This window comes from Gymnoscopelus braueri (assembly GCF_963280865.1).
Source record: "Gymnoscopelus braueri genome assembly, chromosome: 4".
Lineage (NCBI taxonomy): Eukaryota > Metazoa > Chordata > Actinopteri > Myctophiformes > Myctophidae > Gymnoscopelus > Gymnoscopelus braueri.
The window spans coordinates 58,831,079-58,895,479 of NC_137605.1; the positions used below are offsets into that span (position 1 = coordinate 58,831,079).

General features: G+C 41.0%; 1 protein-coding gene across 1 annotated transcript; it reads left to right on the plus strand.

Annotated features, from left to right (window-relative positions):
* Nucleotides 1-33,152: 33,152 nt before the first annotated feature.
* hjv (hemojuvelin BMP co-receptor) lies at nt 33,153-53,172 on the plus strand. The gene is made up of 6 exons (XM_080427261.1): nt 33,153-33,241; nt 40,695-40,815; nt 41,273-41,422; nt 43,810-44,009; nt 45,925-46,236; nt 50,853-53,172. The coding sequence occupies exons 3-6, from the start codon at nt 41,326-41,328 to the stop codon at nt 51,516-51,518; spliced, it is 1,275 nt and encodes a 424-aa protein (XP_080283387.1). The 5' UTR covers nt 33,153-33,241; nt 40,695-40,815; nt 41,273-41,325; the 3' UTR covers nt 51,519-53,172.
* Nucleotides 53,173-64,401: the final 11,229 nt, after the last annotated feature.

The window sequence follows — 64,401 nt, forward strand, 5'->3', positions numbered from 1 at the left end:
ATTAGAACTAATGAGCCAGCCAAGCTTGGGTATACCTAGTGAGGCAATCTTCCTGGCTATGATTCCTGGGAAAGTTATCCTCCTTCTAAAGAACCTGTGATTACTCACACATGATACGGTAAATTGTCAGAATGTAGAAGAGTTTACCTAAGATGGCTAAGTAGTGTATCTTTTTTTCTAAGGCATTTAGTTATACAGTAACTTGTAAAAACGAACAGCCTGCAATATTTTAAAATAAGTCACCATTATGGCCCTTGAATCAAGGCATATGACTCAGCAAGCTTTACATTTAGACAGTTTGCTGAAGGGACACTCTTTACCACAAGACATATTATGTGTTATAGGCAGTTAATATATATATTAGCGGGTGCAAAAATGTTTGTAAAATGGCATAGTATATTCAATTCAATCTTTATTTCAGACTCAGGGTCCATACAACAGATGACAATCACACAGTAAAAACAATAAAATAATAAAAAGAAAAAAAAACACATAAAAAACAGTCCAACTACAGCTGTTCAAAGTCAGTAGAGGCTGTTACGGCAATGTCTCCATATCATGGAAGAGAACCGAGTAGAACTCTTGACAGGGTTAATTAAAATGTTAATAACATGATTTTCAGACTTTTCAAGACGACATATGAATTTGTACATTAAATTTCTTAACAGGGCTTGACAGGTAGGTACCCCCAGGTTTACAAACAGCTGGCTGGCACTGTGCCATCTTGGTACCCTCACTAGCAACCGTAGAGCATCATTATATGCAACTTTTAGTTTTCGCATGCTGCTAGCTTTGTAGTTACTCCATAAGTGAGCCGTATACAATGGTGTACAGAAGGCTTTAAAGAGTGATACCTTGACATGTACAGAGCATTTGTGAAATTTCCGCATTAGTATGTTTGCCTGGGCATACAATTTGCATCTTTGTCTATGGATGTCTTTGTCATCAGAGAGATCATCGGATATACAGTGTCCAAGGTACTTAATCTCACTGCACACAAGTAGTATGTTGCTACTGAGGATAAAATTAGGAAATACTGCCTTTTTATCATCTTTACTTCGTACAATCATGATGCTACTCTTCTTGGCATTATACTTAATATTAAAATCAATGCCATACTGGGAGCAAACCCTGAGAAGCTGTTGTAAGCCTGCACTGTACGGGGAAAAGATAATTAAATCATCCGCATACATAAGGTGGTTGACTACAGCATCACCTATGACACATCCAGTTTTACACTGGTTCAGTTTCCTAGACAGACCATCCATGTATAAATTAAATAATAGAGGAGATAAAATCCCCCCTTGCTTAACACCATTACCAACTTTCGGACACAGTACCTCCCCACTTCACCTGCATAGTCTGATGTGCATACCAAAAGGCTAGTATCCTTATAATGTACTTGGGTACCCCTCTTTGGCACATTTTGGCATAATTTGAAATGATTCAACCGGTCAAATGCTCTAGAAGCATCAATAAAACACAGAAACATGGAGGAATTCTGGCTTCTATATTTTGCTATAATGTCCTTTAAAGCAAAAATACACATATCAGTGCCGTGTTTCCTTTTAAAACCAAACTGGTTGTCAGCTGTGGTAATATACCTATCCAGTCTGTCCAACAGGATTTTCTCCAATACTTTGGAGAGAATACTAGCTAAAGCAATGGGTCTGTAATTATCAATGCTATTTATTTTCCCAGCTTTGTCCTTAATAACTGGCACAAGTAGTACAGATAACATGGAATCTGGTAAGATACCATGGTTAAGGAAACCGGTAATACATAGAGCAAGCATAGGAGCAAGCTTCAGACTGGCATATTTTAAGTGTTCAGCTGAGATGTGATCCGGGCCACAAGCTTTGTTATTTTCTAGCTTCATTATAGTGTTGTAGACTTCCTCAGCTCTAACTGTCACATTTTCAGTGGAGTCAACCTTTTCCACCAGAAAAGAGTCACTCTTAACACAGTTGAACAACTCATAATAGTGTTGACAGTGTAAACAGTTCTGCAATGTTGCCAGACCCACACACACCTTCAATGGAGGACGGTAAGGGAGTTTTACTACTGTTTAAGGTTTTGACCTCTTGCCAGAAATCAAAACAGCTGTTGTTGCGCAGTTTTCTGGCAAGTGAGTCAGCCCTCATTGTGTCCTCATTTTTTTTAATGAAACGGACAGCATACTTGTATTTGGCGTTAGTGGCCTGTTTCTGTTCAAACACAGACCCCTGTCTTGGCCTACCTGATTCTGACCATACTTTAAAAGCATCTCTAGCAGCAGTGTGTAGCTCAGTCACATATTCATTCCAACCAGGTTTTATACTGAACTCCTTTTTCTTACCCTTGTAAAGACCCTTACTTGAGGCATTTAAAACATTTATGATAAAATCATAAGTAGAGCATAAATCTCTACCATGATGCACATTTTTACAGTTGATGTCACTGCACTGCAAGGCTTCTCTTGGAAGTCTAACAGAGTCTAATGATTTGTCTGTGAGTGAGGTATAGTGGTTAATATCCTTCTCACTTAGCTTGGTCCAATCCAGCCTCCCTGTGTATGTTTTATTATCATCCACAGCTATAGCTGGGATATTTTCAACATTTAGGGTCATTATAATCGGGATATGATCTGTGGTGGCCATATCATAGCAGATAGTTATGTTATCCAGAGAAGCATGTGCATCAGCTGTGCATATACAGTGGTCTAGCCATGACACTGTATGCCATGCTTCACTAATATATGTATAGCTTTTCTCAGGTAATAGTGATTTACTTGTCAATATAAGATTATTATCATTACAATATTGCAGTAAACATTTTCCAAACAGAGATTTATCATCCGATATATCAGCATTCAGGTCACCAACGACATAGACACAGGTTGTGGCATTGTCCTTGATGAATGCATTAATAAATGCCAATCTATTGCGATATTCATCTTCATTTTGATATGATTCATAAGGTGTGTATATATTTACAATAATAAATGACCTATTTTCATACTTGATCTCTATTCCAATGGCCCAGTTTACCTCTAGTCTAATCACTGTAACCAGAGGATCATATTTACTGTTCCAGAGAATCGCCACACCACCTGGTATTCTACCGTGTGCTATTCTATCACAGAGGTCAGTAGTAGACTCTCCAACTCCATGAAAGTTAGCATGCAGTGAATTCAGCCTTTCTAGGTCTTGTTTAGGTAACCATGTCTCTTGTAAGCACAGAATGTCACATTCCTCCAATAGTTTGTCCACAACCAGCCGCCTCGCTTTGTCACCAGCACTGTGCCCCACACGTAGGCCCCGTGTGTTATAAGACACCACCCGCATCATACTGTTTATGCACTACGGGCATTTTCATCCGTAGATGACTGATCCCCGTGTTGTACAGGAGCGAACGTATTATTTATATAATTCGTTGCAGTGTTTTCACCTATAAGCGACCCACTGGTAGCTGGCCGTCTTGGCTCATAATATCTTCTCACATAGATGCCTGCTGGCCACAGCACTGGGTCATACATTTCAGCCACTTCATTACATTCAGCAGTGATGTGAAATGAGCTGAATCTACTCTGATGATGCGACTCAATCTTCCGACAAGTAACTGTTCGGTTAAGTTTCTCTTTCAGATACACAGCTAGCATGTTAGCTTCCAATTGTGGGGCGAACTTAGTGGCAACCACACTCACCCTCTTCGTGTTTATGACATGTATGTCAGAACTCAAAGGGCCAGTTCCAACAATACCTGGCGTCTTCTTCCTCTCCCGTTTCTGTGGTGCTTGCATTCCACGTTCACTGCATGAAAAGAGGCATTAATGGGCAAATTCTGGCAATTGCAGTTGCTCAGTAAACCCGCAGTTTGCTGGTGTTTTTGTATGTCATTGGAAATTTACAGTTGAAAATGTTTACTGTGAAATTTGTCTATATACATTTGGAAATCAGTGATTTACCGTTCCTCTGCCAGACAAAGACCCAGCAGGAGACTGGCCATTTCCTTTGACATCCAAATTCACTCTTTGTTTAAAGAGGGGGTCTCTCTCTCCCTCTCCCTCTCCCTCTCCCCATTGCCAAAGCAAAAATGGAACAAAACTAAAATATAATTTTCAATATTTTTGTTAAGGGCTTAATTTGTTAATCTTTTTTTTTTTATAATCTAAGTGAATAAGAACATTTCCCATATCTGTTCCCAAGAATACAATAGTAATGTAGATGTCGGGATGAGGGGTGATGAGGACAGGTTAACAGGAAGAGGGTGTTTTATCAAGCAAGAGATTTTCAGGTTTAAAACATTGGTGCAGAGTGTTGACTTTGGGTTCCTTCGCTGTGCTGGGTCCTCTTTTTTTTGGGTTCACTTAGTTTTGTCTTTAATGAACATGAAGATGTGTATTGCTGTTGGAATGTTGCCATATAAAGAGTCTCTCTCTCTCTCTCTCTCTCTCTCTCTCTCTCTCCCCAAATGAGCTTAATCAGCAATAAAACACAGGTTTGGCAGGTTTACGTTGCAAAAATGGAACAAAACAATATATATTTTTTTCAATATCTTTGTTAATCTATGTTTTTTAAATAATCTAAATCTAAAAAGTAATTTAACTTGTCTAAATCTTAACTATGGTCTTTTGAAAAAAATCACATTGCAATGCTTTGTATAATGTAGGGCTTAATTTGTTAATCTATGTTTTTTTATGTATACTCTTAATCTAAATCTAAGTATCTTAACTAAAGTTTTTAATTAATTACATTGTAGTAAAAAGTGCAATAGTTGCCTCTGAGATGTTATAAAGTATAACAACATTTCCCATTCCAGACAGCTTTGACCAAAGTTGCTAATTATCATGTGAATGCTGCAGTGTCTCTCTACAGCACAGCCATTCACAACCAATGACTTTCCTTCTCAGTTTGGCCAATCAGGTTATCACATTTTTGAAATCTTAACTGCCATCCACTGCAGCCAGATGAAAATCAGTTGACTTGACTAGCTGACTGACTCAACATACTTGAATTAAGGTAAGCTTCAAGCCTACATGACGTATTTATAAATTGTTAGTAGGATACATTATATTGTATTGCACTAGTATCACAAGAGCATAATATTATATGCCATGGATTACTGTAGCAGGAAACCTGGAACACTTTATGTCGTAATTGTGACATTTGTTTGTTTTTGCAAACTAACTGAATTTGCATTTATCAATTACATGTCTGCAGAGTTGTCAGATTATTTGTTTTTTGAAAGAAAAAATCCTCTGTTACATGTATTAAGTTTACAGTTTCCCCTTTGTTATCTTTGAGTTAATACATACATTTCCTTTGGGTTTTACTTAGTTTTTAGGCTACTTCAGAACTAAGGACTGAGAATTCCACTGATTCATGCATGCTGTGTGTGTCCACCCAAGGAGAGAAGGCCTTTATGCTTTTATAGTCCCAACTAACTTTGTGAATCATTCTGTTTGCAGGAGACTGTGAGCCGTTTACACAACTCTGAAAACAATGCCCTGAGACTTGATTCACAAGAAAGGTAATGAATTGTTTGTTTGTATCACTGTGTAATTTACCCCAGCTAAATAATAACAATGCATAACATTTATATAGCGCTTTTCTTAGTACCCAAAGTCGCTTTACAACAAAACAAAACAAAACAAACAACTTTATCAGGAGAGAAATTCTTAAAAAGGCTAAAAAGAAAACATTAAGCTAAGACTAAGGGAGATTTGAATTAGGGGGAGGGGGAAGGTGGGGTTTGATATAGGCTTTGAACAGGACGGGGGTGGAGGTGTGAGTTCCAAATGGGGGTGGCTGCAGTCTGCACTCTGCAACTGGCCAGTTAAAATTGCAGTCACATGTAAGTTCTCTTTTAGAGCAGTGTAGATGTGGAATTGTGTTGTTTGTGTAGATAAACAACTAAATAGATCCTAATTGTATTTTCCTTGTATTTTAGCTGCTTGCAGGACTCACTTGAGTCTCTGAAAAGAAGCCATCGCCTGGACCAGCCAGAGAATAATGACCAGAAGAAAAAGATGAATGCCTCAATGAAGAGCCGACAGAGAAGATTGAGGGTAAGTTATATGGAACTGTTTGTAAGATGTTTTTTGTTTTACATTCTGTGTTCCTGTAATAATGGTAATTTAATACATAATTTAATTGCTATTCTATGTTTTACAGTTGATGACCACCAGGACTGCATGTCTGGAGACTGATGGAGAAAGGCCATGCTAAGAAGTTCAGAGGAGGGAGACAAGCCGGAGGTGCCAGAGGACAGAGTGGGCTCATCAGCTGACCAGGGGCCATGGCAGCAGCGAAGCCAGAGGGAAGGCTGGAGGAGCGTGCCGAGATGTGGAGGTCTGTGGTCCACTCCAGACATGGGCAGCCAGAGACCAGCCCATGGAGAAAGAATCCTCTCGTCGGGCAGCCAAAGACCAGCACATGGGGAGAGAGTCCGTGTGTCGAGAGCAGTGTCGAGAAGGAGCTGAGGAGACCAGGGTGGGGAGCCACCACTCCACAGAGCCCAGGCTGCTTTTATCGCCACACAATTATGACATTGAACAATGGGTGAGCACATCTGAGCAAATTGCACATAGGCCTACTGGATGTCAGCAGGACAGATGAGTGGGCAGTTTGCCTGGTTCCCCCGCTCACCAGCAGCACGTGCCTAATATTATTTTAATGGACATTGACTCTATGAACTAAAGTGAACGAGAACTACAACCAAGTGTGAAGATGTGCAATGTGTAATGGGTATGAGTGTGATAAGAGAGCAATATGTTTGAGTAGTGCAATATAGGGAATGCTGGGTGATTATTGAAAGCTTAACATGTCCCTGTAAGTTGTGCCTGTGGCCAGAGTAATTGGGCTGGACCAAGTTAGAAGGGCAGAGGGTGGTAGGATGAGAGCTGGACACCACCATGTCACCTGTGTGGCGAGCTTCCTGTGTTCATGTATTGTTTGTATTGTCGGTGAACAATCAAAATAAATACACCTTTTTGGTTGTACCCTATCAAGGCCTCTGTACTAACTCCAACCGCAAGTCGGGCATTCTCACAGCGCTGCACTCAGTACCACACTATGAGCTTGTAGATCTGCTATTTTTGAATAGCCAAAGTATACTGTATACTGTTTTTTTATTTATCAATAAACACAATTTACCTGACTGAGATTGTTGCCTATTTGTTTTCAGAATCATGTATGTATATTATGTATGTGTGTGTGTGTGTGTGTGTGTGTGTGTATATAACTAAATAAATAAATATATATATATATATATATATATATATATATATATATATATATATATATATAAATAAAATAAGGGGGGGCACCACCCCCCTAGATCCCTAGGAGGGGGGTCACCTTGTGAGCCCCCATCCCCCCCCCCCCTCACAATGTGACCCCCAAAATAAGGGAGGGATGATTGCCCACCTAGTATAGGTCACAGCCATCATAGGTGTCTTATTGCACATGCTCAGTAGCATTACTCTAGATAGGGAGGAGGGGGGAGATCTCCCCCCTCCCAAATTGTGGAAATCCAGGTTAGGGCTGAAGGTGTGATTTTCTGGCAGCAGCCCCAGCAGGGGGTCACGCATACTTAATTTGGTACGATACCAGTCTTTACTGACTCAGAAAACTTTGAGTTTTCCGAGTGGTTTAGCTCATGTAAATACAGGAATTTTCACTGAATTTACATCTAATTTTCATCTGTTTTCATAGCCGGAAACCTTGTTTTTTGCGCAGTGGTTGCCGTGCAGCTGTCGTTTGCTCTGGTGTCGCCTTGTTGCGTCGGTGTCCTGCCTTTACGACCCGGGACCATAGGGGAGACTTAGGTGCCTGTGGTGTGGACACAACTCCCACTACGCTGCTGGAGCCTCCTCCAGCCACTGTTACCTCCTGGTCGGCGTTCTCAGCTGCTGGCCTCGCTCTCTTGCATGGCCTCACATACCCAGCCCCTGGGTCCACGCTGGTCTGTCCACGGGGCCTCTCGATTGCAGACACTCGGTCATCGATGGCCATGGTTGTCGCCCGTAGCCCCTCACAGGCATCTGTTTGAGCTTCGAGCGTTTTTTTCACACAGCACATATCTTTATTCAGCTGTTCCATCCGCCCCAGCAATGCTGAAACATCAATGTGGTCATATGATACTGGTGGGAGTTCATCCAAGTAGTGGGATACGAATCTTGGTATATTCTCCCCACATTCATTTAGCACCTTCAAGCATGTTTTTATGTTGTTAGCATCCTTCTGTGCTCCTTTGTGAGCAACACAGCGCTGCACCGTTTGAGGACACATCTCAAACAGTAGTTTCTTCGAGGCTTCGATCCACTCCGAGTTGAAGTTATTTGAGGCCAGCAAGACAATGTCATCATGATTCAAAGTTTTCATTTTGATGACAAGGAAGTTCAATAGTTCATCTTCCACAATCACCTTATTATCTGTCGTGCGGTAAACTTCAGGCTTAGTACGGCCGGAGAAGCTGGCAGCCCCACGCCCGGCTGCTGCCGCCATCATGCAGGATACAGGTCCCGTAGAGAGTTCAGGGCTCTTGTATGGAGTGTTCCCTGCTCTTGCGGTCTCTAGAAGCCCCTAATCCAACCCGGATCCTGGCTAAAAACGAGCCACACCGAGCTAGGAAAGGATTGTTCTTGTAAGACCGAGGAGGTTTATTCTTCCTTCACAGCAGCAAGTAGTTTGTTCTACAAACAGCCAAACATGTCTCTATCAAGGACTGGTCCCGTAGAGAGTTCAGGGCTCTTGGATGGAGTGTTCCCTGCTCTTGCGGTCTATAGAAACCCCTATTCCACCCGGATCCTGGCTAAAAACGAGCCACACCGAGCTATGAAAAGTTTGTCTACAAACATCCAAACATTTCTCTATGTAAGACTGAGAAGGTGTATTCTTCCTTCACAGCAGCAAGAAGCATGTTCTACAAGATGCTATATATTTCACTATCCAGGTCTGATGAGGTGTGATCTTCCTCCATAGCAGACTTTACTATTTAATTGTTTGTTTGTATTCCATTCATCCGGATAGCTTAGCACAGCTAGCACTCCCAAGGGAGCTCCACGCTGCTGCTGCTCGCTCACGCTGCTGCTGCTCGCTCACGCTGCTGCTGTGGAGCCTGGAGGATCAGCTATTGAATGCAACCTGACTATTTACCCTCCAACTACATATTCTTTCCAATTCAAATTTAAAAGCACACACATACACATCAAAAGAACTACACATCACCAATACAACATCAGCACCACTACACTAAATATAGTTACTATTTTTCATCATTGGCTATATTTGATAGTTTATTAAAATATGGATATAAGCTATAAGCATTCAATTATGTTTTTTTAAAGATATATCTGTACATATTCTAGTCAAAACTGTAGCTAGAGTTTTTTCTGCACACAAATCATATACTGTTTGTGAGTAAATCTCAAACTAAACTATTCTCATCACATGGTATGATAGTAAATATGGAATATTATCAACTTCTTTTGTTTAAGCTAAAATAACCTATGCTCAAATATAGGGTCATATGTATCTTCACATTCAAATAAGGGTCATATGTATTCTTCACATTACAAAAGGAAAGATATAACATTAGTTAGTACATCTGTTAGTCTAAAACTAGGTGTAAATTTACCTCCTATTAAACGTATGCTTAAACACAGCTTAACTACTGTATAGGTAAAAAGGCCATGCCACGATAATGCGTAGCTAAATATTTTGATATCCTCCTAGGAAATTTTTTTTTGACACTATGTGGACCTACAAAACACATTTACATCAGCACATCAACTATATAAATGAGTACATTTAACATAATAGCGGGGTATGTACACTATATAATGTGCATAGTAGTTTAAAACCTGTAAGACTGACCCGCCAAGGCATTTCCAGAATTGAAAACCTATGTTTTTAGAAACTATAGATTTACAATTACATTAAATCCTACAAACAATAGAGTTGGCAAGGTCAGCATATGTTGTGCAGGTTGTTGTTTTACTGTGATCCTCTGGATTTGTAGATATTTGATCAAAAACATATATTTATAGTGGTCAGTGGTGGCTTCTCTTAACATCTCTTTCCTCTCCTCTTTCCTCTCCTCTGTCAATCTTTCTCCTTTATTGTCCCTTCACACACAACCTCTCTCTCTCTCACCTCTCGCTCACATCATATTCTCACATAATTTCTCTCTTTTTCTCTCTAAGTCATAACATGTACACACGTACCTGTCAAAATACTTCAAAAAACGTAAATGAAGTCCACAATCTCCACTGATCATGTCCACACCAGGACCGCACAAGCAAGGGTTTGAACTCGTTCTCATGCTATGCAACAAAAATGTGGAAGGCCCTACCAAAAGGAGTAAAGGAGTGTAAAACCCTATACTCGCTTTCAAAAACTGCCCTAAAAGAAATAACCTTCAGGAGGCTGCAATTCCAAAACTGGTCCCTGTCAAAGTCTTAACCTAATAATAATCGTGGTCATTGGATGCTATACCATAAATAATGGTCATTTATACGTAGTAAAAAGTTAAGGTTAGTAAAGTATTGGTTAATATTCACTATATGTATATGTATACTACTTGTGAACTTAGTTTGAGAACATTGTGAATGTGTCCGAAAAAACTTAGCTGAGTTTGAATTGTAACTTTAATAACCATGCATACATCGAATGAAATATACATAAGGGGTTATAATCAGTGTCTAACAATTGGACGCTAGACAATATCTGCAAAAGCTGTCTATTATTATTATTATTAGTATTGCTATTATATAGAATGTATGCAACTATCTCTACAATGGCTTCTAAATATATCTAATAATATAGTAAAACCCATCCTTTTTCCATTTTCTTCAAGCCTTTCATTCCATTGCTTCAAACACTTTGCTCATGTGTCATGGGCTTTATGCTTGTTCGTACATCCTTCGTGCCACAAAAAACAAAAAAATATTTTCAATACTATTATGAGTGTATGATATGGTTGTTTGTCAAGAAAGTATGTACATGAACATATATTGTTACGACTATGTTACCCATTGGGGTTTAAACAAATAACCAACAAAAATAAAAACATGACTAAATACAAATCATGACAAAACTACGCACAGGTTTCAGCAAATACAACATTTTTATTTTATTGTGATTACAGGATCAGGAATCAATGAAAGAATAAAAAGCACTGTTAGATGGTACAATATCTGCATACCTATAACCAATCACTCTTGTTCTTGTATCAATAATATACATACTATTTATGATTACTGGTTGCGAGGGTGTAACTTGATTTTCTCTAATAATTCTATCGTTCAGACCTTGGTTTTCTAGCTGGTGAGTCTCTCCAGATAGTTGCTACTTTGACTCAGAATCAGACTCACTGATTTACAGGGCAATTTTGCTGTAATTACTGTCTAGCCATATGGATTTGTTTAGACCCATCCATATTGATACTATCATCATGGTATATATCATGGTATATAATATCACTTAGCATGTCTTCTAACTACAACACCCTTTTGAATTGGTAATTATTGGACATTTATTTCACAAAGAAAAAACATATACATATATTGTACATACATATACTGCATGTTACACATATTCATACATATTCAAGAATGAACACAATACTTGGTGTACAAAATCAGTGTAATATATTTTCCTCAATATAGGCGAGTAGAGGAAAAGACCATAAGAGTTAGATTATACACACATGGTATGTGCTGTAACAGTCACTTCTTGAAAAGTCTCTTGTATCAGGGGTACATATGTATGGTCTATGTCTAAACTCAAGTAAGATGTTTTATGCTCTAACAGACTTCTAAGTGTTAGGTCTGTTTTAGTTCACTATTGAAGTTTCAATATTGACATTTTTTTAATCATGCATAGGCCTACATGCTTACCCTAAGATGAAAATTGATAATAAAGATAAACCTTATTCTAAAACAAACTATTTGTTGTCTATAGTGTTTATATCCATGTGTTACATTAATACTGTCATTTAGAATGTTACCTATTTTTTACCAAATAACTGTACAAACTGTAACTGGACTATACATTGATAAAAATTACCCCCACGTCACAGTGGGTGTGAACCTACATATAGTATATATAAGGCTACCTTTGCACGAGCTGACAGGAAATATCGGATTGTCTGACTACCCCGTCAGACAAAAGAAAAAATAAGGGGACCATCGTACATATGATATAAGAGATTACTTTTTAGAAAAGCAGACAACTTTACCTTTTCAAATGGATAACATACGAGGGGGACTACTAGAAGAGGATTCTGTTAAACGAACAGCCAATCCGTTTTCCATCCAAACAGCCAATCCATTTTTCATCTCCACTAAAGATGCCAAATCCTTTCCCTATAGCGAGGAAGGTGGCAAGCCCACAATCTTTGACAGAATAATTTTTAAAGATGGACAATACGTGGCCACTGGCCTAGATCCCTATTTTGATGGACTTATGGAAGGTCGAGTTAAATGGATGAATGCTACAGACGGAGGCAAATATATTCCACCCGATGATCATTCATTTTATGCCCGTGAAGCCGCATTGTGTATGCTACCTTCACAGCACAATGAGCCCAGTAGAAAATCAAACACTGATACTGGTTTTAAATCGAAATCGTCACATTTTGCGTATTTAGGTGATCCCTGTAACATGGAACACACTGGGGTTGATGATAATCACAGGTGTGCAGCTTGCAAACTTGTCCTTACAAAGTTTTTACCGGGTGATACACTTTTAAATCAACATGCTTACTTCACCAGAGGAGAATGTCCGTATCTCAAAGCTAACTATACACCAGAGCGGCTAGAAATTGAAATTGGACAGGAAAGGTTTCGCAGAGGGTTTATTGCACATCCAAACGCGATCAGTGCCCCGGATGCATGGAAACTATCTGAAGTGAAATTAACAAACAGGATATATGTTACGCTGGCTACCCATGAATGGTGTTACTTATGTGGCCGTTCACCCGGGGATCATATGCAGGGCTGTTACCAAAAAATGACAGAGCTGATACACAGACTTAACAATGGTCTTCTCGAATTAAAGTTATAGTTATATCAGATCTAACAACTGTGATCATAAAGGAAATGAATGATGGTGGGATATTGAGAGTTTATTGAAGGGGATGTGGGGTGTCATAGAAAAAGGGGGAGAGATAGAGATCCTGTCTTAAAGGAGAATTCCGGACAAATTAAGTGTTATCTTTGATGTCTCGTTACTCACCTACCGATGTGAAAAGTAGCGTTCTTTTTTTTCATATATTCCCCTGTCGTCATTTTTTAAACCCCCTCCGTTGTCATAATGGGAGCGCGTGGCTAAGGGAAATTCGTCTATTATAACCGACGCAAAGTTGTTTTTTTCACTACTAGTATTCATAGTAGAGTCTCATGATAGTCAAACATGCGTTGAAACTATCTGCGAGGCTGCCGTCAATGGCGAACGATTTAACACTGGTTGCTTGTTTCCAGATTCTGGCAACACGAGTTGCCAGGTTCTGGAAGAAACAAGCAACCAGTGTTAAATCGTTCGCCATTGACGGCAGCCTCGCAGATAGTTTCAACGCATGTTTGACTATCATGAGACTCTACTATGAATACTAGTAGTGAAAAAAACAACTTTGCGTCGGTTATAATAGACGAATTTCCCTTAGCCACGCGCTCCCATTATGACAACGGAGGGGGTTTAAAAAATGACGACAGGGGAATATATGAAAAAAAAGAACGCTACTTTTCACATCGGTAGGTGAGTAACGAGACATCAAAGATAACACTTAATTTGTCCGGAATTCTCCTTTAACCATTTGTTTCTGTCGTAACCATGGGGGTTTGGCCCAGGTGTCGCTCAGGAAAAAGGTGTAGCATAGAGGAGACTATTTAAAACCTAGTTCTATAGTAGGTTCAAATCTACATTCACCCTGCATCAGAACAGCTATATGTGAAGCTCCAGCGAAAATAACGTTCTTTTTTTTTTCTTCAAACCGTTATTCAACCAGTCAATATTCAATTTATCATGGATGTTTTGGGGACAGGACAAACTATGTATCCTATGGATATGAGCGATGACCAGGCATACAGTAATGCTGTGGATATGTATGACATGGATAAGGCTAACGGTCTAATCCTCACGGACGAAGAGCAGTTGAATTACATAGAACCCCTACTGATGAGCCCTTTCCCTACCGTTTCTGAAGAGGAAGAGGATGAGGAAGAGGAGGCGATGGAGAGATACTTTATCGATATGGTCAATCGTGATTATTATTATCACGATTATTGTGATTATGTGGGTGATGAGGATTTATATTTCAGCCTGGACTGGCTGGTGGACCATTGGGACTCTGTCTGCTTCAACCCTGCCGATGTATCGTTAGATGCATTCGAGACTGATAGATATGATAGAAGATATGCTTATGAATGTTTTGAATAGAAAAGATTCTGGGTCATAATGAACATTGTGCTGGGCACTGACTCCTACCATACATATGTACCCCTGATACAAGAGACTTTTCAAGAAGTGACTGTTACAGCACATACCATGTGTGTATAATCTAACTCTTATGGTCTTTTCCTCTACTCGCCTATATTGAGGAAAATATATTACACTGATTTTGTACACCAAGTATTGTGTTCATTCTTGAATATGTATGAATATGTGTAACATGCAGTATATGTATGTACAATATATGTATATGTTTTTTCTTTGTGAAATAAATGTCCAATAATTACCAATTCAAAAGGGTGTTGTAGTTAGAAGACATGCTAAGTGATATTATATACCATGATATATACCATGATGATAGTATCAATATGGATGGGTCTAAACAAATCTATATGGCTAGACAGTAATTACAGCAAAATTGCCCTGTAAATCAGTGAGTCTGATTCTGAGTCAAAGTAGCAACTATCTGGAGAGACTCACCAGCTAGAAAACCAAGGTCTGAACGATAGAATTATTAGAGAAAATCAAGTTACACCCTCGCAACCAGTAATCATAAATAGTATGTATATATTATTGATACAAGAACAAGAGTGATTGGTTATAGGTATGCAGATATTGTACCATCTAACAGTGCTTTTTATTCTTTCATTGATTCCTGATCCTGTAATCACAATAAAATAAAAATGTTGTATTTGCTGAAACCTGTGCGTAGTTTTGTCATGATTTGTATTTAGTCATGTTTTTATTTTTGTTGGTTATTTGTTTAAACCCCAATGGGTAACATAGTCGTAACAATATATGTTCATGTACATACTTTCTTGACAAACAACCATATCATACACTCATAATAGTATTGAAAATATTTTTTTGTTTTTTGTGGCACGAAGGATGTACGAACAAGCATAAAGCCCATGACACATGAGCAAAGTGTTTGAAGCAATGGAATGAAAGGCTTGAAGAAAATGGAAAAAGGATGGGTTTTACTATATTATTAGATATATTTAGAAGCCATTGTAGAGATAGTTGCATACATTCTATATAATAGCAATAATAATAATAATAATAATAGACAGCTTTTGCAGATATTGTCTAGCGTCCAATTGTTAGACACTGATTATAACCCCTTATGTATATTTCATTCGATGTATGCATGGTTATTAAAGTTACAATTCAAACTCAAGTTTTTTCGGACACATTCACAATGTTCTCAAACTAAGTTCACAATATATTAACCAATACTTTACTAACCTTAACTTTTTACTACGTATAAATGACCATTATTTATGGTATAGCATCCAATGACCACGATTATTATTAGGTTAAGACTTTGACAGGGACCAGTTTTGGAATTGCAGCCTCCTGAAGGTTATTTCTTTTAGGGCAGTTTTTGAAAGCGAGTATAGGGTTTTACACTCCTTTACTCCTTTTGGTAGGGCCTTCCACATTTTTGTTGCATAGCATGAGAACGAGTTCAAACCCTTGCTTGTGCGGTCCTGGTGTGGACATGATCAGTGGAGATTGTGGACTTCATTTACGTTTTTTGAAGTATTTTGACAGGTACGTGTGTACATGTTATGACTTAGAGAGAAAAAGAGAGAAATTATGTGAGAATATGATGTGAGCGAGAGGTGAGAGAGAGAGAGGTTGTGTGTGAAGGGACAATAAAGGAGAAAGATTGACAGAGGAGAGGAAAGAGGAGAGGAAAGAGATGTTAAGAGAAGCCACCACTGACCACTATAAATATATGTTTTTGATCAAATATCTACAAATCCAGAGGATCACAGTAAAACAACAACCTGCACAACATATGCTGACCTTGCCAACTCTATTGTTTGTAGGATTTAATGTAATTGTAAATCTATAGTTTCTAAAAACATAGGTTTTCAATTCTGGAAATGCCTTGGCGGATCAGTCTTACAGGTTTTAAACTAGTATGCACATTATATAGTGTACATACCCCGCTATTATGTTAAATGTACTCATTTATATAGTTGATGTGCTGATGTAAATGTGTTTTGTAGGTCCACATAGTGTCACATTTTCTTTTCCTAGGAGGATATCAAAATATTTAGCTACGCATTATCGTGGCATGGCCTTTTTACCTATACAGTAGTTAAGCTGTGTTTAAGCATACGTTTAATAGGAGGTACATTTACACCTAGTTTTAGACTAACAGATGTACTAACTAATGTTATATCTTTCCTTTTGTAATGTGAAGAATACATATGACCCTATATTTGAGCATAGGTTATTTTAGCTTAAACAAAAGAAGTTGATAATATTCCATATTTACTATCATACCATGTGATGAGAATAGTTTAGTTTGAGATTTACTCACAAACAGTATATGATTTGTGTGCAGAAAAAAACTCAGTTTTGACTAGAATATGTACAGATATATCTTTAAAAAAACATAATTGAATGCTTATAGCTTATATCCATATTTTAATAAACTATCAAATATAGCCAATGATGAAAAATAGTAACTATATTTAGTGTAGTGGTGCTGATGTTGTATTGGTGATGTGTAGTTCTTTTGATGTGTGTATGTGTGTGCTTTTAAATTTGAATTGGAAATAATATGTAGTTGGAGGGTAAATAGTCAAGGGCCTGTTCCTCAAAAGGTGAATTAGAGCTAAAGCCTGGCTTTACCACCTATCCTGGCTTAATTTAGCCAGGATTAGAGCTGAGTCGGTTCCTCAAAAGGTGAATTATCTTGAAGATTAGTTTAGCCAGTTCACCCTGGCTAAGTTTAGCCTTATCCGATTCCTCAAAAGAGAATTGAAGCAAGCCTAGCTTAGTTACCATGGCAATTTAGCTGTGAAGTTAGCCTGGTCAGGAGCAGGCTAACAGCCAAGCTTTATTAATCCAGTGCCTTGTTCTTCAAGTTTTGTGAAATAGCTGTTAGTCCAATGACTCCAATCATAAACCAATGAGTTTTTCTACACTTATTCAATTCTTATGCAAAAATCAAAGATCTACAAGCCCGAAATGTTTTTGTCTTATGGCGGCCGGGGGTCCCCGGCCCCCCATGGACCCCCGCCCCCGTGGACCCCCGCCCCCGTGGACCCCCGGACCCCCGTGTACCCCCCGGCCCCCTGTGTACCTCCGGACCCCCGTGGACCCCCGGACCCCCATTGACCCCCGCCCCCGTGGACCCCCGCCCCTGTGTACCTCCGGACCCCCGTGGACCCCCGGACCCCCATGGACCTCCGCACCCCCGTGGACCCCCGCCCCCGTGGACCCCCGTATACCCCAGACCTCTGTTGGGGGTCAACGGGGGTCCGGGAGTACACGGGGGGCCCGGCCCCCCGTGTACTCCCGGACCCCCCGGCCCCCCGGCGGACCCCCCGGCCGCCAAAAGGCAAGCTTTTCCCTTGTAGATCTTCGATTTTAGAAATTTGAAATTAGAAAATTATTCTAAGTGTTTATAATTATAATTCCAACATTCACTTAAACTCCTTATGTTTAAACCTAACTGAATTATATATTTATGGATTTGTATATAAATTAATTGCATATTTTTGGACAACTTGTGCATTTAATTTGTCGGCAATACTTTGCCACGCTTTCTCCCTGGATCTATATTTATTGGGTCCGTGTTTCCTTTCTTGCTTATTATAAATTTTACTTCCTTGTAAGATTCCATGAGCTGCTGCAGTGCTGCTGTTCAGCCACAGAGAAGAACGCCGCTCTGGTTTTGGGCTCCATGATTGGTCAAGTTCAAGGATTCTGCTATCGACTTTCATGGTCTTTTATAGAAATAAGTGAAGCCTGGCTTCATTATCCTGGCTCGACACAGCCTGGCTTGACAAGGCCTAGCTCGACAAAGTCGCTCCTTTTCAGCCTGGCTTGGCGTTCCAGGAACCGAATAAACCAGGCTATACGGACCCGACTTTGTCAAGCCTGGATTTGACTTAAATCCAGGCTTATTTAATTCACCTTTCGAGGAACAGGCCCCTGGTTGCATTCAATAGCTGATCCTCCAGGCTATACTATGCCATTTTACAAACATTTTTGCACCCGCTAATATATATATTAACTGCCTATAACACATAATATGTCTTGTGGCAAAGAGTGTCCCTTCAGCAAACTGTCTAAATGTAAAGCTTGCTGAGTCATATGCCTTGATTCAAGGGCCATAATGGTGACTTATTTTAAAATATTGCAGGCTGTTCGTTTTTACAAGTTACTGTATAACTAAATGCCTTAGAAAAAAAGATACACTACTTAGCCATCTTAGGTAAACTCTTCTGCATTCTGACAATTTACCGTATCATGTGTGAGTAATCACAGGTTCTTTAGAAGGAGGATAACTTTCCCAGGAATCATAGCCAGGAAGATTGCCTCACTAGGTATACCCAAGCTTGGCTGGCTCATTAGTTCTAATCATAATGCTAAATGGTTCACAATAACCAAAACTATACAATTAGGATATAATGTATTTGGCATACACAACACCTTAGAAATAAGCACTAATAAGTTGTCTAATTACTATGCGCACCCCCATACATGCTTGGTGGAAAATCCTTATCTGACCACAGCCAGGCCCCAGATCATACAATACCATATGCAACTATTGGTTGTCATAATGGAGAGAGATATTTTCAATACCTTATGCAACTATTGGTTGTCATAATGGAGAGAGATATTTTCAATACCTTATGCATATATTGGTTGTCATATTGGAGAGATATATTTTCAAGTTAATTGCTCATTCTAAAATAGGCTGACAACGATTACATTGTCAGAGGTTAATGTGGAAATGGGTTAGTGTTTCAGCAAAAAAATGCATGATACATATTTTTAAAAAAAATGTATCATCAAACTCTATACATACTCTCTTAACATGGGTTAAGAACATTTGAGTATGGAGACATAGTGTGGCTATTTGCCATAGAGTGAGATTCAACTCCTTGCATAGATACATTCTGGTAAAAGTAATGCACAGAGAGAAGAAATCTATGCATGATACTAGGAGAAAACAAAGTGTCATAGATTGTGTTTCTTTAGGTTGGATAGTTTTCAACGCATGTATGCATACAAAGTATTTAGATAAAATACAAATGTTGTTATAAAGCATAACAAGTTACTTAAAACATGCTAGATACTACTTAACAGTGAATAATACTTTAAATTCTGGTGATGTGTGTAGGTAATCTCGTAATCTGTGAGAGTTGCTACTGATGTAGTGTTAAACTATAAGTTGGGTCCACACTATGTGCACCTGATAGTAAATGTGTAGTAAAGTGTTAACATTACTACATCTAAAACCTAGTCACTATACAACCCATATTTACATCATAAAACTGTACTACAGTTTAAAATAACCTGAAACATTTATTTGTAATCTCATATTCCTTAAAAGTAATGTAGACCCCCTAGAGTAACCTACCCATTAGAGTCTCTGCTCATGTGTATTGTTGTATAAGATTTATGATGTCTGTTACTAAGGGGCATCTTGTGGAACCTTGTGTATGGCCTAAGCCTAAGTGTTACGATTTTATGGTGTACCATTGCATGAAAATAAATAAAATAGCACAAATTTACATCCACAAGCTACAGTTAAAACATTGGCCGTGAACCGTGATGCATTGTGAGATTGTAGATCAGTATGTATGTATCTATGTATGTATGTATTACTGCATGTACGCATGTATGTATGTATGTATGTATGTATGTATGAATGTATGTATGTGTGTATTACTGCATGTACGCATGTACTCATGTACGCATGTACGTATGTATGTATTACTGCATGTACGCATGTACGCATGTATGTATGTATTTATGTATGTATGTGTGTATTACTGTATGTACGCATGTACGCATGTATGTATACTATGTGTACTATGTTTGTATGTATGTATGTATAGTCTGTATACTATGTGTGTATGTATGTACGTATGTACGTATGTATGTATGTATGTATGTATGTATGTATGTATGTATGTATGTATGTATGTATGTATGTATGTATCAATTACTGTCACTAAGGTGTTCTCTTTCACAGAGCAAAGCACCAGTTAACAGAATTATTTGCACATCAAAAGTCCAATCTGACCAGATCGGTTGATTTTCTGTCAGATTCTATGTCAGCCATAATAAAATATATTGAACTAAACCATTTAAACTAAATATCGTGATCTAAAAGACATGCTCAGTCATGTCAGATATTAAACAATTTACTGACTATATGTACACACCAAAGGACCATAGAACCACCGCTTTTTAACCCCTGGTGCCCATGTTTTGGAAGTGCCAGTATAAAAGACTATATCATCTTCACCTAAAGCAATCGCTTTAACTACATTAAACATGTTCTAAAGTTATTTCCTGAATAAAACCCATAAACCCTAAAATAGGCTATAAGATGTAGGCTAATTTCTATATACATTAATAATGCTGTCTGTGACAAACCTCTCCATCCAGTGCAAACACCCACACCAGACACTCACCCACCCATCCACCCACCCACCCACACACACACACACACACACACACACACACACACACACACACACACACACACACACACACACACACACACACACACATTCATTCTTTTGTTGGGGAATTAGGGGCCTCCACTCTCAAGCATTGATTGGAATAGCCATGCTCTCTGTGTTTAGTCGTCACAAATCACTAACCACTAACAGCCCCAGGATGGGGCCTTGCTTGAGCACAGACAAGAGCAGACTGCATAAGAAAGTGAAGTGTTTCACATCAAAATGATGTTTGTTAGACAATTAATAACATATTACATGGAGACTTGAGTGATAGGTAATTGATGATAGAGGGGGGTTAATAATAAAACACTTAATAAAAGACACAATGTACACAATGCATTCACCCCTGTATGACCTCACCCCAGACAGCCCCACCCCTCATGATCCCATAACCCCTAATATCAGATTTCTAAAGAATCCTTTGTTCTATGAAACAAAAGAAGTTATGACCTTTAAACAATAGAATTGAACTTATGAATAGGTGACCTTTGACCTTATACAACAATACACCCACCCCTCTAGTACTACTATCACTATCTTACCCTGCATTTAGATAAGACATTATCAAAGATATTGCAGCTCTTCTTTGACAATAGTGTAACTAAGAACAGTGCAAGTGCTTGCAGTCTTCAAAAAACAGCATGAATGTATAGTTACTTAACAAAATATTTTACTCATCAGAACATTAGTGCAACAGTCCAACATAACATACAATAGAGAATCAGTAGTACCTCTTTCTCTTATTGTATTGGACAGTGTAAGTAAACATTGGACAGTGTAAGTAAACAATCTTTCCATTTTCACATTCAGAATAGAGGTAGGTGCGTCTTGGTACTGTATGAATGTGTGCATAAAAAGAAATTAAACAAAAATAAAAAGGAGGCAGGCACAGGCAGTGATCACCGCATGTGCACAGTCAGTCAGTGAACCACCTTGTATAATTCAGCAGTTAAAGTCTCAGTCTCAAGTCCCATCCCCCTGTTTCACCATCTCTGGCCACGTCTTCTTTTTGGTGGGTGGGAGTGGAACTTCTTCTACTCTAACTCTGATGCCCCAGGACTCTAAAATAAAATAGACAAAAAAAGAAGAAAGCAATTTCATGTTGAAATAGTATAATACAACATCATATAATGATAATCATTACTGTATGAAGACCACAATGTTCAGCTCAGTGTACACTTATAAATATGTACTTAATTGTAAGATAATATAATAGAATTAACAGTTTTCTATTTCATACATTCCATTCTAATCATTATATTTACCTTGAGTTCCAGCGTCTTGATCTCTTCCACCAGTCTGGCTTTGATGATGGGAATGTTGTCTTCAGTGATGTACTGGGTCTTGTATCTTGGGTCTAAGAAGGATGCCACATCCAGTAGCTCTTGTGTGACTTTATCTTCATACTTGCTGTTCAAGTACTCTAATATTTCATTTTTCAAGGACTTTGTCAAGTTAGAGTCCCCCTCCTTTGGTGTCAAGAGAGTTGTGTTGAAAAGGCTCAGTACTGGCTTGAGGTGTGAGACACTTACATAATCTTCCCCTGACAGAGCATCAGTGAACTCAAGCAGTGGTCCCAGTGCCTTGCTGACCGACTCCAGTACATCTAGCTCCTGATGCCCTAGAACTAGGTGTCGTGTTTTTGGGTCCTCTAAGAGGACATATGCCAGTGCTGTCCTCCAGGATCCTGTCAATCATGAGCAGCCTGGAACCCCATCGAGTTTGGCACTCAGTGATGAGTACATGATCTGGAAGCTCGAAGCGCTTCTGGGCCTTCTGAAGTGCCATCTTCTTTTTCCAGCTGTGTGAAAAGTGGCACACCAACTTTTTGCAGACGGCTGTTGTATGGCTGATTCTAACTTTTCACTGCATTTTCTAGAGAAGATATTATGTACAAACAAAATATATAAATTAACCACACATTAACACATATTGTTCCATCTCTCTCCCCCTCTCTCTCTCTCCTCTCCCTCTCTCTCCCCTCTCCCTCTCTCCCTCTCTCCCCTCTCCCCCCTCTCTCTCTCACACACACACACACACACACGAGATGGCTTTCACCGAGGACGGTCGCACCTTTTCACCGCTCCTGCTTTCCACACCGCGCTCTATTCTTCAACGGCGAAAACAACACCTTCGCCTCAAAAGGATCATCACTACCAGCAACAACCTGGTGCTGTTCTACGCTGCTATATTGCAAGGATTAATATTTATCGAATCCCACAATGTGCAGCTTCAACGGAGAGCGTGTGCAAACGGAGATTTACCGCAAGACGCGGCGACGTTACTTTTTAAAGTTTTCGGCGCGAGTAAATCGGTACAAACACGGAGAAGGACACCAAACTAGCTAGACGGCCTTACAGTAAGAAAGATTATTTGGTTGAGTCTAATGTTGTCGGGAAATGTACATTCTAATCCCGGCCCACCGACCGTGAAGAGCACCACGGAGACTCCCTATGATCACAACTACAATGTAAGCAACATCACAGCTGATTTCAAACGCGACGGAAGCGCCCGACAAGGTCCGGACCACAACATGCAGACAAATAACTTTGTTTGGCAACGGCCCACCTCACCTGATAAGAACGAACCCCAGCAAAGAGCTGGAGAAACAAGGATGGATTATTTGTCCCGGTTAACGTCTGTGCTGGCTCCAAGTCCTGCATTCTCAAGCAGACCACCGCCTGAAGGAATGTGGGTGACGAGACAAGGGCTTCCCAACAGCAGCGTCATCAAGAGGATTTCCTCATGCGACACACGGGCCCAAGACAACCACAGGGTATCTCTCAGAGGGAAACACAGGAAAACAGTGTTTTTTCCCCTGTTTCTACCATCTCCTGGCACCACCGCTTGGCGTCGACACGGGACAACAGCTTCACCCCTCCCCCACCCCCACCCCCCCTCCTCCACCCCCACCCCCCCTCCTCCTCCTCCACCACCACCACCACCACCACCAGTCGATACCAGGACAACCGCATAGTATCCCACCGAGAGGAATGCTAGGAAACGGAGTTCCTTTCCCTGTTTTCCAAGCGGTCACTGGACATCTACAGGGTTTTCCCCTGTGGGATCGTGGAAACAGAGAGTTTCCCATTTTCCCAAACAGTCCTTTGCCTGGAGGAATTTGGCCGAGGTCGACACAAGGGTTTCCCCACATCACCCCTCCCCCACATCCACCACCCCCACCCCCCTCCCCCTCCCCCACGGCAGGTCTAAGGAAGGATATGCGGCCTCAAATCACCTCCACACCCCCCCCCCCCCGCGGACATCACAAAGTCCCCCCCTCCCCCACCCACACCTCCGACCCCCCCCACCGACCCCCCAGAGCCTGTAAGGGACAATGGTTACTACTCAACTGAAGACTTGGATGCCCTCTTTTCGACTAGAGGTACCCACATTGTTCACTTGAATGTTAACAGTCTTAAAAACCCTGAAAAAATGTCTGAGCTGAGATCTATGTTTGGAAGTGGCAAGGTAGACATTATTTCATTCTCAGAAACTAAATTGGATAATTCCATCAAAGACTTTGAGATTGAAATAAAGGGCTACAATGTCATCAGGAAAGACAGAAATCTCTCTGGGGGTGGGGTTTGCATCTATGTGAGATCAGACATTATTTACGATGTGATCCCAGATATGGATAACAACCCCACTGAATCGGTCTGGGTCAAAATTTTATACCCACATGCAAAACCACTGATAATTGGCGCCATCTACAGACCCCTTTATGACTTGATTGAGGATCATGTGGCGAGTTTAGGAAACTCTGAGACGGTACTAATTGGTGACTTTAACACCTGTGTTCTGAAGAAAGACTCAGCCACCTTTAAGTCCCTCAGAAAGTTCTGTGACCTGCACAGCTTTACCCAGCTGATAAAGCATTTTACAAGGGTAGGCATTGCTTCTCAATCAATCATAGACCTAGTGTTGACAACGGACCAATCCAGAATTTCCAAGAGTGGAGTGATTGAGTGTAGCTTAAGTGATCACAATATCATTTTCTGCACTTGGAAGATTCACGGACCTGGAGCTTATTGTCACAGGACAATCAGCTGCAGGTCTATGAAACACTACTAAAGTGATCTTCTAACAACAGCTCATGGAAAAATGGACTGGTCCCATGTCCTAAATTGCACCTCTGTGGAGGAGTCCTGGTCCTGTTTCAAAAAAGCTTTTTTGTGTGTACTTGATAACATCGCACCCACAAAGGTGGTGAGGGTCAAAGCTAGCACAGAACCTTGGATGAAGGGTGACATTTTGAATGCCATCAAACTCAGGAACAAAAGCTACTCCGAGCTCAGGAAAAACAAAAGTGAGCAGCTACTTGAAAAGTGCAGAAATCTACGAAATGTAGTTACTAAATTGATCAGAAATGCCAAAAAGAATTTCTTAAATGAGAACATAGAGGCAAACAAAAGCCACCCACAAAAACTGTGGGAGGCACTAAAACAATTAGGCTGCAACGGAAAAATTCAGACTAAATCTACAAACATTTGCATTATTTCAAGTGGCTCGCTCACTACCGACAAGCAATTGGTAGCGGACTGTTTTAACAGTTTCTTCACCACAGTTGCAACCCAGTTGGTAAGCAAACTCCCTCAGCATTCAGGTCTGTATGGCCCCGACCACATTCAAGCTCACTATGAGAAACTAGGGGCTAAAAAAGATTCCTTCTTTTTCAAACCTGTATTGACTGATGATGTGCAAAACAAACTCCTCGCCCTACAGCCAAACAAGGCCACCGGCCTTGACAACATCCCCACCAGATTCCTCAGAGACGCAGCGGTCTCCATTGCTCCCATAGTAGCCCACATTACAAACTTATCCATCAGTCAGTGTCACGTCCCACAAGAATTCAAGTTGGCAAGAGTAATCCCTCTATTTAAAAAAGGAAGCAAACTAGATCCTGGCAACTATAGGCCTGTTTCCATCCTTTGTTCCATCTCAAAGGTTATAGAGCGATCAATCCAAGAACAAATCAACAGCTACCTCAGCGAGCGTAAACTGTTGTTTGAATTCCAATCAGGCTTCAGAACATCCCACTCCACTGACACATGCCTACTATATTTGACCGACTACATCAAACGTGAGGTAGACTCGGGCAAATACTGTGGCATGGTCATGCTGGACCTCCAAAAGGCGTTTGACACTGTAAACCACGCAATTCTACTTGATAAGCTGAGGGCGATTGGTTTTGATTGCACATCAATAAATTGGATGAGATCTTACTTGGAGGGTAGAGAACAAGTGGTTGACATCAACGGAACCATGTCCCCATCCCTCCTGGTGAGCTGCGGGGTTCCTCAAGGCAGCATTCTAGGGCCGTTACTGTTCCTTCTATACATTAACGACATGAATGCTGCCTGTAACTGCAAACTGTTCCTGTTCGCTGATGACTCGGCACTCCTGATCTCGGGTGAGGACAAGTTGCAAGTTGAGGAAGCTCTCAGCTCTGAACTCTCAAAAATCCGTACCTGGCTTACCGATAACAAACTGTCTCTACACCTTGGGAAAACTGAATCCATCCTATTTGGGACCAAACATTCCCTCAGTAAAATGAAGGTAAATGACTTCAAGGTCAAAGTCGATGACACAATCATCACTAGCAAAGAAGAGATTATCTATTTGGGATGTATTCTTGAAAAATACCTGTCAGGTGAAAGCATGGCAACAAAGGTGGTCAAAGGAGTAAACCAGAGAACCAGATTTATGGGCAGAGTTTCCTCTTTTGTCAACCCTCAGGCCCTCAGGACCCTCTCAGGGGCCTTGATTCAGCCCCTTTTTGACTATGCTAGCTCCTCTTGGTACTCCAACACCTCAGTGTCACTGCAGACTAAGCTTCAAACCTCCCAAAACAAACTGATCCGACTACTTCTCGGACTGGGGCCCATGACCCACCTCTCTCCCACTCACTTTGCCAGCCTAGGCTGGCTCAGGGTGGAAGACAGGGTTAAACAACTAAAAATGGGTCTGGTCTTCAAAATTGTAAATGCAGATTTGCCCGATATGCCCCCTATTCCCGCATATCTGTATAAATACCTCGAAAAAGTTACTGACACCCACAGCCACGAAACTAGAGGGAGCGTAAACAACAATCTGGTACCACCCACCCATAAAACAAACATGGGCAAATTCTCCTTCTATAGCACAGCCACCAAGGAATGGAATAGTCTAACCCCATCCCTCAAAAAATGCAGTTCGCTGGGCTCATTCAAAACAGCCCTAAAAACCCATCTTTCTGGAGGCCGAAAGAGGAGCTAGTACCAGTTTCCCTGTAGACAGACGACCCCCCCCCCCCCTCCTCTTTTTGTACATATTTTGTATTTCCTCATGCGTTTTTTGTATATAATTTTTATTTTTCCATGCTTCCCCCCCCCCTTTTTTTTTTGTACATATATTTTTAAAATGCTTTTTTTGTACATAGTGGTATTCTTTCTGTATTAGCTGTATTTTCATGTTGATTTTTGAACTGTTTGGTTGCTACTATATATGTCTATGAAATTAACTCAAGGACCCCAACGGAAACAAGTCCGCAAGGACTTTTTTGGCCGGACCTTTTAGACAAAAGCATTATAAATGTAACTGTGTTGTTTTACATTCTTTTGCCTAATAAAAATTTCAATCAATCAATCAACACACACACACACACACACACACACACACACACACACACACACACACACACACACACACACACACACACACACACACACACACACACACACACACAATACACACACTCCCCTGTCTCTCCCTCCCTCAGGTGAGCCCAGCTATTCTGTTCCATAAATGATTTTTAAAAAAAAACACCCACATAATCATGCGGTTAAAACACTAACTCTGCAAGTTCACACAACACATTGCAACAATACAATCAATCAACTTTGCCAGGGTATAATAAAATGTAAGATAACAAAAATGATGACAAAACTAGAAAATGTGCTCCTCGGAGCACAGGTCTCCACCAGGTCAGGTAGGTTATTGCTGCCTCCTGGTGGCGCTATAATAGGACAATGTGAAAAGGGTGCAATTTTTTCGGACACTGCATTCATGATGCGAGGCATTTTGTTCCAAACATGTTTTGTTAAATTAGACCTGCTGGTGATGCTATAACAGGCCAATGTTAAAAGGGTGGCATTTGTTCCTCAACATAGTGTGAATGTGTGTGCAAAGTTTGACCACAATCGGGCGCTGTGTTCATGATTTGCGGCATTTTGTTCAAAACAAGCCACTACTGCAAAATTTAGATGTGCCAATCAGGACAGAATATGAAAAATCAGACAGATCCGTCTCGATCACATGACTTTAGAGATCATGTGTACCGATTTGCGTAAAATTTGGATAAAATCGGAAGGAGTAATATTAAAAAAATAGGTTTACATAAGTCGCCCTCCTGGTGGCGCTATAAAAGGCAGATGTGAAAAATGCAGGGCAAAGGTTTTTCCTTGACCTCTACGGAGTGCGCATACAAAGTTTTACACAGATCGGTGCAGTTGTATGTAAAAACACGAATTGGCCTATTATAGCGCCACCATGAGGCTGATTTGAAAAAAGTGATATTTCTTCCTCGGCCTAGTGGGAATGTGTGTGCAAAATTTCACGGAAATTGCATGCTGTGTTCATTATTTGAGGCATTTTCTTCAAAATGGAGCACTCCTGCAAACTTTGGAAGCCATTTTTAGCCAATCAGGATGGAAAATTAAAAATCTGAAAGACACGTTTTGTTTAATGACTATAGAGATACTGTGTACCGATTTGCGTGATGTTTGGACAAAATCTGTAGGAGTACTGTCAAGAAATGTGTTTTGTACAAATCGGCCTCCTGGTGGCGCTATAACAGGGCCATGTGAACAAATTGGGGCAGAGGTTCTGAATTGGTATCCAGGAAGTGTGTGTGCACAGTTTCGCTGCGAGCAAGCCAACGGTGCCGGAGATAAGCTGCACACAGACAAAAGACAGAATGACGGACATACACACATACACACACACACACACACACACACACACACACACACACACACACACACACGGACGGACGGACAGGGGGTGAAACATAATCTCTCGCCATGCCTTTCGGCCTGGCGGAGACAATAAATGATGCGTTGTCAGTGGTCACACACACACCTGCTGCTCCTCCAGCAAGCCCCAGTCTGCTAATGCAGTTTTCATCTCAAGCGCTATGTTAACTCCAGTATGCTCCACGGGGAAGAAGGAAGTCTGCAAACATCGGGTTTCTTTGAGATGAAATGGGCAGTTAAACTCATGTAGAGTTCAGTCGTTCGGCTGGACCACAAGTCGGTCGTTGTGGCAAAATAATCAATGTCATGGAGCTCAGCCTCAACACGCATCTTGGTCTGATTGTAAAATTGGGGAATGGCCTTATCACTAAAATTGTTTCGAGACGGTATTTTGTAGCGTTTGTCAAGCGTCCGAACCATTTTGTGGAAGCCCTCTTTGTCGACTGAATACACGGGAAGCATATCTTTTGCAATATGATACGTTATGGCGTCTGTAATGTCTTTGTGCCTGTAGGACGTCTTCTCGTATGGCGTTATACTACTGAATGCATCGTCAATCCAACCTTGTTTGGGCTTGACACGGGAGGATGTCCCTGGCCCCACAGTCTCTTTTATTGCTTGGCTCTCCTCATACAGTGTTTTGTGGTGTTTTTTTAGGTGATGAAACAGGTTGGTTGTGTTGCCTTTCTTTGTCTGCACAACACCTCGCTCTGCTTTACATCCTCCTTTCTGAAACCGAAATATCTCCAAACAATGGAGCTTGATTTACTTTTCACGACCAAATTTGCAGAATCTGCAGATGATTCTGCACCGGTGCTGCTGTCTTCCTCATTCATCTCTCTACCCCTTTTCTTTTTCTCCGCCTCCGCGCTGTGGTGTGTGTGTGTGTGTGTGTGTGTGTGTGTGTGTGTGTGTGTGTGTGTGTGTGTGTGTGTGTGTGCGGCGCGCGTGCGTGCGCGTGCGCGCGTGCATGCGTGTGTGTGTGTGTTTTACCATTTTACCTATTGGGGCTGTGCCCCATTGTCCTGTGAGTTCTCAAGTGTTCTCTTAGCTCTTGCGGCCTTATTCCCACCTCGAACACGCGCTCCTGTGAACCACTTTGACAGAGCCTTCCCTGCCTCCTTCTGGTTGATGTCCTGTGTGACTGTGTTCTTCTTTAATGCCCCTAAAAATAAATGACAAGAAGCCAACTTAGTAATGCTAGCTAGATTTTTACATTATGAAACCTTATGAGACAGACATCCGTTCAAAAGTGTTATATCACTGAGAAATGTGTGTGCCGATGTGTGTACCGATTTCTAGAGATTTTAATTCCCATAAAATCGTACCCCCGAATGTACACCTTTCCCCAGATTCAGAACCCCAAAGAACATCCGAAAAGTTTACACGGTAAAAAAACTATTTTAAAACTCGTAAACAATGGACATTTCCATGACGTCACCGAACACGGAGAAGACCAAGACCCCTTTCTCTCCGGTAGGGCTCACCAGCTACCAGCTTAAAACATCCCTGGTAGTGAAGAATCATAAACACAATAAAACATATATAATAAGGTTGGTTAGACGCTAGAAAACCACACAATGTGTATGCTTTTTGAAAGAGCCAAATACGGATGGATTGGCCATCACAATCGCCTGATACAAAGTAAACCTTATTAACACATTCACTGCCAGGTATTAGTTAACACGAAAACGTGTTGCATGATGACATAGATACACTTTCATGAACTTTCTTGAACACTTTCTTGATTACATCCACCTGTGTGATTCCCATAGCTGCACGTTCCTCCAAACACAGCTGATTTTAATTACGTAACTACTCCGTTTTGAATCTCATTCAAGATGATGTCCAGACGGTGTATTACTCATTTTAAACTTAATCAGCACACTAAAATACTGTATGTATCTGAATTTTGTTTAGGTTATAAATAAACAACTTGGTAACAAACATTTGCACAGTGGCCACTCTCCCTTGGCCAGCCTGCTCCTGCAGGCTACAAACAATAACACTGTGCACCACGTGAGTGAGGTTCTACCGTGCCATAGCCCGAAGGGACGGAACCGTATGATTGGTTGCGAGGCTGTTTCAGATTGAAACTTCAAAATAAAATTACAGAACATGTCATTGCACTGGACCTTTAAGGAACTGTTGTGAGACTTACTTATTGAAAGACTGTACATTCATATTACACTTGATTATATATCACCAATACATTACAATGATAGGGTTCAGTTAGCATGAAATAAAAAGGCATCACTCAAAACGCTTACTGCTATAATTTTGCATATAATTTCCTGCGTACCACACTAACAATACACCACTTGAACCCCATCCATTAGCCAAAAATAGCCGGCTATTTTAATTTGGACAGTGAGATGACAGACTAGTTGAAACAGGTGAACATGAATTGCACATTTAGCGAGGTACAAACATACTGGCCCCAAAAATAATCAAGTGAAGGGAAAAAAGCTTATACTGTACCCTACTTACTTCCAATCCTCCGTGTCCTTGGAGTGTATTCAGTCCGAGAAATAGATAGGGAACTACTTTTTTTTGTCAAACAACCTTTTATTGATTTGATTTTGGTTAATTCCATCCAAAAGTCCTTTTCTGTCAAGCCGAGCAAGTCAGCGTACGTTAAATCCGCCCGTGTCTCTGAATTCAAACAGAAATTATGTCAGTTCCTGTAGTAGCACACAGGACAACCAATCACATTTCGCCTTTCGTTCACGTGGGCTTACGATGCCCACTTAGCCCATACATAACCCATACGGGACCCAGACATTGGTGACCAGTTCTAACCTATGCCCACTTAGCCCACACATAACCCATACGGGACCCAGAGATGGGTGACCAGTTCTAACCCATGCTCATTTTGCCCATAATATAACCCATGGAACCCACTTTTGTGTTACCAGTTCTAACCCATGCCCACTTAGCCCATATATAGCCCATAGACCCAGACATAGCCTGGCAACCCCCCCCCCCCCCCCCCCCCCCCCGCTTCTGGAAATCTCATTTGCATTTGATTTCAGGAATTGGTCTGGCCTACAGGCCTGTATGGTCAATTCGGGAGCTGGGCGGGATTAGTACTGTTGACGAACAACCCCTTCAGCCAATCAGCAGTTTGTTCCCCCTCAGCCATTCAGCAGTTCAAAAAAATGGCTGCCGTTCCATTTTGGTCGGCTGCACTCGGTTCCATTCGGTTTCACTCGAACTCGCCACCTGATTGGCCAACCTTCGCTGTCATTCACAGAACAATGAGTGAGGACGCTGATAGGAGAGTTCATGTTATGAACTCCGGAGAAACGCCCAGACAGGCCTGTAGGCCAGACTCACTACTGAAATTTCCGGAGCAGGGGTTTACCAGGCTAACCCAGACATGGGTGACCAGTTCTAACCTATGCCCACTTAGCCCACACATAACTAACCCATACGAGACCCAGACATGGGTGACCAGTTCTTAACCTATGCCCACTTAGCCTATACATAACATGGAACCCACTACAATTGCCCGGTTCAAGCCCATGCCCACTTGGTACCGAAGTAGCCCACATTTACCCCATATGGGGCCTGTGTGTGTGTGTGTGTGTGTGTGTGTGTGTGTGTGTGTGTGTGTGTGTGTGTGTGTGTGTTTCTGTGTGTGTGTGTGTGTGTGTGTGTGTGTGTGTGTGTGTGTGTGTGTGTGTGTGTGTGTGTGTGTGTGTGTGTGTGTGTGTGTGTGCGTGCGTGCGCGTGCACGTGCGTGTGTGTGTGTGTGTGTGCGCGCGCGCGCGTGCGTGTGCGTGTGTGTGTGTGTACGCAAATTACAGATATACAGTATGGTACTTGAGTAAATGTACTTAGTTACTTTACACCGCTCCCTATGGAGACTTTTAAAGTGGATATGGGGTCACATGTTTGTGTGTAACATGTGTTCTAAAAAAGCTATAGTAAGTGTCCATGCCATGCAGCAGCAGCAGAGCAGTTGTCGCAGGCAGGCAGCAGCAGGTGTTCAGCATCGCGGGTGGCTCATTTTTAACCCGAGCCTCACACACACGCGCGCACACGCACACACACACACACACACACACACACACACACACACACACACACACACAGTCACACACACAGTCACACACACACACTCTCTCTGATGACTGTGAGTGAAACACAGTAGCAAGAAGCACTCAACACAACACATAACGGGACAGGAGCAAGGGACTGGGTGGTAGGCAAGGCAGCCTATGGTCGGCTGGAAGGGACATGGACTGGATCTGATCTGATCTGATGCCGGTTAGAGGTAATTGGCCGTTGATCTCTCTCTCTCTCTCTCTCTCTCTCTCTCTCTCTCTCTCTCTCGCTCTCTCCTCGCTCTCTGTGCGAGCCTGCATGCATATATTTAGTGGTGGAAAGCAACTACATGTAAATACATGTACTGAAGTACTGTACTTAAAGGTATGGTAAGTGATTTTCTTTGGTCAAAATAAGTGTTGAATTGCTCTATATTCTGATAGTACTCATTGCTATAGAGTGTTTGTTCAGTATCAGGAGTCTCCATGTCTCTCCAGCTCTTTATTAAACAGAAAATGCATTTTCAGGTCAGGATACCAATTTTATCCAATCAGGATAGATAACTCAGTCAGGATACAGATTAAACAAGTGAAACTGGAAGTGGTGACACAAATAAATGAGCTGAATAAATTGGAACTGGAACACTTAAAAATTAAGTTGATAAATGGGTACTCTCTCCTGATTGGCTGAAATGTTGTCACCTACCTGAAAATGTATGTACTGGTTATTAAAGAGCTGGGGAGACAAGGGAGACCCCTGAGACTGAACAGACAACAGAATATAGTGCTTTAACCTTTTAATACAACACTATTTGTTTTCAGACAAAAAATATCACTTACCCTAATTCCCAATACTTTCACTTCAACTCCACTCAGAGGAGAGGCAAATATTGGAGAGGCAAATGTTGTACTCTTTACTCCACTACAATAATTATAATAATTTTAAATATTTAGTTACTAGTTACTTAGCAGATTTTGATTATTGTTACAAAACATCAGTGGTGGAGTACATTTACTTAAGTACTGTACTTAAGTACATTTTTTAGGTAATTGTACTTTACTTGAGTATTTCCAATTTCCAATACTTTTACTTCTACTCCACTACATCTCAGAGGAAAATATTTAACTTTTACTCCACTACAATTATTTGAAAACTTTAGTTACTAGTTAGTTTTCAGATATAAATTATTACATTATAAAACATAAAATATCCCCTTCAGCCCTATTTTATACATAGGCTATTTGAAAATAGCCGATCTGCAAGCTTACAGCGCGTAGCATCGCGACGCGTTGTGAGCTTGTAGATCTGCTATTTTCAAACATTTTAGTACTTGTACTTTTGGTACTTTAAGTACAGTTTGATGCCAATACTTTTGTTCTTTTACTCAAGTAAATTTAGAATTCTGGACTTATGCTTGTAACAGAGTATTTCTATGTTGCAGTATTGTACTTTTACTTAAGTAAAGAATATGAATACTTTTTCCACCACTGCAAAACATACATTAACCACATCAGCCTAACTAAACTTTCAAATTTGAAAACGCGTTGTGAGCTTGTAGATCTGCTATGTTCAAAAGATTGTAATACATTTTGAAAACTTGGGAAATGGGACATTCTGCTTTATGAGTAGGCCTACTTTTACTTTTTATACTTTATATATTTTGATGCCAATACTTTTGTACTTTTGCTCAAGTAAATTTTGAATACTGGACTTTTACTTGTAACAGAGTATTTCTACTGATACTTTTACCAAAGTAAAAACATTGAGTACTTTTTTCCACCACTGCGTATATTATATGAAGCCCAAATGTCCCCATAGTAGAGTTTGAGACATGGACATCTGTGAGGACAATTTCGCCGGTCCTCACAAGATAAATGGTTGTTTAATTGTTGAAACAGATTTTTACAGTTAGGCTTAGTAAACGATTCAGGTTGGGGTGAGGAGTAGCCTATAGGCATTCAGAGGTTTGGTTTAGACAGTATTTCTATTTATTTATACTGTAACTGAGGCTATAGCTTCGGGGTTACAATGGTAACAAAATGGCATGACAAAACACTTTTCCGTGCCAAGGGGGTCCTTGGCATGGAAAAGTTTGAGAACTACTGATTTAGAAGGCATTTGTAGAACCGGCCTCAGGTCTTCATGGGTTAAACAGAAGTTGGTTGTTTACCTTGGTAGAAGTAGAAGGGATCAGAGTTTGTCTCGGTGGAGGTGAGGGTCAAACAATCAGTCTAGTTGTAAATCATCATTACCCCTCTGCTTTCAGAGCTCTGTCACCTCACACCATCTTTGTATCTTCTCTACCTCACACCATCTTTACCAATAGGCCATATTGGAATGAAATTGGGGGCCCATTTGGTTCCATTTGTACACTCTCAGAGTTACACACCCGTAAGGGTCCATTTGGAACCCCCTCATGGAACCATGAGGGTCCCTGGACCACACTTTGAGACCCGCTGGTGTAGCAGAGTGTTTCCAGTGAGCCAACACGCACAATATCAGCACTCCTTGACTCTGTTTGACCAGAATGGAACAGAGCCGTCATTAGTATCATTGGTAACGCCTGTGAAGTAAGTAAGGAAGAGGCTAACAATGCGTTGCATTTGTGAGACGCTGTTAACTTGTAGATTGACAGTTTTTGTTGGTGTGCGACACTGTCGTACAACCAGTCTTAAGAACAATGAAATACTGTCTTCTGTCTGCATGTGTCCACTTTGAATCCTGAACTATTTGATTGTAATGTTTGTGCTCTATTCTAGTAGAGTCATATAGGTTTCAAGAATGTCTCCGAACCAGAATTATTTACTGCTGACTGCGCATACAGGAGATTTGAGATTTGACTTAGGTCATTCATCAATGTACATTTTGTTTATAAATATGAAACATCAAAATCCTAGCCATGATCCCTTTCTGACCTTTAAACCACCCCAAAAAGTAGTTTGTTTTGGTTTGACAGTATAGGGCAGCCTTGTTGGAGTGATTTACAGTTGTAGCTCCATTGAAACCAAGCTCCCATGCAGTAGCTATTAGCTGTGTTGATAAGATAGATTGCCACAGACCCAGCTGCTGTTCTGCCGTGGTGTAAAGCAACTACGTACATTTACTCAAGTACTGTACTTAAGTACACTTTTGAGGTATTTTAACTTTACTGGAATATTTCCCATTTTCAGTACTTTTACTTCTACTCCACTACATCTCAGAGGCAAATATTGCACTTTTACTCCACTACTTGGGGGGTCGGCAGCCAAATACATTTAATGTTGGGGGTCCTTGACATGAAAAAGTTTGAGAACCATGATACAGAAAACTGTTAGGATTTATAAGGCAATAAAGGCATGTTGTAGAATTGGCCTCAGGTCTTAATGGGTTAAAGTGAATCTCTCTGTAGTGCGACAGTGCTGCTTGCCAAAAAATAACTGATCTACAAGCTAACAGTTAGCTTGCAGATCAGTTATTTTTTGGCAAGCAGCGCCTTCTATTATAGAATATTGGACTTGTTCCTTGTAGCCTGCTGCTTATTTGTGACTGTGTGGTGACACACACACACACACACACACACACGCACGCACACACACACACACACACACACACACACACACACACACACACACACACACACACACACACACACACACACACACACACACACACACACACACACACACACACACACACACACACACACACACACACACACACACACACACACACGCTACAGCAGTGAGCTGACTGAACGGTATATTTAGACGCTGCTATTCCTGCCCCACAACTGCTCCCTGGAACTGCCCTGTGGCCTGTGTGACACATGCACAGGTGCACATTCAGGCACGGACACACGCACGGACGCACACACGCACGCACACACGCACGCGCACACACACACACACACACACACACACACACACACACACACACACACACACACACACACACACACACACACACACACACACACACACACACACACTGGATCTATATCAATGTATGTATCTGGCATTCCTTTATTCCTAAACATCAACATTTCTGTCCCACAATGTTTACTTTCCATCCATCACTTAAACCCAGGGCTCTATACTACTACGCAACTTGTTGTGAGCTTGCAGATCAGCTATTTTCACCAAATGTTTGCCCAGGACAGGACTGGCCGGGAGTTAAGCGTTATAGAGTTCAAGTGGTTCATGTCAAGGACCCCCAAAATGTATTTGGCTACAGACTCCCATCTCAAAATATTATGTTCCAGGGACCCCCAGAAGCAAAGATTTTAGTTACTAATATTGGCTTTAAAAATCGATTCAAAGATTTGCACAGATTTTCGTGATTTTTCAAAAATAGCAGATCTACAAGCTCATAGCGCAGCATTCGGTGCCCCACTATGAGCTTGTAGATCTGCTATTTTTGAATAGCCAAAGTATACAATAATGGTTAAAATGATTGTGACGCTATATTGACTTATTTAGCTGGGGACCCCCTCGTACCCTGCCGAGGACCCCTGGGACCCCACTTTGAGAACCAATGTACTAAATGACCATAATCATTTCAGCACTTTGGATCAATACTATAACTGCTACTTCAGTGTTCCTTCATCAGTGGCTGCTGAGATTTCAAGCATTCTAAGCAAGCGTTCACAAAATATCTACACACCTGTCAAGCCTTTTGGCAGTGCCAAAAGTTGCTCCCAAAATAATCATATTTGAACTGGGGACCCCCAAACATAATCATATTTGAACTGGGGACCCCCCAAAATAATCATATTTGAACTGGGGACCCCCAAAATAATCATATTTGAACTGGGGACCCCCCACCCTAACAAGCACTTGGAATTGTAGGAGTTGAGGCATTACATTTAGTTTGACTCAGTTCCACAGATACATATTGTGAAAATAGCCGCGAGGCGTTGTGAGCTTGTAGATCGGCTATTTTCAAGTGTTTTGCCTCTGTCTTATATTATTTGACAATTTGGCCAATGTTTGACCAGTTTTTATAGTATAGTTTGTTGATTATACTTTTGATGCAGTACTGGTCTTTGTCATTTATTTTTGTTTAGTTTTAGAAGGTATTAAAAATAAAAAAAAGTCCTTAAATTGGACCCCCCCTGGGGTCCTGACCACAGGTTGAGAACCAAACAAACAGTCGTAGCCAGGTCAGTGGTGTGATGTGCAACATTGGGGTTTTACGACTTTTCCGGCATGCTGCCTGCCATAAGCCAATGCTACTATGTTTTGACATGACACATGTTTACTGCTAGTAAAGGCAGACTTGCTCAGCACACCTCTGTGGTAGTAGAGCTGGGCGATATGACTTATTATTTCAAACTTTTGCCTTGATTCATGAACGATTTTAAAGAAAATAGTGGAGAAAAATCCTGTTGAGCTTGTAGATCGTCTGTTTTCACTATTTTATTTGTTTTAAGTGTAATACAAGTGGTTAGTCCGACTAGTTGATTTAGTCTTTTATGAAAAATCTATACATTTTTTGTTTTTTGTTCATAAGAAATTCATACAAAAATATATGAAAAAAATTAATAATTAAAAACTTGCTTCTCTACTATTCGATTATAAGACGGTTAATGGTTCTAAATATTGGTTTTGATATATTTTCGGTTAACTGCCCAGCCATACGTGGTAGCATCTCACATTTGGGAATGTACACATTTCACTTCATTTACACAAGCAGAGGAGTAGTTCACCCAAAGAAATGACTTATTTTCTATCAATTACACACCCCATGAAGCCTTGAATTCATGTAGATTTGTTTTTGTTTATTACTTGTTCATTAATTAATGAGGAATGCGACACAAACTAACAAATCTCATGAATTCAAGGCTTCATCGGGGGGTGAACTACTCCTTCAATGGGCTATTACGGGCCTACCAGACAACTTACTGTAAACCTGATCTCACTGTACACCATCACCACTTAACCACTTAAACTCCATATGGTTGAGCGGAGTCCCACAGGGCTCTATACTAGTGTATTTTCTGTTTTCTATTATTGTGGGGAAAGCTTTCGCTGAAAATAGCAGATCGACAAGCTCACAACTCGTCGGGGGGTTTACGTGGTTAAACATGTGTCATGCAGGACCAATGCTAGGGAGAGCGGGTCATTGGCCAGAGGTGACTACTCAGATAATTTGAGGAAAACTACTTTTGGACAATCAAGCATTTTCAGTCAGACCTGCTCAGGGTGGGAGAAACAATATATAAAACTAGTGTATGTTTACATATACTATATCAGTGTTTAAATCATTAACAATTACAATAAACAAAAACTAGAATTTTCTCCTAAATATGTTATTTTATTAAAATGTGTTTGGGAGCGATCAGGCATGCAATGCTCATTTGGTATGTTCTTGCACTCTATTTCAATGACGTGACGCGCACGTCGTTTAACACCTACACTGCAAGTCACACAATGGACAATTGATATACATCTAGGCTTATTCCTATGTTAATTCGCTAGGTGTGAGTCGGGAGCCTTTGAAAACTTTGTTGAGTTGCAAATTTAAAGTAGTTTTAAATCTATGCGTGTGCCTGCGTGTGCTCCTGGTCAAATAGGTTCCGGCACGGCGTGCAAGGCCGTCCAGTGAGCATTGCACCCCTGGGAGCGATGCAAGTTGGGAACGATGCAAATAGGGAACACATGCCCCACCCTGTTATACAATACCCATTATACCCGTTGTCAGGGTACCCGTTAAAACGTCTGTGTGCCCATGTCCCTTTTTATGCCCATACATGGAGTTATCAGTTACTTATGATATCAGTATATGTCCATATATGGGCATATCGGGGGCCATCGGCGGTTCTGGAAAGTCCTTGTGCAGTGGTAAACGTAGTACCTGCGTTGTCCAGTAGGAGGTGCTAAACGAGGTGCTAAACGTCTGTGGAGAATGTGTGGAGAATGTCTGAAGAGTGCTAACTGACTGTGGGAAGTGACTAAGTAATCAAATGGCAGGTGTGGGTAATTCGACAGGTGTGGATAATTCGACAAATCAAGCTTAGTTGCCATGGCAATCAATTGCCTCACTCGGCCATGGCCAGAGCCTTTTCTGGTGGTTCTGGACAACCGCCTATCCTACACCGGTTACTGCACTCCCTCGGGTCGGGCGGTCGAACGGTTCTCGAGATACATGGGTTACAGACGTACAGACGTATAGTGGTGGAAAAAAGTACTCAAATGTTTTACTTAAGTAAAAGTATCAATACTGCAATGTAGAAGAACTCTGTTACAAGTAAAAGTCTGGAATACAAATTTTACTTGAGTAAAAGTACAGGTGTTGGTATCAAAATGTACTTAAAATAACAAAAGTAAAAGTACTAAAATGTTTGAAAATAGCCTAGGTATAAAATAGGGCTAAAGTGGTAAATGTATGTATATCTGCAAAGTAACTAGTAACTAATTAGTAACTAATTATTTGAAAACTAAAGTTTTCAAATAATTGTAGTGGAGTAAAAGTACAATATTTTCCTCTGAGATGTAGTGGAGTAGAAGTAAAAGTATAGACAATTGGAAATACTCCAATAAAGTAAAAGTACCTCAAAATTGTACTTAAGTACAGTACTTGAGTAAATGTAATCAGTTACTTTACACCACTGCAGACGTACATACGTACGTATGTACGTACAGAGATTCCCTGCATTTATTGTAAGATTGTTGCACCCCTAACAGTTATTATTGTTATTGCAGGTTTGTTGCTCCGTGCCAACAGACCAGTGGCAGTCAGGTGTGTCAATGGCTTCCCAGGAGAAGGAGCCTCTGTCTGCTTCACCCGCCCACCTCAGCTAGCACCTCCTACTGGACAACGCAGGTACTACAGCTACAACATATCTCTAACCCAAAGTTCTTACCAAGTGTTATGAATCTTTCAAATATCCTTTCATTAGTGACACAAAGAGGTCAGTGTCATATTGAGAATGCCATACAGCTAAGTAGCAATATTTTGTATTGTTAAATACTTGAACTGTAGTGATATGTTAATTGTATGATGAACAGAGCTGAATTATTATGGACTGATCTATATGCAGATATCATTTAATTAGTGACACAAAGAGGTCAGTGTCTTATTGAGAATGCCATACAGCTAAGTAGCAATATTTTGTATTGTTAAATACTTGAAATGTAGTGATATTTGAACTGTATGATGAACAGAGCTGAATTATTATGGACTAATCTTTTATATGAAGTGTGTGTTAAACTTCATAAAAAAACGTTAAAATGACCCCAAAACCCTTTAAACATTTTCAACCCTATCGTTCATCTTTCAGGGTCTCTTTGCGGGAGACAGAGTTCAGCCTGCTGTGAGTGGGGGGTGGGGGGCATGGGGACCTCAGCCCCGGAGACGGAAGCCACGCCGTCGCCAAGGAAACATAGCATCGCAGCGGCCCTGCTCCTACTATACCTGTGCAGCTCTGGAGGTAAAAGCTCAGCGTCACGTATATATCGGACAAGAAAGCAGCGTCATGCATTAAAACCCATTTAGACCGGGAAGTTCGGGAACGCATCTGTGTGTCATTTAAGATCTCTTTGGCTATTCAAAAATAGCAGATTTACAAGCTCATAGCGCGGCACTCGGTGCCGCGCTATGAGTTGTAGATCTGCTTTTTTTTTTTCTTTTCGTGAAAATCTTTTATATAAATTTTTAAATATATATAAAAAAATATAAAACAAATCTTTGCTTCTAGGGGGTCCATGGAACAAAATACTTTTAGATGGGAGGAGGTCCGTGGACAAATACATATTATTTTGGGGGTCCTTGACATGAAAATAGTTTGAAACCCATTGATAATATAGCAACATAAGTAAAAAGAAAAAAAAAGAAAAAAAGAAAACTTAGGATTTAGAAGACATTTGTAGAATCCCCAGAAGCAAAGATTTGAGTTAAACATTTTCGCTTTAATTATATACATATTCAAACTAAATATTTGCACTCATTTTCACGATAGCCTAGGTGTAAGATAGGGCTAAAGTGGTTAATATATGTTTCATAATTTAATAATGTAGCCTAATACAATATTTGCCTCTGAGATGTAGTGGAGTAGAAGTAAAAGTAGAAGTAGAAGTAGAAGTAAAAGTAAAAGTATAGACAATAAAGAATCCTCCAGTAAAGTAAAAATACCTAACAATTGTACTTAAGTATAGTACTTGAGTAAATGTACTTAAAGTAGTTACTTTACACCACAGGAGAAGGTTCCATCTTTGTTTTATGAAACTTTAAGTAAGCAGTCCACATCTAAGCAGTCCAGATCTGCAATTTTTTTTATCTGCAATAAAAAAAATGCAGATCTACAAGCTTTTTATATAGAGCACCGAAGTCCTGACGTCACTCGTTCATCCCCAGGTTTGCGGAAGTGATTTCTCTATGGAGAATAACATTGGGTCATCTTAGAATCGTCTCATATAAGAATTGTGGTCCAAAAATAAACACCGCGTGTCGGCGTTATTGTCAGGGAGGAGGTTCTTTATCGTTTATGATAGTCAGTCACTTATATTTGATACAGTCTGTTTCTGGCGAAAATGTAACTAATTCGGCGGAAGTAACATTAGCGTTTTCTCACCGTCAGTTGATGCTTCATATCCATAAGAGTCAACCCGCCGGGGTCATGTGTTTATTTTTGGAACACAGTTCTTATTTGACGCGATATTAAATAAGTCTATGGGATTCAGAACGGGGGTGGAAAACTGCAAACCAGGTAGACAAACAAAGGATGTGTAAATGACGTCAGACTTCGGCGGTCTATAGCCCAAAGAAATAAAAAAATGACGCAAATGAATTCCCGGTCTTAAAGGGTTAAACCGGGAAAGAATCTGTGTCACTTTAAATTTTACCGTTGGCTGTTCAAAAATAGCAGATGTACAAGCTCGCAGCACGGCACGAAGTGACTATCTTTTGCATTTTATTTTTTAAATCGTGAAAGTGTTTTGGATCGTTTTCAACACAAATCTTCTCTTCTGGGTGGGCCAATTGGCAAAGAACATTTTCAGACAGGGGTCCTTGGCACAAAAAAGTTTGAGAACTACTGATTTAGAAGGCATTTGTAGAATCTGCCTCAGGTCTTAATGGGTTAAATAATACAATATTTTCAACTCGGTTTCTTTTGATGGAAACAGAGACAGACAGACAGACAGACAGACAGACAGACAGACAGACAGACAGACAGACAGACAGACAGACAGACAGACAGACAGACAGACACGTTTTTTTCCTCCATTGTGTGCAATGTGGACTGCTTACTTAAAGTTTCATAAAACAAAGATGTAACCTTCTCCAGTGGTGTAAAGTAATTAGGTACATTTACTCAAGTACTAACTATACTTAAGTACAATTGTTAGGTACTTTTATTTTACTGGAGTATTTTTTATTGTCTATACTTTTACTTCTACTCCATTACATCTCAGAGGCAAATATTGTACTTTTACTCCACTACAATTATTTGAAAACTTTAGTTACTAGTTACTTTGCAGATATATATTATAACATATATTAACCACTTTAGCCCTATTTTATAACTAGGCTATTTGAAAATAGCCGATCTACAAGCTCTTCGTAGATCTGCTATTTTCAAACATTTTAGTACTTTTACTTTTAGCACATTTTGATACCAATACCCTTGTACTTTTACTCAAGTACATTTTGAATTCCAGACTTTTACTTGTAACAGAGTACTTCTACATTGCAGTGTTGATACTTTTACTTAAGTGAAACATTTGAGTACTTTTTCCACCACCGACCTTCTTCTCTGTTCCTCTCTGTTCCCTTCCTCTGTCACCTTCTTCTCTCCGTCCCCTGCCTGGCCCCCCATAGCCTGGGGGATGCCGTGTCAGATCCTCCGGTGCAACGCAGACTTCGTGGCCGCCACGCTGGACCTGGGAGGCGTAGGAGGAGGGCTGAGGGAGGCGCTGAAGAACTCGGGCTACTGCAGCGCGCTGCGCTCCTACGGCATGTGCACCAAGCGCACGGCGAGGGCCTGCCGGGGCGACCTGGCCTACCACTCTGCTGTCCAGGCAAGGTTATTATAATAGTTCAATGAAATCAGTAGTGGAGGGGGGCACGGTGGCAGAGTCGGTAGCGCTGTTGCCTCACAGCTAGAGAGTCCTGGGTTCGATTCCCGCCGGGGACATTGTGGGCGCTGGGGGCGTGTCCTCTCCTCCGCGTCATCAGTGCCCATATCCCAGGTGGGGTTGGCGAGTTTGCATGTTCTCCCCGTGTCAGGTACCCTCACAAAAACATGCAGTAATCCTGGTCTCTTTACTGCCTCCCCCTGGTCAGCCGGGGCGCCTGATGGAGGGGAAAGGAACTGGTTGGAATAACGTGTTCCTTCCACGTGCTACGTCGTACCGGGGAAACTCTCCTCCATCGGGTGATAAGAAGGCCTGTTAGCCCTCATCCATTGAAGGAGGCATGAGCTCAGCTCTGGGTTCTCCCTAGGTTGGCAGGGGGAGTGTAGTGCCCAGGATTACTTAGACAATTGACACTGGGTGAAAAAATGGGGTTAAAAAATCGCAGCGTAAAAAAAAAAGAAAGAAACCAGTGGTGGAAAGTAACTAAGTACTGTACTTTTTGAGTTTTTTTCTACTTTACTGGAGTATTTCCAATTTCCAGTACTGTTACTGCTACTCCACTACATCTTAGAGGCAAATATTATACTTTTACTCCACTACAATTAGTGAGCTTGTAGATCTGCTATTTTCTAAAGATTTTCATACATTTGAAAACTTGTGAAATGGGACATTCTGCATGAGTACTTTTACTTTTGTACTTTTAGTACATTTATTGCCAACACTTTTGCGCTTTTACGCAAGTACATTTTGATACCGGACTTTTACTTTCTATATATATATATGTAAGTAAAACATTTGAGTACTTTTTACACCACTGAATGAAACACAAAATAACTACAACTATAACTGAAACAGAAAAGAAAACAAATCTGTAACGGAACATGGAAATACAAATAAACAAACTAACTAAAATCATAGAGAAATTGTCCCTAGACTTAGTCCCTGTCAATTTATTCCATACATACTAGAATGTGGTTGCATATATTGCATATGCATTATTTTTATATATATAGCATTATTTATATATATATATATATATATATATATATATATATATATATATATATATATATATATATATATATATATATATATATATATATATATATATAATGCATATGCAATATATGCAGACCTTAGCAGACCTTGAGGCCAAGGAGGCGCGCCCGAGCGCCTACAGGCGCGAGTGCCCGCGCCGACCAGCCGATGGGCTGCTAGTCGAATCAGCGCCGTCCGAGATGTAAATCAATAGGGAGAAAATAGATCTTTTCATGGATTACTATCCATGTGTTTGTGTGTGTGTGTGTGTGTGTGTGTGTGTGTGTGTGTGTCAGGGATAATCTAAAAGAAATGTTAAAAGCCAGAACACAATAAAATTATCTATATATGCTTTCAATAAACCAAATTGAAAGCATGAGCGTGTGCGCGTGTGTGTGCGTGCGTGCGCTCGCATGCGTGTGTGTGTGGTCGGGCCATATATGTTAGTGCACTGTGGTTGGGAAGCCTCGTGGCTTGCATTGCCCTCTAGTGTTGGTTCTACAGAATTGCCTGGGGAGGGGGGGTGAAAACGAGCGCTCGTTCTCCAATTTCCCTGTAACATATATATATATATATATATACATATATATATATATATATGTATATATATAATTATGTTTAATATATATACTGTATATAGTATGTTTTCTGACTTTTGCTAATAAAAAAAAACGTAACTACAATTTCACAAATTAAAAACGAACTAGCAAACCCACTTTAAAAACAAATACAAAAAAAGGAAATTGATAAACCGCAAGTCAAACGGAAATAAAAACATATTTTTGAAGTATTCTAAATGTTGATATCCTTTGCGCTCCAGGGCATCGAGGACCTCCTGATCCAGCACCGCTGCCCCAGGGCGGGGCCTACCGCCCAGCCCCGCCCACCCCCGCAGGCGCCCATGTCCGGGGAGGCGTGTCTTTACGAGAAGGGCTACTTCCTGCGGGAGGGCCGGGTGCCGGAGTACCTGCACTGCGGCGTGTTTGGAGACCCGCACGTTCGAACCTTCACCGACGACTTTCAGACGTGCGCGGCGCGAGGCGCCTGGCCGCTCGTCGATAACGAGTACCTGTACATCCAGGCCACCAACACGCCCACTGGACGCGGCGCCCACACCACCGCTCTGACTAAAGTGAGTCACAGGCCTGGGATTTGGTCATTCTAGGCCACTTGGCCTTTGGTGTCGTCCATTTTTTTAGGGCACAAAGGCCAAATGCCAGGGCAGGAAGGCCATCAAATAAAACAATGATTTTAAGTCCACAGAAACAATGAATTTAATTGAAAGGTTAAGGATTATTACATTTTAATATAGTACAAGTACAGTATAACTGTCAGTGACATATAACCTGTTTATTTCACAAAATAATCTATTGGCATACTAGTCTCAATATTTCTCACATTCAGCACTGTGCTTCACTGATTGAAGTAAGGGTCATATGAATCACATGAGCATTCACAGATTCAAGGTTTTATTGTATTTTTACTTTCATTGAAGATGAATTGTGATTGGACTAATGACTTTAGTAGATTTTACATGATTTAGCCTAAAATATAGTATTTGTTCATTATAAATAATAACATTAAGACACACTTTATTTATTATTAATGTGGTTTGCCTAACACACATTAATGTTATCCAACAAGATTTTATTCATTTTTCATATTTCTCTCTCTCACACTAACACTCCCTCCCTCTCTCTCTCTCTCTCTCGCCCCGTGTCAAAAGCATCAGCTTCCGCAGCATTTTAAGCTGCGCGCGATTCATATCAGCCTCGAAATCAAACCTACTACTGGTTATTTGCGCAGCGACGTTTCAGTTGATGTGGCAACTGGTGGCAAAAAAAAACATATTGACAGGATAGTGCTGATAGAAAACAGTGAAATCAGCTTGGGCAGTGCAAGAAGGCCATCAAGGCCAGTGGGCCACTGTGGCCTCTTGTTTTTTCGAGCAACGAGAGCCATGGCCGTCGTGGCCGCCGTGAAAATCCTGCCGTGGTGAGTCATGTTCAAAACGTCCTGGTTAGGAGAGCTCTGTTGGCACAGGAGTCCATCATAGTGGAGTCAAGGGGTTGCATCCGGTTTGGCTGAGCGTCTATACGAACACAATATGCACAGCAGCCATATTGGAAAGAAATCTTCCTTACCTCCTTCACAGGTGTACACAGGTGTAGGATACTAATGAAGGCTCTGTTCCATTCTGGTCAAACAGAGTCAGGGTGCTGATAGTGTGCATGTTGGCTCACTGGAAACATTCTCAGGGTTCCTTGAGGGGGTTCCAAATGACCCCTTACGGGTGTGTAACTCTGAGAGTACAAATGGAACCAAATGGTTCCATTTGTACACTCTCAGAGTTATGGTTCTTGAAATTAAGTTTTGATAACCACTGTGCTACACTAAAGGGAACGGAGCCTTCATTAGTACCATTGGTAACACCTGTGAAGGAAGTAGGGAAGGGGCCCAAAGTTTTTTCCAGTATGGCTGCTGTGCATAGATAGTTATGACCTCCCGGTGGGGTCTCCTCGCTGGCATGTGAGTAGGGTAATAGCAGTGGCAAGCAGTGGGAACAATGAATCGGCATCTGATTACATCGGGAGAAGAAAAGGGGCATATATAATTGGCTACTCTAAAGAGTCTATGAAGTTGAATATTGGAACAGTAATATAAAGAGTTTCTCCATGATTCTGTCTGTCTTGACTGACGCTGGAGTAAAACTAAGACTTGTGAGCCTGTAGATGAGCCATTTCTGACACGGAACACTGTCTTATGACGGTGGTTCTCAAACTGTTCAGTCCGTGACCCCCCCAAAAATAATCATATTTGAACTGGGGACCCCCCACCCCTGGAATTGTAGGAGTTGAGGCATTACATTTCCACGCTACCTGCCTCGCTGGATCCGTGGCAGTATGCATACCGCAAAAACAGATCCACCGACGACGCTATTGCCATGGCTCTCCACACCGTCCTCTCGCACATGGACAACAAGCTGCTGAAGGACAAATATGTACGTATGCTGTTCGTGGACTACAGCTCAGCATTCAACACCATTGTCCCAGCAATACTTGACAAAAAGCTCAGAGACCTAGGGCTACACCCAAGCATGTGCGACTGGATACAGGACTTCTTGTCCAACCGACATCAGGTGGTGAGAATGGGCAGCATCACATCCAACCCCCTGACCCTCAACACCGGAGCACCCCCAGGGATGCGTGCTGAGCCCTCTCCTCTACTCCCTGTACACGTATGACTGCACAGCCACACATGTCTCCAACACCATCATAAAGTATGCGGACGACACGACAGTGATAGGCCGAATCGTCAACAACGACGAGTCTGACTATAGAGAGGAGATCAACTCACTGGCACGCTGGTGCCGGGAGAACAACCTCTCTCTTAACGTCGACAAGACCAAAGAACTGATCGTGGACTTCAGGAGGCCGCGGAGAGACCATGCGCCCATCCTCATCGACGGTGCTGCAGTGGAAAGGGTCAGCGAGTACACATCGAGGAGGACCTCAAATGGGAGACGCACACCACACACCACACACGTGAGGAAAAAGGCTCAGCAGCGACTGTACTGGCTCCGCCGCCTGAAGAAGCTCGGAGTAGGACGTCGCATCCTCAGGCTGTATTACAACAGTTCTGTTGAAGGCATCCTAACAGGCTGTGTCACGGCCTGGTACGGGAACTGCACTGCCCGAGAAAAGATCAGCCTACAGCGAGTAGTGCGATCGGCAGAGCGGATAATGGGAATCGAGCTCCCAGCGCTCCAGGAACTGTACAAAAAGCGGTGCGTGGTCAAAGCCAAGCGCATCATCAAGGACAAGCACCACCCAAGTCACAGACTGTTCAAACCCCTACAACGACCGCGACCGGGCAAGGGGCTCTACCGCAGTATCAAGAGTTCCACCACCAGGTTCTGGTGTAGTTTTAATCCGGCTGCTGTCAGGATGCTGAATGAGGCATAAGCCTTGTTCAGCAGCCTGACAGCAGGCGGTGCAAAACCTTTCTGGCTCTTCCTGAACACACCTGTGGATTATACCAGGGACAATGACTTGGACTTAGCTCCCCCTCGGACACACCTGTGGACTACACCAGGTACAAATGACTTTTTTGCTGCACTCCCTCATGGAGCTACTTGCGGATTATACTAGGGTCAGTCCACCCTAGGTGGACACGCACTGACCTTTTGCACCTTAATCCCATGTATAACGCACTGACTTTTTTTGTCTTTTTATTGTGCTCTTTTTTCTCTAAGCACCTTAACGTCCATATGTATATCATGTACAGTATAAGTATAACATGCACAGTATACATACATTGCTGCTATGCTCAGGCACCTTAGTTTTTATTATCTCAGGTACTTTGTAAATATGTAGATAACTTGTCTGGCCTTCTGTTGCTCTCTTGTTTTGATCTCCTTCCCACTTGCCCCCCACCCCCTCTTCTTCTCCCCCCCCCCCCCTCTTCTTTCTATGGAAATTAACGTTGCGGTGGGAACGATGTACAAAAACGAATTTCACCCACTTCTTTACCTTGTAAACCTGTGATGTGACAATAAAACTGATTCTGATTCTACTGATTCTGATTCTGATTCTGATTCTGATTTGACTCGGTTCCATTGTGGAAAATAGCTGGTCTGCATGCTCACAATGTAGATCAGCTATTTTCAAAATGTTTGCCCCTTTCATGGACAATTTGGCCAATGTTTGACCATTCTTTTAATAGTAATGTGTTGATTACTGATAGTTATTCTAGTTATTCTTGTTGATAATAATTTGTCTAGTGTCATAACCTGCTTAAATGTCAAATTTATATAATGGTGTCATATTGGCCTAATTCAGTCATGTTAAATGTGCTTCTCTGTTCTCCTATTTTCTCTCTCTCTATGCAAGGTCAAACTGGCTACAGGCCTTTTTGTTGCTATCTGTCGGCTCCTCAAGTTATGTCAATATTTCTATTTAAGGAAGAACTATTTTCAGAACACTTCATATCTGTGTTCTCTCCAATGCATAATCCTTTTTCAGTGCCACTGAGTGACCACTGACCAGTGACCGGGGTCAAAATGTTGACCCAGACACTTTGGCGCAGGTCACCTTCATCATTATCATCTACCATCATCATCCTCATCTGACGATGACGTATCATCATCACTCTCATCCAATCCAAGGAGTCCACCTTCGACCGGAAACTCATCTATGTCACATCCTATGATGTCATTGTTTATGTTAACGGGTGTTGTTAAAACCCAGTGATTTCTTTCTATCATTATGAGAGAGGCCGACCGATGATGTGTGAAACACCTGTGATACTGTAACCTTCCCTACTCTCTCATGTCTGACTAAAATATAATATAATCATTTTACCCAATGGCTGCCTGTCTCCGGCTGAATTTTCTGTTGTCGCCTTTCTGAAAGTTATCGGTACTTTAGAAGGGTGATAGGGAAAAACAGCTCCATCAATTACTTTTTATGCAGTAATGCTCTCATTGTATTATAATTATTTTTCTTAAAAGTCCTTCAATTGTTACTTTAGAGATGTGCAGATACCCTGTCTGTAGGCCTGTTGGTTTGTTTACTGTTGAGTGAGAAAACGATGTTGCACATTAAGATAATCATCTGAGTGGGGACCCCCAAAGATCATTTCGGGACCCCGACCCACAGTTTGAGAACCACTGTCTCGAGAAAGTATAAATCAGAGTCGTGGCAGACATTGTTTTCTGTGACGCTGTGTTTCTGTCCGTCTCTCCAGATCACAATCATCTTTAAGAGCTGGCGTCAGTGCGTTGAGCAGCAGATCTACCAGGCCGAGCTGGACGACGTTCCGGCCGCCTTCGCGGACGGCTCCGTGTCCAGCGGCGGCGAGCGCCCTGGCGCCCGCCACAGCCTGGCGGTCCGCTCGCAGAGCCCCGGGAGGCACGCAGAGATCAGGGCAGCGCACATCGGCGCCGTGCTGGTGGTCCGCCAGAGCGGGCGCTCCCTGGGGCTGTCGGTGCGAGCCCCCCGGCCCGTCGTGGAGGCCTTCGGCCCCGAGCAGGACGTTCAGCTGTGCGTGAAGGGTTGCCCCGAGTCGCAGAGGATCAACATATTCTCGCCGCCCGCCTCTTTCTCCCTCTCCTCCTCCTCCTCCTCCCCCTCTTCCTCTGCAAGCGCCCAGGCCCACTGTGGCGCCCTGCTCCCCGCCAGAGACATGTACTACCAGGCGTGCGTGTTTGACCTGCTGGCGACGGGGGACCTCAACTCCAGCCTGGCTGCAGTCGCCGCCCTAGAGGATGCCCGGGGGATGATCGATGACAGCGACAGGTTGCACCTGCCGCCGCCGGTGGCGGCAACGGGACATCGGCACCGGCCGGGCCTTCATGTGGCCCCGGGGCTGATCGCAGCCCTGCTGGGAGCTGTGTGGAGCGTTGCAATATAGACAATATATGTGTCTTGTTTTTAAAGGTACATTTCATGCACTGATGATAGTCCCCACGTGGACTGAGATGTTTGCCATACTCTGTTCAGCCCTGGATCTTTTGACCCATTAAGACCGGGAATGTATCTGTGTGTCATTTTTAGATTTCTTTGGATATTCAAAAAGCTCATAGTGCCGCGATATGAGCTTGTAGATCTGCTATTTTTGAATATTCGTGAAAATGTGTGCAAATCTTTAAATATATATATTGTAAGTGAACATTTGTAACTCAAATCTTCGCTTCCGGGGGATTCTAAAATGTCTTCTAAATCCTAACAGCTTTTTTTTTTTTTACTTATGTTGCTATAATCAGTGGTTCTCAAACTTTTTCATGTCAAGGACCCCCAAAATGTATTTGGCCGCGGACCCCCATCTCAAAATATGTCGTTCCAGGGACCCCCCAGAAGCACAGATCGGCGTTAAAAATGTTCGCTTTAAAGCATATATATATTCAAAGATTTGCACACATTTCTCTCGATTTTTCCCAAAAAATGCCAAAGAAATCTTAAAATGACACAGATACATTCCCGGTCTTAATGGGTTAATGAAGGCTTTTATAAGCAAACAAGACTCTTTTTCCCTGTGTGCAAGTCCTTCCCTGCTCTATTGTGACTTTTTCCCTTGACTGCCGCAGTGAGAAAGACAAACAAAGGACAGTTTTCTAAGGCGCAGCTCAACATGTGCTAACCATGAGGGTACAGTTGAACCAATAAAGCTCTATTTTATCCTTTTTTGAAAATAGCAGATCTACAAGCTCACAGGACCTTTTCATCACCTCCCTCTCTGCTGTCTGTACTTTGCAAGTGCTTCTTATATATCGCGTGCATGGTAGCAGGCTGGTTCCCAGAATGCAATGCTTCTGCTGTGGTTTCAACATGGCAGTGGTCATCGGTCAGAAGACAACATCGAAGAAGAGGATCAGTCAAAATGGGTTTAAGCACTTAACCCTCTATTCTTATTCGTATAAAACTTAGTATAAAGCTCACAACACGTCGTGTTGTGAGCTTGTAGACCTGCTATTTTTGGCTAATTTTACCCCCAAAATATGGTGTTCAAATGGATAATCAATTCAACCCGGAAGTGCATTCTACATAGTTATTGTTTAGTTAGACTTGTATTTAAAGCACAGGTCAATATGAGGACCACTCATCACAATCAATTATCTCTTCCTTTCTTTCTTTCTTTCTTTCTTTCTTTCGTGTGTGTGCGCGCGTGTGCCGGTGTGTGTGTGTGCGTGCGCATGTGTGTGTGTGTGTGTCTCTGTGTGTGTGTGTGTGTGTGTGTGTGTGTGTGTGTGCGTGTGTGTGTGTGTGTGTGTGTGTGTGTGTGTGTGTGTGTGTGTGTGTGTGTGCGTGTGTGCGTCTGTCTGCGTGCGTGCGTGTGCATGTACAGAGTCAAAACAGCAGATGAATGTACTTCCTTGTCTTCTATCCTCAAATGCTTTTAGTCCAAACAGTGTTTTACAGAAAACATGTTTTTTTTTGTACTTCTTCAGTTGCATAGAGTGTGCGCCAAAGTTAACAATACAATGAACACCCCTGAATTTGAATACATGAATGAATTATTGTGTGTGACGTGACATATTTTATTTATCATGCTGATAAATGTTGATAAACGCGGGTGGTCTATGTATCTGTGTACTCTCTTTCCTACTCCCCCCCCCACACACACACACACACACACACACACACACACACACACACACACACACACACACGCGCGCGATGCGACACATTGTGAGCTTGTAGATCGGCTATTTTCAAATGGTCGAAATACATATAGGGCTGAAGTGGTTAGTGTGTTGCGATAATAATCAAAGTCTGAAAAGTAACTAGTAACTAAAGTTTAATAATTTAATATAAGTTTAATATAATTGTAGTGGAGTAAAAGTACAATATTTGCCTCTGAGATGTAGTGGAGTAGAAGTAAAAGTACAGAAAATTGGAAATACTACAGTAAAGTAAAAAATACCTCAAAATTGTACTTAAGTACAGTACTTAGCAGATGTACGTAGTTACTTTACACCACTGATTATTTCATTGAATCTGGAAAGTGGAAATTTTGATTTGGTGGGTTGCATACATGATCATAAACATAGGATAAAATATAAAAAATAATAAAAGGTAATACAAGTTAAAATAGGAGATTTCTTCTATACAGTATATACATTTTTTTAATACAGTTTTCAGCTTCACCCAGTTGAGTGCTGCCCACGGAGGAGTGCAGGGGGGGGGGGTCTGTTTTTGTTTTTTATAACAGACATTATACAAAACTACATTTAGAATTAGTAGGCCTATAAAATGAAATGCAAATAAACAAATACAAAGTATGGGCATACTTTATAAAGATATCAATGCGTTCAAACATTTAAAGTCTGCATGTCTTTAGTGTTATTCAGAAGTGTTTCTATGTAGTGGTCCTGGTTCATCATTGGTCTACCTTCTGGTGGACAGATGTTACTACAGTCTGTGCTGACTGTAGTAACATCTGTCCACCAGAAGGTGGCAGAGCAAAGCAACTGTCATTCACTCACAGCAGCTCTGAACAACGCTTAATTGTTGCCTTACTTGAATAAGTATTCATATTAATATCAATAAAACAGCCTTCATCCTTATGCAGTATTAACCCTATAAAATGTATGATTTTGACGTCAAGCTTTTTCAGGGCAAGGACCCCTTAGCTGACAGAGAGAGCAGAGACCCCCCACTACATATTGTATGCAATTGTGTTGCAGACTTTTTTCATACATTTAGATAGCCTGACTTCTTTGACAGCACTATCATCAGTGTTGTGTAAATGTATGTATTTGTTTACACATGGTCTTTTCTATTATGTTGGATTCGTGATATGTTCAGACATTTAACCACTTGGACCACCAATGCTTAGTAAACATGACCTTTGACTCGGTACATGGTCTGGTCTTTTTCCCTCTACACCAAACAGAAAACAGCAGTTCTACAAGCAGTAGAGCTCGTAGAACTTTTTGGCGAATATTTCCACCAGAGTAGGGATGTTAGGTTTCAAGTGGTTGTAATCATATTTTTAATAATTAATCATTATAATTTAGAAGGTTTCTATCACACAAAGATTTGGTGGGCCCCTCTGTAGTAACTCTGATGACCCCTAGGTGTCCCGAACCCCCTGTTGAAGACCCATGTTCTACATCTACGCTGTACTTAGTGTCTATTGTAATACTACTTGGTACAGGTATTTGTCCACTACTTTACAGTCAAAATTGCTCCACCAATTGAAAATCTGCTCAATGAAGAATTTAACCAATAAACTTTATGAATCATCCTGCCATAATAAGTTTAACATATTCATGGTCAACAACATTCCACCATTTACTGTTGTTCTTTATCGCTTGGATGCATTTCCTGAAACTCTAACCTCATTCCCACAACTCTAAATCGCCTACTTTTACTCCACTACAAATATGTGAACACTTTACTTAAATAAATATATTAAAATATAAATGTATTACATTATAAAACATACATTAAGCACTTTAGGCCTATTTTATACCTAGACTGTTTGAAAATAGCCGATCTACAAGCATCGCGACGCGTTGTGAGCTTGTAGATCTGCTATTTTTAAACAGTTAAGTACTTTTACTTTTGGTACTTTAAGTAGATTTTGATACCAATACTTTTGTACTTTTACTCAAGTACATTTTTAATTCTGGACTTTTACTTGTAACAGAGTACTCGATCTACATTGCAGTATACTTTTACTTAAAGGGTAAGACCACTTTGGTAGAGGTTTGGGTTGTGTAGTTACCTTGCCATGATGTAACTCCAAAGGTGGGCAAGAAATTAAAAATAATTGCTCCATTGATTAGAAATTGATAATTCAAAATATGCTCCTCATTGACTTACATTGTACGGTAAAACAGCTCTCAAAGTCACTATTTTAGCACATAAATGAACCCAAACAAAGTTGATTCAGACAATATAGAGCATCACCAAACCCAGTACTGTTTTTTTTTTTAATAAAAATGTCAACTTCCTGTTGATTTTACTATTAGAAGATCTGGATCCGGATAAGCGGATCCAGTCTAGGTTTTCTACTTAATAAAAATGGCAAAATCAAAAGGAAGTTAACATTTTTATTTAAAAAAAAAACAGTACTGGGTTTGTTGATGTTCTATATTGTCTGAATCGACTTTGTTTGCGTTTGTTTATGTGCTAAAAGAGTGACTTTGAGAGCTGTTTTACCGTACAATGTAAGTCAATGAGGAGCATATTTTGAATTATCAATTTCTAATCAATGGAGCAATATTTTTTTAATTCTTGCCCACCTTTGGAGTTACATCATGGCAAGGTAACTACACAACCCAAACCTCTACCAAAGTGGTCTTACCCTTTAAGTAAAATATTTGAGTACTTTTTGCACCACTGATAACCACATGCACCAAGACATTAAAGTCAGTGAATCACTACAACAATTATGTTACCAAATGTATAATCTCTCAGAATCTGTCGACACCGCTGCCCTAAACATGTAGTGTTGTTGTCAGCAAGAATAAACACAGAAGCACCCAGGAGGAAGTAGACTTAGAAAGGGGAGGAGCCAAACCGGGTTCCTGTTTCTACACAAAAAATAGGAAAATAAAATAAAAAATCTCCTTTTTTTCCCTTACCAAATGGGTTCCCAGATTGCCAAATGTATAGCATCTTCTAATCATTGTGCAAATCATGACAACAGTCAATGCAAAATATTTGCATCAAAACTGGACAAATTGTTTACAAAACAAAATAAATCTTCGACTCTCAAATAGTCGAGGATAATTTTTACTGTCCCACAACAGCCAATAATCACCCCTCTGAAGACAAACAGACCGTCAACTTGTACTTGACTCTCATTGGTCATCCATCCTCTCCCTGCCTAGCCGTCCCCTGTGTGTCCCTCTCTCTCCTGCCCGTGGTGGGCAGGGGCTCCCTCTTTCTTTGGTGTTTCGCCCTGGTTGGGTGTGGTTATACGCCTAAACCCTAACATTTAACCTCACAAAAACTATGCTAACCCTAACCTATGCTGTCCCTAACCCTAACCTCATAAAAACGATTAATGTTTTAAAACCCTCCTGCAGTGTTCGATGACAGTATCATGTCAGTATCATGTAGGAATCATGTCAGTATCATGTCAGTATCATGGTCAGTATCACGGTCAGTATCATGGTCAGTATCATGACAGTATCATGTCAGTATCATCATGATCAGTATTATGTCAGTATCATCATGATACATATCAGTCCAGGGGTCATCGAAATTCTAAAAGGTTGAGAATTACCTGGTTAAAAAGAACTGTTTACTCATTAAAACAAGTTTAAAGGAATATTGAGGATTTGTACTGTGTACAGTAAGTGTGTACCATGTGGGTGTGTGTTTTGTGAAGAGAGGAGAGAGTGTGTGTGTGTGTGTGTGTGCGATGGCCTTTAAGAGGGGCCTCGCTCATTCATGACGCACGCACACACGCACACACACACACACACACACACACACACACACACACACACACACACACACACACACACACACACACACACACACACACACACACACACACACACACACTGAGCATTCCATAGCAGCCTGCCGCTTTGTTATGGCAGTGGGGGGGGCGGGGCCGTGGCCATTGTGTGTGTGTGTGTGTGTGTGTGTGTGTGTGTGTGTGTGTGTGTGTGTGTGTGTGTGTGTGTGTGTGTGTGTGTGTGTGTGTGTGGGGGGTTGGGGGGGGGTTACCTGTATTACTATTGTATACTTGTGTGGACCTTAATGTCCCCACAAGTACAGTAGAGCAGTGGTTTTAGCTTCTCCCCGGGAACACTACACGCTACAAAATAGCAGGTTTACAAGCTCGCAACACGTCGCGATGTGACGTGTTGTAGATCTGCTATTTTCTCTACTTAAAAAAAATAATAAATAATCCCACTCATAAATGAACTTTTTTTTTTAAGGGAATTATTTTGAAAAAATAAAAGTTTGAATTCATTTTTTAACTCTAACATTTATGGGAATTTGGGGGATTTTCTTTGTTGAAATTATAATAATTGAAAACAAAATGTAAAGATAAAGGGGTATTTAACCGCGACCCATAATGTGTCCGCGGCCCACATAGGGACCTGATCCACTGCTTGGGAAACAAACTAAAAAGAATTAGAGAAATAGACATTGTGAGGACAATGTTGTTCCTACAGTAGTGGTATTGAGGTTTTAAAAAAAATGAGTTGGGCTTGCAATTAGGAAAAGATTCAGGTTGGGGTTAGAGGTTAGGGTTGGAGTTATGCCTGATTTATACTTGGTGTCGAGCAATGAAAATAGCAGATCTACAAGCTCACTTTGGCTTAATGCTTAGGGTAAAATAAATGCCACATTTTCTTTAATGGCATTGTTGTTCTGAAATGTCCATGTCCTCACAAGTATAGTAATGCAAATGTGTGGAGAGAGAGAGAGAGAGAGAGAGAGAGAGAGAGAGAGAGAGAGAGAGAGAGAGAAGAGAGAGAGCTTTGCAGACTGTTGGGGTCTTCAGATGTGTGCTCTCAGTGGAGCGAGGCAGTAAAAGTTGTAGCACTGTAAGATCTCACTGTATCTGTGGAAATCAACCTGGGAGCTGATTCCTTTCCATTCTCCAACATGAACACTGAACAACAGCTGAAACAGTGAGTTGTTTGATGTTTGGGGGATATTTGACACATTTTGGGGGCTGAAGTGTTTGTAACTGTAAACAAACTGTGGCTGTGACACCAGTTTGGTTCTCCCTAAGTGAATGTATGCATGTACAGTACACCAGTGGTGAAAAGTAACTAAGTACATTTACTCAAGTACTTTACTTAAGTACGATTTTGAGGTACTTTTACTTTACTGGCATCTTTCCAATTGTTTATACTTTTACTTCTACTCCACTACATATCAGAGGCAAATATTATACTTTTACTCCACTACAATTATTTGAAAACTTTAGTTGCTTAGTTACATACATTGCCCTATATACATTTCGGCCATTTGAAAATAGCCGATCTACAAGCTCACAATGCGTCGCATCGCGACACATTGTGAGCTTGTAGATATGCTATTTTCAAAAGATTTTTATACATTTGAAAACTTGTGAAATGGGACATACTGATTAATGGGTACTTTTACTTTTGTACTTTAAGTATATTTTCATACCAATACTTTAGTACTTTTACGCAAGTAAGTTTTGAATTCCTGACTTTTACTTGTAACGGAGTATTTCTACATTGCTTTATTGATACTTTTAATTAAGTAAAAAAACTTGAGTACTTTTTCCCACCACTGTAAGTGTTTTTGAGTTTTTCATTTGAAATGTTAATGTATATTCTGATTGTAATCATTGCTATAGTGTATGTGTTCAGTAACAGGGGTCTCCCCACCTGTAAATACATGTTAAGGTCGGGATTCAGATGTTATCCAATCAGAAGAGAGAACACCACAAAGATAATTAATCAAGTTTAATTTGATAGTGTTTGAATTCCATTTTGTCTGCTCTTCTTTATCACCCACTGTCATTTAACTCTGAAAGTGCATAGATTGATTGTTATGGGTAAAAGAATGTACGCTACAGTTGGATTTGACTGTGAGTAGCATTGTTATTGAGTAAACTAATACAGTGTGTTCTACTTATACTGGTCTGTTACTCCAGTGGTTCTCAAAGTGTGGTCCAGGGACCCTCAGGGTTCCTTGAGGGGGTTCCAAATGGACCCTTACAGGTCTGTAAGACTGGTCTATCCTGTGCAGTTAGCTTACACTGTTGTGGAAAAGTTATATGGGTACACGTTTTATAGCAGCGCTTCTCAAAGTGGGGTCCGGGGACCCCCAGGAATCCTTGAGGGGATTTTAGGGGGTGCCCAGGAAAAATACTTTAAACCTACACTACTTTCATTTAAAAAAATTTGAAAGAAAGATTCAAAAAATATTTTTTTATGGGGGTCCCTGGCGCAAAATCTTGTCAGATGGGGGTCCGCAGCCAAACACATATACATTTGACTGGAACATGGTTTGAGAACCACAACTTTAGAGTGTGTTCTACCAGTCTAGATCGTCTCTGTCGGGCGGAAACCTCCAAAACTTTACTTTACTTTTCTTCAAATTCAAAAATAGCTAAAGTAGCAGATCTACAAGCTCAAAACGGCGCTTCACACCGCGTTTCGGGCTTGTAGATCTGCTACTTCTGATTAGTTTTATGTGACGCTGTGGTAGGACGTTGATTTACGGAAAAAACACACAAACTTTAAACACAGAGATAAGAGGTTTCTGCCCGGCAGCAACGATATGCTGTCTAGTCCATTGGTTCTCAAAGTGGGGACCTGGGGAGGGGGTGCTGCGCAATGAGCTTGTAGATCTGCTATTTTTGTCATGAAAATGTGTGCAAACCTTTGAATATATATATTTTTAAAGCAGACATTTGTAACTCAAATCTTTGCTTCTGGGGGTCCCTGTAGCAAACATATTTTGAGATGGGGTTCCGCGGCCAAATACATATCATTTTGGGGGTCCTTGAAAAAGTTTGAGAACCACTGGTCAGCTTCCATACATTGTAGTTGTTGTGGGGGGAGAAAAAAAAAGTTCCTTTTGAAGAAAATGGTTTTATTTCTCCCCTCGAGGGGAAAAGCGTTAGAGTGTAGATGATCCCTGTTGTCATGGAGACCTGTTACCGTGGTGACTGAAGGTATTAACAGGACTCTGGTTCCTGACCAGACTCTGGTCTGGTCAGTGACTCTATTCCCACTCTGGTCAGTGGGAAGAGTCAATTTCAGTCAGTGACTCTATTCTGGGAAGAGTCAATTTTCCCACGTAGATACTTTGTAAATAAAGCAACTTCTATATCAGTGGTTCTCAACCTGTGGGTCAGGACCACCAGGTGGGTCCCCACATGTTTTGTTTTTTTTTTTTGGGGGGGGGGATCCCAGTGACAATGTCAATGACTTTTAAGACATGTTTAATACCTAAAAAAAGAAGGAAAATAAATTAAATAAAAAAAGGCCATTACTGCTTCAAAAAACAAACTGTACTATAAAAACTGGCTAAGGGGCCTGGGCCTAGCGGTCCAGGCGCATACCACATAAGCTAGTAATCCAGCATGGCAGCGTATTGCGGGTTCGACTCCCGTTCCCGACGACCTTTGCTGTATGTCTCCCCCCCATCTCTCTCCCCATTTCCTGTCAGCCTACTGTCCTGTCCAAATAGAGTATCGCAGTTCCCGCCCACTTCCTGGTTTTTCCTGGTGCCGGAAGGAAAAACTCAATGCATTTTTCCCATTGACATTTCCAAAAATATTTATATCAATTAATTTAAGCCTAGAATCAAGCCATCCAGGGTCCTGGTGAATCATGACCATAAAAAGTTTTTTTCTGTGATTTTTTTTATTTTATATTTAATTATATGATATACTATATTTAATAAATACCCTTTGTTTTGCCGTTTTCCAAAAAAAACAAACACAGAATCAAACGTTTTACGGTCATGATTCACATAATTAAATTAATTGATATAAATATTTTTGGAAATGTCAATGGGAAAAATGCATTGAGTATTTTGCGGTGGAACCCGGAAGGGGCGGGAACTGCGATGCTCTATATAGGAATACAAAGCCCCCCCCCCCCCAAAAAAAAGGCTAGGCTAAACATTGGCCAAATTGTCAAATAATATAAGAAAGAGGCAGAAACGCTCAGAACGCCTCACAACACGAGGCGTTGTGTACTTGAAAATCGGCTATTTTCACAATATGTATCTGCGCTACCGAGTCATGTAATGCCTTAACTCCTACAAGTCCATTTGGTTGCATTTGTACAGTCTCGTTTGTTAAGCCATTCCGGGAACGCATCTGTGTCATTTTTAAATTTCTTTGGTTATTCAAAAATAGCAGATCTACAAGCTCATAGTGCGGCACCAAGTGTAGCGCTATGAGCTTGTAGATCTGCTAAAAAAAAAAATATCGTGAAAATGTGAGCAAATCTTTGAATATATATTTTTTAAAGCAAACATTTTAATTCAAATCTTTTCTTCTGTGGATTCTACAAATGTCTTCTAAATCCTAACAGTTTTTTTTTTTAAACTTGTTGGTCCCAATTCTTAATTCCAGTGAAAGCCCAAAAAACAATAAGCTTGACTCCAAAAAATCACACCTTGATGAGTTATAACTTTTTAGTGAAGAAAAAAGTGCACAGAAAAAACAAACATGACATACAGTACATCCAAAGTGTTCAAAAAGGTGGTTCTAACTTAACAGGTTTTGTAGGGTCAAAAAACTGTCTTTGCTCTTAGGCTTCCAGCTCTAGACTGACAAACTTTGCTAGACACAGGTGCTGTTAATACAGAAGCTTCTAATCAAAGGCTGTTCTAGCAACTGGCTCAATGAACTTAATTAGCTGCAAACCCACAAGCATGTACAAAATAATAGCAATCATGCAATGTAATCCAAATACTCCAAATACTCAAAAATACTCTAATACAGAATTCTTTTAAATATGGCTCTTACAAAACTTATGTTGCTATAATATCAGTGGTTCTCAATCGTTTTCATGTCAAGGACCCCCAAAATGTTACGTATTTGGTCATCTCAAAATATGTTGTTCCAGGGACCCCCCCCCCCCCCCGCCCCCATAATTAAATATTTTAGTTGAAAACCTTTGCTTTAAAATATAATATATATATTCAAAGATTTTCAAAAAAAAATACGATAAAAAAAAAGAAGCAGATATACGAGTGCCACGCTATGAGCTTGTAGATCTGCTATTTTTGAATATCCCAAAGAAATCTTAAAATGACACAGACGCGTTCCCAGTCTCAATGGGTTAAAACAAGTGTTGAATAGCTCTATGTTCTGACACAAAGATCATTCGTCAATTTAGATTAGATTAGATTAGATGTCTTTATCCACAAGGGAAATTTGTTTTGCTCAGGTCAATGCATACATTCAAACAAGACAATACATAAATATACACCACAATTAAAACACCTAGCAAAGTACTTCAATTCTATAAAAGATACAATTCTAAATTTAAAAGAGTCTTTAAAAGAAAGCAATGTCCTCTCCACACTTGTGGAGCACCCAGCCTGTGTTTGTATAAAACTTCAGTTTTATATAGTTTTTTTCCGGTACCAATTGTGTCTACTCATTTCTTTGTTTCATCACTTCCAAGCACTTGTTTGTCCTGCCGTGCCGTATCCTGTATGACTTCTCCCTCCTGATTGGATGAAATTGGTATCCTGACCTGAAAATGTATTTTCTGTTTACTAAAGAGCCGGAACGAGGGGGAGACCCCTGTTAATGAACACTCTATAGCAATGATTACTATCTCAATATAGAGCTTTTAACATTTTAAACAGAGAGACCACTAGAGATCACATATCATTTGTAATGCTTTGGGACTAGAAACACATCGTCTGTCATCATCTGTCATTACATTGTCTTGTTATCTGGCTCTTGGTAGCGATGGCTCCAGATTCAGAATGCTGGTGGCCCCTGAGGTTTCAGCATTTTATCCCGGGGACAGGCAGGTGCGGGATGTGGTGCGGTGTTGTGCTACGTCAATATTGCACTCGTCCCGGCCTCCCGGACCCAGGGGCCTCACTCCAGACCACCCAGGGGCCTCACACAGAACCAAGGGCCTCAGCAAGGAACCTGCTGTATCAATGAACTTTCAGAGACGGGACAGCAGTAATGTTCAAGGTAACATCTTTAATACTGACTATTGAATGTTTGGAGGTACTGTAGCGTTATTGGGGCAGCCATAGATGAGTGGGTAGTCTTGCGTAGCCAGACAACTATTCCACAATCTCCGAATGCTATGTAGGAGTCTGGAACTACCCCTCCCGAAATCTGAGAGAGGAAGCTGACACTTCCGTTCACGATAGTTTTAAATTTCCATTTCTACTTAGCATCAAGCTATATATGCTTAGATGTTTTGATTTATATTAGTATAAACTTGCGTGACTGTAAAGACGAAACGGAAGTGGGGAGGAGGCTTCACATCCACTTTATATTTTAATCATGGTCAGAGCTTCCGAGTCCCAGACTGTATGACCGGAAACATTTGAAAATTTTGGGAGGCAAACAGTCTGGCCACGCGAGACTAATGAGTGGGTGACCCTTTGTCAAGTCCCGCCCACGGCCCCGCCTCTCTTCGCACCCATTGGTTGCTGTTGCTTTGTTGGACACAAATCCTCTCTCACCATCCCCTTGAAAAAAAAGACTGATACGACTCAGTTGCGTCGTATTGATATTTAATGTATTCAATTTAAACTTGGCCTCATTAGAGAAGAATACACTCGCAAACTGTCTCCACTTGATCAATACATTTTTATTATTTTTGTATTAGCAACGTTCAGGCATATTAACCTTGGCCTCAATAAAAAGGAACTTCTAGGGTGCAGCATAGTTAGCATATTTTTATGGATTCCAGGGGTCCCCAGCAATTACTTAATACAGCATAAAAATCAGATTAACTATTACCCTATTTTATACTTTGGCCATTTCAAAATAGCTGATCTCCGAGCTCAAAACGCGTTGCACCATGGCACATTGTGAGCTTAGAGATTGGCTAGGACATGTGCAGTGGTTGGAGGAGGTCTCCCTACTCTTCCAGTGAGACATTTAGACCCTGGTGTCAGGTAGGACACCTACATGTTGACGAGTAGTACTGCCCGTAGCCCACACTATCCCCCCCAGGCGAAGCAGGGATTGCTTCTTGATTGTGCGGTAGATATTGTGTTCTCTCAGACAGAAGACCAGGGGTCGAATCACAGTTAAATAGTTACGGATTACAACTTTAAGTTAATAGTCATAAATTATGACTATTAACATAAAAATAAAAATAACACTGTCT

Bases quoted from the DNA above. Each gene is read 5' to 3' on its own strand.
- hjv (XM_080427261.1), top strand. From the start codon at position 41,326: ATGGGGACCTCAGCCCCGGAGACGGAAGCCACGCCGTCGCCAAGGAAA. The intron at 44,010-45,924 runs GCAAGGTTATTA...TTTGCGCTCCAG, and splicing joins CCTACCACTCTGCTGTCCAG to GGCATCGAGGACCTCCTGAT. The intron at 46,237-50,852 runs GTGAGTCACAGG...CCGTCTCTCCAG, and splicing joins ACACCACCGCTCTGACTAAA to ATCACAATCATCTTTAAGAG.